Here is a 66,368-nt window from a genome sequence, read left to right as displayed (position 1 = left end):
TATCAGAAAATATCTGTCCCCTTTTACATGGTATAGTTGCTCAGAGCAAAGCAGATTTGGGTCCTTCATTAAAATCAGCCTCTATTGCAAGGACTGGTTGCCGGTGGACACCAACTTGACAAAAGGGAAGGCTATTAGAAAAGCACAAAAGCCGAGACATGTTTTCACAGATTCTTTACTATAACAATCCATGTAAATGGCTGGAAATTAAATTAGATTTGTTAATCAAATTAAACTAAGAGAGTTTGTGACGTGATTGTAATGAAAATTCACCAGTATTAAAGAGTAAGATATACGTTGCATGTCCCCACGTGTTACAACAACTGTTTAAATAATGTACCTGTAGTTGCCTTTTATTGTTAACATCCTAACAACTTTCTGACCTTTTTGACCCGAGAAAAGCGCTTTATTTTCCGGCAGTGCTCTTGTCCTGCCACAGTTAACAATAGCAGTCTATAGCACAATTATATTTTTTGCAAGTTATTGTACATGTTTGGATGAGGTGAGTTTGGTGCTGTAATTCTATCTGTGATCACTTTATTAACCTTTTCACTGCAGCAGGAAACAAACACAATGAAACTGTGTATACAGTATCATTTTAAAAGATTCAGTACAGTGAAATAGTGTCGTTTCCTGACTGGATATCAGAGTGTTTTAGAAAGAACTCTGGGAAATCTTGATAACTTTCATTATATAGCAAGTTATATGGTAATACAGATTATGTTAAAAATGTGTTTTATAAATATTAATGGGTATGTTACTATCATCAATGTTCGTTTTTTTTTTTTTTTTTAAAGATAACTGAGGTGCATTTCCAAGTTTTGTGGGAGATCCTGCATAGTTTAGTTTCAACACAACATTATAGCTGACTGGTTATAACTGGTGGTGTTTTTACCAGCCCTCACCAAATTGCCACAACAAATAAATAAATAAATAAATTACAAATGGGGACATGTTTTTCCTGTCTCACACACTGCTCTGGTTAAATACAAACATGCTCTGGGGAGCCCTTATCAGCTTCAAAGAGAAGAGCTCTGTTGAGCATATTAAAATTCATATAGGAATTCTTTGAAATATGGGGTGTGCTATCACTCCTTTAACTTGGACATCAAAGTTTTGAAATCTATCATAAGACATGATAATAAGCCTTAACTAATAGCCTTAAATAAGAAAGAGGAGGCAACCATTGCATCTGTTCGATAAGAGGGAACTACTGTAAAGTGTGCTTGTCAATTAATCTAGTTTTCTGTGGAAAACAGTATTTATTGGAAGCTGTCATAGAGCATATGGCTGAAGCTGTATCAGTGAAGACAGAGGCCTGGCATAACAATATGCTTTTACATATAAACTGATAACTGATTAGAAATGTATGCATGCCAGAAAATACATATACAGTACAGGACTTTTCAGAGGAACTGTAGCTCCCAACACTTAGGTGAAGTGTAGAAAAAAAGTCAATACCTGTCATACAGTAAGAGAAATAAGTCGCCAAAGGAATGTAAATATGTCCTCCTTTTACTCCCATTTTTTTTTTTTTTGGCAATTTTTGCAGCCCCCAGGCACTTTTATTACAGAACACCCGAGTTTAATAACAATTAACTTGTTTTGTCAACATGGAAATATACCAGGGAATGTATTTATTTTGAGGTCTATATCATTTATATTAAATTATTTATTGATATTTTAAAATGGACTAGTTGTACCCATTGCACGCAAACAAAAAAGTAACAGTTAAAAAAAAAATGTTTTGAATAACCCAGGGAGTTTTGTCCATGCAGATGTATGTTACAGGACATCCGAGTTTAATGACAATAAACTTGTTTTGTCAACATGGAAATATACTAGGGAACGCAGTTATTGTGAAGTCTATATTAATTTCCTGTTTTAAAATGGAACATTTGTCTGCAAAAAATATATATATATTTTTATGTATAAACATAAAATAAATATAAAAAAGGATGAAACTATAACTATAATTATAAGTTTTCAAGCATGTTGTGTTACTGCCACCATCAGTGTGACACGATTAGTTGAGAAAATAGGGAGTATTTTGAAAGATGGAGTTTATACCTTGGAGATTTTTTTTTAGATTTTTTCGAAACATCGTCTCATCATTCTGAGATTCTGATCTTGATCTCTGAAAAATGTTGGTTTCCTGTCAGTGTAACGCTCATTGAGGTCCCAACTGGCACAAGGAAATACGGTTTCCTCTCGATACTGGTTGATGAGAGTAACACTATTTGTGGTCCCCACTGGACAAAAAGGAATGTTAATTTCTGAGAATTAGCTATGTTGAAGGATAGCCTATATATCTGATAAAAGTAAAACATAAATAAATAAATACATTAATAGATATTGAAATAAATGAATACATAAATCAATACATAGACATGTATTTATGTATTTATATATTTTGATATTTCTTTCTTTTTCACTATCAGATATAAATACTGCTATTTAATACTGTATGAAGCGAAAATAAATGCTCAACAGTTCTTGTTCAATTGTATATTAGTGAAGATTTTTTACATAAAGGTCATCATGCGTTCATATATTTTTACATTCAAATTAGAAAATATATTGTAACAACCCAGACAATTGCTTTGTTGCAGGACTTGTTGTCTGTTCAGTTTGTCTCATCTATTTTTTGTTACATATGTATTATATAAGGGGAACGGTTCACGCCGTTACTTAGCATGGGAAGGGGGGGTGAGTGAATGAGTGGGTAGAACGTGTGTTACTGTTTTCGGGGGTTGCAGAGCATGGATGTGATTGGTTGATGAGCCGGACAGTGGCAGGAAATGACAGGAGGATATAGAAGGGGTGCATGAGCCTAGGGACTGGAGACAATCCAACGGTGAACTTGAATGAGAAACTGTGGGTGCGACTGAGCGAGCGTGTCGTCTCATTACTTGTTAGAAACTGTAACTTTACTGCTATACTACTTGCAAATGTTGCAAAATAAAAGGAAAATCTGGTGGTGTGAAAGCTAGGGCATCTGCATTATAAGGTGCAGAGGAAGTATGTCTTGGGTTCGATTCCCACACAGTGTTTATATTTAAAACTTTAAAAAAATTAAATGCATTTATTTATGTGTAACAAACACATTTTAATGTGAAAAAAATGTTGTTGATATGAATGACACATTCATACTTTTACACACATAACTTTAACATGCGTATATCATGGATCAGATGTGCCAGTGGAGAAGGGGTATTAGAAGAAACAATTGGGGCAACCTTGACCCCCACCACTTTTACAGTTGGGCAACCTTGGCCCCACTGCTTTTATAGTTGGGCTTATTTGCTTGCCCCAGTTGTTTCTTTTAACTTAGCTTGTGTATTTGATATCTTCACTTTAAATGGTTGGGCATTTTTGATAAATTGACATTTTTTCACATTTCCAATGTATTTTTGGTTCAGATTCTATATTCCAGGGGTTGGAAGCTTGTCCATACACGGACACGCATGTCTGTGGCAAAAGTTAGTCGTGACTGTGACAGCGACTACTTCTAACCAACACACGCATTTAATTGCATAGAACTTCCATTTTGTTTGTCCGTGGCCTGGATTTTTTTTTTTTAAATGCCCGTCACCATTAGACATGGTGCCGACCCCTGAGTCATAAATTTTTGGAAAAGCTGCTGTTGTACGTTCACAGATTACTAGGAAATCGATTGATTATTGAGTTGCTTGAAAGATTGATAAAGCATAGGAAAGCATTATAAGGTAAAGGGAGGTAAGGTAAAGCAAAAAAAAAAAAAAAAAAAAAAAAAAAAAAACAACACGAAAATAATATGGCAAACAATGGTAAATGCACAGGAAAAACATAACCAAATTACAAAGGTTCCCAAAGATGGATCACGACGCAGCTCTGAGTGGGCCGCAGGAGCAATGGCATTATACGTATTTTTAAAAGCAATACTTCTCACCAGGGGTCCTAGTTTTCTGCAATAAAATAAATTAAATTCTCAGATTTAAAAAAAAAAGAAAAGAAAAAGATAAATCCACGTTATTCCATGAGTAAAATAAAAGGGTTAAACATGAGCTCTCTGCCGCATTATAAGACACACAAACTACTATTGGGTAACAGTTAACACAGGAAGTGTTTATTGTTGTTCTTGCTACACTTGTTGTGTCTCTTTATGTTGTATTTTAGTTTATAACTTTAATTGTTATTGAACTGTAACCTTATATTACAGTGAAGAGTTGCAGCTAACAATCATGACGTATAGCATACAGTAAAAGTTGCATATCAGTTGCATATCAGTAAAAGTACACTCATAAAATTAAACAGCCACTACAGTGTTTTCAAAACGGCAAATAAACCTTTAGTCACAAAATTTAACAGTAAGTACAGTACTTGCATCATGGCCCACAGTCTTTCCCGTTGCTAACCACAGCAAAGGGAAAGAAGATCACCGTTTGGCTAGAGAGGGTGACAAGGCATACCAATCCCCCACTTACCAAAAGACAGTGTGAGAGTTACGTTTCCTTTTCTGTTTCACTTTATTTGTCAGCGTTATTTTGCAACGAAATGACATATAAATAATAGAAACATTGTAGCCACACTAAAAGTTGCGGTCTGTGTTAAAAGTTATGGTTTCCGCAACAAAGTCACGGCCCACGAATTCTATCTTCTACAGTTTAAAAAAAAAAAGAAAAGTTTGCCCAAAAAAAGTTGTAGATGCTCAAAGTATTATTTACATACATTGTACTCCCCTCCTATCTCTGCCATGTTGACAATGATTCTATTCTATAACAATTGTAATTTAAACACATCATCGTATTGTGTCAGGGAAAATTTCAGGCGTGTGTATGATTTCCCAAGGCTGACATTGTATGAACGAATAGACATCACCTAGGGAGCGTACCAGCTTTAACTAGGTACTAGGTCTAACTCTAGTGAACAGTTACTGATGGTTTTCTGTTTGTTTGTTCATAACAATGAGAAGGAGCTGCACAGTCTTCTCCAGCCTAACCAAACTGAACCTTGACTTGAACGACTTGCATCCACATCAAAGAGGTATGATTGTGAGACACCAGGGTTTGGTTCACAAACAGCTTGTGAAACAGTCATGTTTTTCTTTTCTAGGAAAGTAAGTGCTCTTCATTGTTCAAAAGTTTGCCCAAAAAAAGTTGTAGATGCTCAAAGTATTATTTACATACATTGTACTCCCCTCCTATCTCTGCCATGTTGACAATGATTCTATTCTATAACAATTGTAATTTAAACACATCATCGTATTGTGTCAGGGAGAATTTCAGGCGTGTGTATGATTTCCCAAGGCTGACATTGTATGAACGAATAGACATCACCTAGGGAGCGTACCAGCTTTAACTAGGTACTAGGTCTAACTCTAGTGAACAGTTACTGATGGTTTTCTGTTTGTTTGTTCATAACAATGAGAAGGAGCTGCATAGTCTTCTCCAGCCTAACCAAACTGAACCTTGACTTGAACGACTTGCATCCACATCAAAGAGGTATGATTGTGAGACACCAGGGTTTGGTTCACAAACAGCTTGTGAAACAGTCATGTTTTTCTTTTCTAGGAAAGTAAGTGCTCTTCATTGTTCAAACTCATTAAGTTCCAGCTCATTGTGGTCATTAAGCACTGGAGCTTGAGACTGTTTTCATTGCAGAGGAGGGCAGCAGAGGACAGGAGTGAGGAGATAAAACAGGTTTCATTATTCTCAGTTTTGGATTTTAAACATTTTCCCCAGTGAAGCCTACTCGACAAAGCTAAATCATATTATGTTGTTCACTCACTGGCCTATGAGTCAGTACATGATCTGTATGAAGAGTTTGGGAAAGCTTTGAAGCAACACTTTACTGCAGGAACCTTCACTAATTTACAGTCATATACTCATACACATGTTTAATTACTGAAATGTGTATGTGTATATGATAAGAAATGTATCAGAAGATTCTGGTGTCCATTTAATCTGGACAAATCAATAAAATATATTCCTTGTATGGATGGTTATTCTCTGTAAAGCAGACACTTAAATGACCAGGTGCACAAAAACACATTCCAGATCTGAAGGCACAGAAGCAACACTTTACTGCAGGAACCTTCACTAATTTACAGTCATATACTCATACACATGTTTAATTACTGAAATGTGTATGTGTATATGATAAGAAATGTATCAGAAGATTCTGGTGTCCATTTAATCTGGACAAATCAATAAAATATATTCCTTGTATGGATGGTTATTCTCTGTAAAGCAGACACTTAAATGACCAGGTGCACAAAAACACATTCCAGATCTGAAGGCACAGAAGGAACTCAGATTAATCATCTTGAGAATCTGAAATACCAGCAGGCTTTTTAGATACCAAAAAAATAAATGATTCTGTCAGTGAAAGCAGTGAGGTGAGTGGCCCCAAGAATTACAAATCTATTTGAAAATGGAATATTATAATTTATTATTTCAGATAAATGGAATAAAATGTTTTCACAATAAAATGTTCATTTGGAGCAATTCCATATCATATGTTTAAGGCTCCTGTATCTGTGTCACATCTCCAGTATTTGTTTGAATCACTTAAGCCACAAGTATACATTATTCAGGGGTATACTATACTTAATGTATTAATTTAAACTGAATTGACCTTCATTTTGCATTAGGAGAAGAACGTTTTATGTTACTCCAAACTCTATATCAATTCTCACCAGACAGCGTTTCTTTAGCATCAAGCTCCCATTATTGTTGTGGTTCTAAGGTTTATTTATTTATTTATTTATTTATTTATTTTTAACTGTTTTCTTTAACAGCGCGTCATAGATTTGAATGTATTAGTACAGTACAAGCATAGATTCCCAGCTGACACACGTCAGGCAGTCATGTGATTTTATACAGGAAGGAATGTACAGTCAGTTCTGTACTCAAAAACATAGTCCAGAAATAGATCTGCGCTAAAGCGAAAGCCACTACAGCTATTCTATTTCTTTGTTGTCTTGAATTCTTCACCATGGCTTGGACGAAATACCAACTCCTTCTCGCTGGAATGATGCTCATCACAGGCTCCATTAACACATTATCAGCCAAGTAAGAGACAAAACAATGTAGTGAGAGAAATTCACTTGATGTGCTTCAACATATGCTCGAAATGACAGTGGTTTATTGTCCATTTGTCCAATTGCATTTTCTAGGCGTTACCAGATTCAAATGCACTGTTTTGCATTGTAAAGGTTAATTATGTACAGGTTACCTCAATTAAAAAGGGGTAAGCAAAAAATGTGTATATTATAAGGATGGGCTACAAATTTAACAATCGGTTTACTATACAACGACGACGACGACTACTAGTAATAATAATAATAATAATAATAATAATAATATAATAATAATAATAATAATATAACCACAGTCCTGTGGAACCCCTGTGTCGTCTGGTTTTCATTCCAACTGAGCTGTCAATCGCTTACCTAAACCTATTAATTGAAGTAATATTTTGCTTAATTAGACCTTGTTTTCAGCTCTTAAACTGTTTCAGAGTTCAAGTTCAAAATGTGATAGCTAACTTAAAATCTGCAACTGTTTAAGAGCTGAAAACAAGTAAAAAGCTCTAATTAAACACATTATCACAGTTCAATTAAGGGTCTAATTAAGTGATTGAGAGGTTAGTTCGAATGAACACCAGCCGATATAGGGGGTCCCCAGGAACGGGTTTGAGAAGCCGTGTCTGGGTACACTAAAAGCAGCTCTTGCACGATGTTCATGGAGCACCAAATAATGAACATAGGTTATTGTTGTTTTTACATTGATCTTACTGTGCCTGCAAACTTACGTTATAATGTATTTTATTATTTATGTATTCAATTAATTTGCCTGCCTGCCTGCCTTATTCAAGTAAATAACAAGTGTGCAGTTTAAATTGACTTCCTGGAAACATATTTTAAGACCTCGGGGTGAATTCTGAGTTTTGTAGTTTTTAATGCTCTGTTTGTGTACTGGGTATATTGGAGAATTGGCATTTATGAAACTACATATCCCAGACTGTATTTGCTGTATGAGGGAACACCGTTGTCTCTACAGAAAATGAATATTCGGTTCCGCCAGCTCTCGTGACCTGACAAGTTAATGATGTATCAGCAGTTTAGAAACTAACCTCGAGATACTGACACACTGACTCAGTTTTGATACTCACAAACTGACTCCGTTTTAAAAGTATTGCCGAAGGATTTACATGTAGATTTAGTATGAACCTGTTTTAGTCAATGTCGCGTAACTTGGCTGCGTTCCAAATGCTCCGGTTTTAGTGATTCTACTTTACCTAAGTTTAAAGCAGTGGTGGCTGGCTGCTAAATTCTTGAGGAATACACTTTACTTGAAAGAAATAGTAACTAATTGCTTTTTTTATATGATAAAAAACACAACGTGGTATTTTTAATTGCAAGTTTATTGCAAGCCATGCATGTGTGTATCTAGCACAGACTGCCATTTGAGCTCATATTTTATATGTATGCCTAGAGTGTTTTTCCTGCTCCAGTAATAATAATAATAATAATAATAATAATAATAATAATAATAATAATAATACAGAGATACAGCAGAAAGAATGGTTTGCTGTTTCAGTGTTCTAGACACTTGAAAATGGTCATTCAGTGGTTTCATTCATACATCTGGTTCGTTCCTCTGACTGCAGGAATATCAATAGTTGACAGGAAATAGGCAGTGAATTCAGAAGAGTTTTTAGTTTGTTATGTACAGTGACAGTTTGAAGCAAACAAAGCATTTTGAAGATTAAACATAACACAGAACAAAATTGTCAATCTTCTAAGACATCCTGAGGACACCATTTTATATGTCACACATAAACTTGAATAAGTATGACCTTAGTGCAGTATAGAGATACACTTGTAAAGTTTATCGTAGAATTGCAGGATGCAAAGAGAAATGCAGAGGATTCTGAAAAAGTGCAGATTAAGATTAGAATATCTGAAAATGATCACTTAATTAGAGGACCATTTCTTTAAATATTTTTTCTGGTATGGGAGTAGGCTTCTATCTAATATCTTCTATACCTTAACAGCTATGCAAAAAATGTCATATAAACGTTGATCAGATTCAAAACTTTTTTGATTACTGCTGTCTCATTTAAGTTGAACATTATGCACGGTTACTGAGAAGACTTGCATACATAATGTTTTGTTTGCTTTTAATTATAAAATCACATTCAACAATAAACTTTGTTTAAGCGGGTTGACAGCTGACAAGCACATCATAACCAATGAGGGTTGCAGCTCCAGCTTTTCGGCTGACAAGTCAATTTGATAGGTTGTTTGACTGTATTCTGATTTATACTCGTGAATATGCATTTGACTTCTACTAATGTGATTGGCCAGCTGCGAGGCTCCTTGCAAACAACAGCCCAATGAACTCGACACAACCCTCGACATCACGCACTGTCTGAAATAAACCTTCAAGTATTCCACTTACTTCAGATGCAAAAAGGAATGAAATGTACTTTTATTTGCAGCAAAATAATGTGTAAAAGGACCTAAATAAATAATTAATTATTAGTACAAGCCTCAGGTGCCTCAAAGCTGGCTACGACCTTGAGTACTGTAAAGCCTTTCTGTGAAATATAGCAATATATCCATGGGTGTGTTGGTGGCTTTTGCTTTTATATAGTCTGGACAGGCAAAGCGCTACTTTTATACTACAATAAACTCAAAGCTTCAATAAAGGCATCTGGTTTTGATATCTTGTTTCATGTCTATGGAAAGTAGCCACTCAGCTGACAAGCAGTTTAGCTACAATTGACAGATTTATCAGGCCAAAGTCTAAACAAGCTTGCATGGCTTCCCAAATTGTGGAATCATATTACAGCATGTTTTACATTTAGAGTGCCTTTGAAAAATGAGTCTGAAAAAAGTTACTGTGATAAACAGTTGTTTTGTTACTCAATATATGGTCACACACAGATTTTTTCATACTGTTTGGGCTTCTTAAAAGCCCCCACGCATTGCTACAACTATTTAAATCACATACCTGTAATTTCTGGTTAACATCCTGATAAGTTTTTACACTTCTAAATGGAGTCTTTCTCAAAGGTATTTTCAAGCGGTCTTAGTGCTCTTGGGTTTGAGATCACTTTCTGATTACTGTCGGGAGGTGTACATTGTTTATCTACCTGAATTCCTGAAGAGACACACTCCAGTAAAACTTGTTTTGCCTGGCAGAGTGAGTGCGGAGTGAAGTGGTGGGATGTGCGTGAGCGCTGCTGGCAGGTTTGTCAGTATTTTCTTTTCTTTATACTGTTTTACATTTATTGTTGTAAACTGTTGAACAGTTCTACTGTGCTGAGCTGACGCTCCAAACTTTTCTTTTGGAAGGTTAACCGGCCGACATGGAGTTAAAGTTTTTGCTGAGGGTTTTATCCCTTTGGAGGAATGTTTGCTAGCTATTGGGGATGTAGTTGGCTGTGACAACGTAAAATCAACTTCTTGCTTGACCGGGTCTATTGTAGTTTTTTTAGGTACAGTTGAGCTAGTATCTATGGTTGTAGAAAAGGGGGTTGTTGTCAATAATACTTTTCTCCCAGTAATTCCTTTAGCTGTCCCTGCTAGGAAAATCACCCTCTCTAATGTTTCCCCTCTCCTGAAATATGATGTGATAGAGAGGGAGCTGGCTAGATATGGGCAGCTCATGTCCGGGCTGATGAGAATCCCTTTAGGCTGCAAGTCACCACATCTGAAACATGTAATTTCATTCAGAATGCGGTTGTTTATGATTTTAAAAAACATTGATGAGGATCTTAACATTACGATTAAGTTTAAGGTGGATGGCAGGGATTATGTCATTTATGCAACCTCCAACTCGATGAAGTGTTTCATATGTGGGACTGAAGGTCACATTGTGAAAAACTGTCCCAAGAAAGAGAGTAGGGAGCGGGACGGGAGTAATGGAGACGAGACTGCTGATAAGCAGCATCCAGGACTGGCTGGTGCTGGACTCACTGGCGGATCAGTACCTGCGGGCAGCAGGGAGGGAGAGCAGGCTGGTGATGGTGGGGCAGCTGAACTCCAGACACCACGGATACAGGAGGCAGGCAGTGACGCTGTTGGGGGGCGGAAAGCCAAACCAAAATAGCGAAGCTACAGTGAAAGTAAAACAAATTAATTCTGAGAGTGGTGTGGGCGTGGGGGAAGCAAAGAATGGTATAAACAGTAAAACTAATGACAATGAGAGCGCAGACAGGGAATGGGGGGAGAGGGACCAGACAGAATCAGACGGTGGCAAGTGTATGGGGAGATGTGCAGATAGAAGGGGTAAAGTCTGCGGTGGACATTGAAGTTTTTAGATTACCTGGAAAAAAAGAGCTAATAAAACAGAGGACAGTAACTTGTATAGGTCTTTACATTAAAACTTAAAATGCAGATGTTTCATTTTCTGCATTTTTAAAATCTTTCTTCTTCTTCCCCCTGCTCCTCCTCCTCTGTGGGAGACACCAACAGCTCTGGGAAAGCAGTGTCTTGTCCCGGTTCTCCTCCCCCTGTGCTGCCTCATCTCTCAGGGTTTCCCTGAGCCCTGGTGACAGACAACCCCTCACCTCCCTCAGCACCTTCTCTACCTGCCTCTTGCAGCGCCAGCCTTCCTGCCAATTCGGCTGCAGTGAGCCAGCGAGAAAGCCCCAGTGCCATCAGGAGCCCTAGTCTTGTGATACCCGCCCTCACAAACCTGTCCTGCAGTGCAAGTGACTGGAGGCATTGAGGTAGAGGCCCGCTAAACTGTGTATCATTTAAAACAACTATAAAGGTTTTGATAGGGGCACCATTAATATTTTAAACACCCTTATTTAATTTACAACTATGTATTCCTTTTCATTACCATTGTTAAACCATCTCAATTCCTGTAAATCATGAATAGCAGACGATGATAAAACATGCAAAACAAAATTGTAGCTGTACATTCCTTGAACAAAACTGTTTGCTTTCCTCTCCCTGTAAGGAAGATATAGTCACTACAGTACTGTAAACAAAACTTGTTTCAGAAAATGGGTACATTCTGCCTGGAGACGCATTGTTTTTAAGATTAGCAAATGACAGAAACCACTTAGTGAAAACACCCCTTCACACTGGCATGCTCTACCCGGGTCGTAATGCGGGTTGGCTGAGCGATTTCACACAGCTTTTTGAAGAAGCAGAGTTGACCTAGGTGACAGAAGCAAGGACACAAGGCTGGTACGCAATGCCCTGGAAGCAGCAACGTTCACATGACCACCTTTTCATCTTTTTAAGAGGACTTGCTTGTTACAGTCGCTTTCATCCAAGCTTCTCTGGATTGAATCGTTGACCCAGTTGTTGATTAGAGCAAATATTTCTTCATCGCGTCACGCCATCCCTGCAGAATAAACGGCTTTCAAGTTCCTTGTGGAAATGAAACCTTCGCAGTTTATTTTTTGTCGACCGTCTCAGATGTTTTTTTTTTTTTTTTTTTTATTTTTCTTACTGTTATGATGGATTTCTTTTTTATTCTGGTCAAAATCGTCTTCATAATTAATTGCGCATGCACTGTAAAGCAGCGCTTCAGCAGGAGGCAGGAGGGTTTCAGTTGCTCCTCCAATTAAAACCAGGGATCAGACTACGTCATCTGCCATTGCTAGTATGTGTACCGGAGGCTTGTCTCGTTTGATGAAAAAAACTCTCTGGACCCCTCCAATTAAAACCTGTGTTCAGATGTCTCCTATCAAACAAACTTATAAAACAGCAAATTGGGAACTGGAGGGCAGGTTTCTGCGGTATATACTTATCTTCCATGCAGGAAATCAATTTATACACTTCTGTAGTTTTCTGATTAAGCAACAGAAGACATAAATTTGTGCAAATTGTTTTTGTACACATGAAATGTATACTGTAGAAGTAGGGGCCACAATGTTTTTATGCACAATACTGTGTCTGATTTTGCACACGAACACAGTTATATTGGGTTTTGTTGATATTGTTTGGCATTCAGTTCTACAGGGAGACTGATTTGAATTTTGTATCGTTTGTAAATATGTACCTACTGCCTCAAAAGATCTTCAATAAATTGACTTAAAATTGTCCAAGCATGTTTGAGCTGTGGCCACAGGTATTATTGTAGTAGAGAATGTGAGTCCAGCATGTCTACTTGTGTATTGCAAAACAGGGAATTAATGTGTGCACCTGTGAGGTACAAGCTCTCTTTTGTGACAAAAAAGAGATGCATTGTTTGTTTTTGAACATGTTTGTTCTTGTTCTAAACTATTCCACTCTTATCAGTGATGTCATGGTGGGACACTTAGTCATACAGATCAAGTTCTAATAGTTTCTTCAGACAACATCATTTTTGTTTTTATTGCTATGTATTTGTATCAGTTCCTTATGTATTGTTTTTTGTTTCTTTTTATCTAGATGGGCAGACAACTTCTCTGCGCCAGGATGCAAAGGATCTGCAGAACACTCCTTCTCGCACCCTTTCCTCCAGGTAACCACATGCGGTGCTAATGACATTAACCTGACACCTGACTTGTCTAGGCTTAGGGTTTGGGTTATAAGTGAATCTTAAGGCCGGACTGAAGTAGTCCCTCAGTTGCTTACTGTATAAAGGTATTTGGCAAGGTAAATGCAGTTGAGTGGATACTGTGCATGCTTGGTGAAGTTCTGCATCTACTTGTGAAATTATAACGTAGGTTCCTGTTTAAAAGTACCCAAATTACTTGGTTTTCAACCCCGTGGGAAAGCGTAATGAAAATGGCAATATCCTGGCTATGCTATATGCCATTGTGTGGATGTTTGTTGCGTGAACCCTGTAGTCCTCCAGATCCTCCTTGTAAATGAGATGATGCATCTCCAGGTGTTTTGTCCTGAACAAATAAATAAATTGCATAATTGAGGGATGGTGTTCTAGCATGAGGCAGAAAGAAGGAAGTTGCCATCAAAGGGACTTCAAAATGAAGGAAGCAGTTCCAAAGAGAAACAGGAGAACAGCAAGCAGAAAGAGTACAAGGCACAGACTGGAAATTTAAAAAAAAACTTCCATTGCATTACTGTAGTTTTTTTATGTAGAAATCTACTGTAAATGCCCTTTAGTACATAAAGTTGTCATCATCAGAGCAATGTGGATAAAATTATAATTTTACAATGATTATTAATTAGAAAACGTATTAGAAAATAACTAAAACACACATTCAGATATTATACATTCAGGTATTCTTAAGCTGAGGGAACACAAAGCCACTTTTTCAGGAGCAGGGGCTTGAAACCTGGTCCTGGGGGACTTAGTTTGAGGCAACTTTGCTGTATCAAACCCCAAGTCTCCCTTGAAACCAAGTTCCAAGCGACTAAGTGGCTTTGTGTTCTGTCAGTTTTATAGGTTCAGGTATTGGTCATTGTGAAATTCTATATGGAGTTGAAGACATTATTTAAATTGATACCTAATAAAATAACTTTCAACTAACAACTTCCTGAGCAGAGTTGTAACAGCAAACTGTTTTCTGTGGTCCATGTCATACGGTTCATGCCCAGCCCTAGCATCACTGTCACCTATCTTGTTCCCTGCAGGCGGTGGGCATGTTTCTCGGGGAGCTCAGCTGCCTGGTGCTGTTCCACATTCTCCTCTGTCATGACAGAAGAAGCCCAGAACCGAAGATGAACACGGGCCAGACCTTCAACCCCCTCTTCTTCTTCCCGCCAGCCATGTGCGACATGACAGCAACCTGCATCATGTATGTCGGTATGTTGTTTTATTATTATTATTATTATTATTATTATTATTATTAGAGAAATGGCAATGCTACATAGTACTTTGTGGTGTGCCGCTGCTCCAAAAAGTATAAGAAAGGTTTATGGCCAGGGGTGTCAAACTTGTTTCGTATGGGGGGGCCTGATTCGATACCCTGGCGCTTGGTGAAGGCCAAGTGACAGTTATAAAAACACAAAGATGAACCCAAAACATCACAATTATCGTATTTAACAACAATTATCAAACGTAGCATATTTACATTCCCCTAAATAGCACATATTTTGATTATTTCACTCACTCTTAGAACACATGCAACACAAATTACAGTGTTGCTGTGAATCGGCAACCATGTGGGTGAGACAACAGTGCGTCAGCTGGTTCGAGTTATGACACCAGTGATACAAGAAAAAGGGTTTTAGTTCTGATTGGTAAGTTCTGTAGTGACAAGTGTCCTCATGTCTTAATCCATGAAGAGAAAGGGGGAACAAGAGTGCCGTGTGTTTCAAGAGAAATGGGGAATTTCGGTTTTCTTTGTGGACGTGGAGTGGAAAACCAGCGTGCTTACTGTGTTAGCAACATGTGGCTGTTGTGAAAGAATACAACATTAAAAGACATTATGAAGCCAATCATGGTAAGGAATATGGTAAATATACAGGAAAGTTATATGAAGATACTCTGAATTAACACAGTTATTGAAAAAGCATCAATCAATGTTTACTAAATCTTGTAAAGTAAGTGATGTTGCTGTTATGGTGAGCTATGTGATTGCCCACGAAACAGCTGTTTTTGAAGAAATGCTGCTAAATGCTACTGAAATAGTGTGTCCTGAGAAGCAGCAAACTTTCTCCATCAATCAACAAATCTAAATTTTGATCTCAACTTACTTAACTCTATACTTAAGATATCCTCAGCCCAGTCATTTACTCCAGATGTTGATCCACTGGTTCAAGTCCCAGGTACAGCAGTAGCAGTCACTAATATTCTTTGTCTTCATCTTTTAGTGAGTGTTAAGTAAAAAATTACTTAACTTAAAAATTGTTCCAGTTCATTCAAATTCCGAGGACTTCTCTTGTGCACAGACTTCTTCAACTCATACCAATTGGATTTAGACTGGGACTTTGACTAGGCCATTCCAGAACCTTGATTTGATTCTTCTTTAACCATTCTGAAGTAGATTTTGATGTGTGCTTTGGATCGTTATCGTGTTGGAACGTCCAGTTGCACTTTAAACCAAGTTTTGTAGAGGATGATTGGCCATTAGAGGAAAAACAGCCCCATGAAGGATATTACCACCTCCATGCTTGACAGTAGGTATGGTCTTCTTTTCTTTGTACGCCTCACCAGACTTTCTCCAAACGTAACGACTATCAGCATGGCCAAATAGCTCAATTTTTGTTTCATTACTCCACAAAACCTTTGACCAGAAATCATATCCATCATTCAAATGCCGTTTTGCAAACTTGAAGTGATTGTTCTTGTGACATTTTTCTAAGAGTGGTTTTACCATGCAACACTCGACCTATGGTTGAAATGGAAACCCCAGTCCCACTTGGAGCCAATTCACTTTGAATATCTTTGGCAGTCAATCTCAGATTGTTATTAACCTTCCTCACTTGTTCTTGGTGAAAGAACCTTCTTTCTTCCAGTCTGAGGGAGCGTTGTGACAGTACCATGAGTCTTGTACTTCTTTGTAATAGAAACAATAGTTGCAATTGGGATACACAAATGCTTGGAAATCTTCTTGAATCCATCTCCAGCTTTATCACAATAAATAATTTTCTGCCTAAGGTCTTCAGATAGCTCTACCTTTCCCCATAATGACCTATTGGTAATGACAGCAATCATCGTATGCCTAACCCTGTTATGCTCTTCAAGAATGTTCACCTACAACCCATCATTTTCTAGACTTTTCTAGAATTAAGTTCTGCATTATCATATTGAAATTTCTAGAACCTTGTAGACAATACTATCATAGCATCTAAGGGTATGGATACTTTTTAATTAGCATTTATTGAGTTTTGCAAAAAGATTGCTGAATTAAATAATTGTAGACATCTATTTCTTGTAACTTGTTTTCCTCTTCCACAAAAGCAAAACTTTTGCTACAAATGATTTTTCCTAAAATTATTTGGTTTAGAGAAATTTCTAGAAATTATAAATTTCCATTGGGTTATGTAAACTTTTGACTACAACTATATGTAACTTATTTGATCTACCGTTTTTCCTTTGGCAATGAAAACTGTTATTGAAGCGCTGGTTTTCTGAGCATCACTGGATTTTTGGTGTTTTTGTGGTCTCTCGTGCTTAACACAAACATCATTCTTGCTCCCACTGTCCTGCGTAGTTTACAGAAATTATGCCTTTTTCAACCATTGCTTCGGATTATGTGAGAATAGGTTGTTGCCCAAGAAGCTTGAAAATTCAATATTTTAGTTTTTTTTTTTACCACGAGGACTTATCGCACAATAAGCCATTGTAGATGATCAAGTATGTGAAATTGCCTCGCACACTGAATGCATGCCTGCACAGGGCTCCCCTGGGTCTGAAAGCCTGCTAGGTACAGACGGCGATTGCAGTAACCACAGACAGTACATTACATTTGCAGAAAGTAGTTTGCTGACATAAAGGGGTTTAACAGTAGAGTTTTGAGCACAATACGGGAGAAAATCTGTCCCAGTAGTTGTCCAGGGGAAGTGTCCAAAAAACGTAAGAGACCCAGCAAATAAGGGAGAGTTGACAGGTCTGGTATCCTATTGAATAAATTACGACATCGCTCTGGGGGCTGTATGTTTGACACCCCTGCTTTATATAGACCAGCCTTGAAACCGAAAGAAAATGTAACATGTGAAACCAGGCAATCCTTTAACATGATGCAAGGAAAAGGTAATTCTATAGAAACAATACAGGAATTGATTAAACAGCAGTTTTTGTTTACAGTCTTATTGTTTGTTCATTGGTTTATTTATTTTATTGTAAATTGACAATTATCCTAAATGTAATTTTTTTCAGCTCTCAACATGACCAGTGCCTCAAGTTTCCAGATGCTGCGGGGAGCAGTGATTGTCTTCACTGGGTTGTTGTCCGTGGCGTTCCTGGGACGGAAGCTGATGGTCAGCCAATGGATTGGAATCTTTATCACCATCACTGGTCTGCTGGTGGTCGGCCTGGCAGACTTTGTAAGTGGAGAAAAAGATGAACAACACAAGCTCAGCGAAGTCATTACAGGTACCAGCTTGAGAATGATTCTGGTCATACACTAATGCTAAAATGTCCAAAACAAATGAAAAGATTAACACAATTTTATGGTTAAATTATAATAATACAGGTAATAAAATGTATATAAAATCTGAGTTTGCCAAATTGATTACTAGCTTTGTAAAAAATCAAAACATAAATAAAACCAATAGCTTTATGTAATTAACTGATGAAAAGGTGGAGATTTTTATCGGGAGCCTCCAGTTTGTCTTAATGTAGCATTAATGATTAAATTAATTCTGTGAATAATGTGAATAAGAAGTCAATGAAGTGACAGCCTCTTAACATTGAGCCTGGTTGGAATGTCAACTTTAAGAAAATAAAAAAAAAAAACACCTCAGTGATTTATTAAAAATACAATGTGCACATAAATGAAGAATGAAACAGACCAACTTTTTGTATTATATTGATATTGTTCATCAGTTATATAAGGAGTGTTTTAAAATTTTTCTCATTTGGTATACAGGTGACCTCCTTATTATAATGGCACAGGTCATAGTTGCCGTCCAGATGGTCCTGGAGGAGAAATTTGTTTACAAGCATGACGTCCACCCTCTGCGGGCTGTGGGCACAGAAGGTACAGTCTCCATGAAAAATGTTGTTATAGAGTGTCAGGTACCTGATGTTTGTATTTGACATTTATTCTTTGAACTGTGTATTCTTCAGTTCAGGTCAAGGTGTAAAACATTAGAACAGTAAAAGCAAGAAGCAAATTAGTTTGATTGAACTAAGATTAAAATAAGATTAGCACAGTCTAATAGTTTTAGTTTCAGGTAGGATCAGAGTGGTACAGACAACAGGTTAATGGTTACAATCTGGTGTACCTAATGTCATTTTTAGACATGATAGACACTATGATGCATTATTATTATTATTATTATTATTATTATTATATTATTATTATTATTAAAAAACTGTAGGGATGATGGGCTAACTGTAAAATGACTGTATTGTGTTTAAGAATTAGTGATTTACCAGATACACTGTAACAAAATTAGCTAATAAACGAAGTTATACTAATAAAAGGATTAACCCTTTTCCTCTGTTTTGTCTGTCAGGTTTTTTTGGCTTTGTCACCCTGTCGCTCCTGCTCATCCCCATGTACTACATTCCCGCGGGTCACTTTGGCAACAACCCTCGGCAGGTCCTGGAAGATTCCCTGGATGCTTTCTGTCAGATTGGCAACCAGCCCATGATCGTCCTGGCTCTGCTGGGCAACATCATCAGCATTGCCTTCTTCAACTTTGCCGGGATCAGCGTCACCAAAGAGATCAGTGCAACCACGCGCATGGTGCTGGACAGCCTGCGTACTGTGGTCATCTGGGCAGTGAGCCTGGCTGTGGGCTGGGAGAGGTTCCATGGACTGCAGGTCCTGGGCTTCATTATCTTACTTGTAGGGGCCGCCCTGTACAATGGACTCCACAAACCTGTAATGGAAAAGATCCAATGCTGCACTCGGTTCCTGGGCCAGAGCTCAGATGAAGAAGGGCTCTTGTCAGGAAGCACAGCTTCTGTTAATTAGGATACTTACATTTGGGTGTACATAAATATATTCCTAATTCCCAATTAATTTATATCATTAATTCAACTTTTTTATGGTTAATTTTTATGTTTCGGTGAATATGTTATTTTTTTTTTTTTTAGAAAGAAAATCACGTTACACACTTTACATATCTTTTTATTTTCGCTAAAAACCATTTAAAATTAACCTTCCAGACACATTTTCCATATGTAAATATGCCACGAATCTATCACAATTTTACACATTAGCTAACTCAGGTACCTTTAAGCTTAAATGCTGTAATGCCTGTTGTGAGATTAAAATAGTATTTATAGTGCATGTGCATTGTCTAAATAGCATGCCATGAATACAAAGTTTCATAGTTCACAGATTAAAAACACTATTTGTGAGCTTGTTGATTTAATTACAGACAAGGACTGGCCTAGACTTATCCCCGGCTGCCCAAAGTTTTTAATGCTTAGATCCCTCATAAACATTTACTGTGGTGTACATATACCATGGTAGCAGAAGAGCAAAGGTGTGAAACATGTTTAGAAAAATGAATGTGTTATTAAGCACATTCAATTATGGTACTGTACACCATAGATAATTATGGTACTGAAAGTAAGGTGAAACCATGGATCCAAAAATGACCTGTAATCTTTGTTTTTTAAGTGATACATTATAGCTATGTTTTAGAAGTACCTTTTTTTCCCCCTAAGATGGAGGGCATAAAGATGACCATAAATAAAGTGTTGCATGTAGGTTTACATTTACTGTATGTTTTAGATGAAAGGTAACTGACAAACAGAAAATCCACAACTTACTTGACAACTCTGTAACTCTTACTGTTTTAGCACAGTGAAAATTTTGCGACACTGACATCGATGGCTGCGTGGACCATCTGGGTTGATGACAAGGGTATGCTTTTTCCTCCATGCAGTTTTATTATTGACAAATCTCTAAATAGCCTGATACCTGCTGTATCTGCGTTATATGCTGTCTGTTTAAAAGTGCTACCATCATCTGCTGGTTTGCACACAGCACAGTACCTACAGTTTGGCTCGATGGCTATGGGAAACTGGAATAATGATACATTTTTGGGGTGCATTTGCACCCCTTTCTGCCTTATAATTTTTTCACATACCACAATAACAGCGCCTGCACACTGAAAGAATAGATTGTTGAGAGTTGCAGGATGACTGAGGGAGATGAAGAAACTGTATCTTCTAACAGTATTGATTTAGCTGTACATATGTTTTTTTTAGCCCTATGTAGTCAATTTCCTATCTTAGAATGAGCATCTATCTATGTGTGTATAATACACACAATATAATTACTATATTATTTGCAGCTTATTACCTCCTACAGTATATTATTCAAAAAATGTTACAAGTTGCAAAAAGATAAGTATTTCATATACAAGCCTACCACTAATGTGCAGCCTCTGTTGACTTGTAGAATTGATGCTGAGGCATTCTTTTTCAATTTATTTTTTAAATTCTATGTCAAGGGATGGAGTCTATATTTATTTTTTTGTTATGTCAGCAAGTTCTCTTTCACATTTTTTTGACAAAAAGACTGAAGCTGCTTTTTTATGTGACTTTTAAGCACAGGTTGTTTTTACTAGATTTTGTAAATGTTAAGTTTCCAAGTACAATATAATATTTATTTGTGTAGTTTTATATTTGTTTATATTTCTAAAAAGTTTGTTTATGGCTCATACCCAAAATATTTAATATCAGCGATTATCAGGAAATGCACAATCTTTACGTTATCTACAATGTTCTTTATAATAACTGAAATCCTTTTTATTGTTATTATTATTACCTGTAATATCCTAATATAACAATATACAATTTGGGGGACTATTCAGTTGATCTTAATAGATGTGGATCTAAATACTACTGTCGTTTAAATCATTAATATAGAACCCCCCCCCCCCAAACTTTCAAATGTTTTACAAAGAGAAATACGCCGAGGAGGCTAATATGCCCTGTTAGCTGTGTGGTTTTTATTAGTGGCAGTATTTGTGCCACTGCTTAGATCAACTGAATAACCCTCCTTGGGATCTATTTAAATTATCTAAAAAGTGGCAAATCTTAATAACACCACCCTAAAATGTATAAACATGATGTTCTGCTCTCCTTTATTGTTATACAGTAAAACAGCAGCAGTATTAATACAGAGTTAAAGAGGAACAGTATTTAGATCTGCTGTTTACAACCTAAAAATAGACTCATTTGTGTTTTAATAAAAAATCTAATTTTGACTTAAAGGGAATATCAGGTCACTAGCAACACCTTAATATAAACTCTTACATGTTCAGTATTTCAGGGCTACTCCATATTTAACATGTTTATGTCTAACATAAGTCAACTCAGAGGGCACATACCCCTGCTCTTTTACAAGCTTATTTCTTTCCCAGTGTTCACAACAACAAAAAAGTCAAAGGTATTGTTGCTAATTGATTGTTTAAAAGGCATCTGCTAAGAAATAAATAAATAATAATAATAATAATAATAATAATAATAATAATAATAATAATAATAATAATAATAATAATCTGAAAATGTATTTTATGATTTAAAATAATGGCATAATATGTGCTAAGTCTGTTCTCTATGTTTTTGGGGTTAACTAACATCTTTTAATGAAAACAACTGTAAAACAACTGAAATACTGTACTTTATGGTACATATTGTATGGTAAGTGCTGGGGTAGGTATCTCTACATATTAGTTTCTCATACAAACACAAACGCATTTCATAAAACTATGAATAGTACATGACATAATTTAGTGGGACCAAACTTTTTTTTTGTACAAAAAAAACATCAAGAAACCATTTCAGTGCAACACCACATGTTCTCTTTAGTCACACTGGCCATACATTCCTCATTAACAGGTTTCATCTATTGTAGCTCTGATTTAACTTTCATTTTCATTTCATTTTTGCCTTCAGGGTAATTCTAGGAAATTGAATGTGAAAAAGAAATTGGTGTACATTTAATCCACTACAGCACACATTAAATAAAGGTATTGCATCCTTGCAAAAATAATGATCAGATAAACTTGAACTCACTGACCCTTAAGCATACATACAGTATACAGGTAATCCCTCAACCATCTGGGACCAAGTGGGTGAATTGCACCTTATAATATTATACATCTAGTACTTTTAACAATGTTCATATTTTAATCTACTTTTAATAATTATTTAATTGACTAACTTTTTCTTGTTGAGAACAGAATTCTTTCAATAGGTGTAATGTCTGAGAACTGTCCAGGGTGATGCCATGTTCTTTGTTAAGTGAGGGGTTGATGATAAGTTCCGGGTTGCAGGCTTTATGTATTGCTACAATGTTAAACTCGCACACAATTGGAAAATACTATAATATCGGACATCCCCTCAGAAAAAAGGAATGGGGAACCCTAAGAAACGGAAAAACATCACATCAGACACCAGCCAGTGCTGCCAAATACAAGACAAGTTGAATTACTGTCTCATTTCATGTTAATCTTTGAAAGAGGGTGCCAAATATTAGGCTATTGCTGTATACCATAAACAAATGATAATAATAATAATAATAATAATAATAATAATAATAATAATAATAATAATAATAATAATGCAACTACAAACAAATGACTTTACGTCAAGATACTGCACTAAAACTATTTTGATCAAAAACACAGCTTTGAAACGTTAATAACGATCTGTATTTAAGTGAGGTAAATACACGAGCCTGTTGTGTAACAAAGCTTTTTAATGTATATTTTAGCCTTTTGGTTTAAAAAATGTATTTATCCAGATCGTCTGTCTCAGCTGCGCGTGCACGTGAAGTTAAATAAAGTAAGGAGTCGTTCCGAGGAGACCCACGAAAGCCAAGGCATGCAAAGATTCCACGGGGAGGACGCAGTACATTTTACACCTGCCTCCAATACAATGTGTAGAATCCCTGTTCTAGTGTATTATGTAATAAAATCGAAACTCCCCATGCAACACCCACGCATACAAGTTTCACTTTTGTTTTCTTCAAGCTGTCGTCATTGGCATTAAGTAGGCCTACACTGTTGCAGGACCGCACGGTATATGTGTATGAAGTATGAGTTTCGTAAAAGAAAGCCAGAGTAAAGATCATGTTAGTAATAACAATGGACTGCCATTTAAAAACTCGAGTGAAGAAGATCCCGAGCACCTGGAAAGAACAAGGGAAAGAGGAAAAGCTGAAGCCACTATCGTTAATGAAATTATGATAAATGCCCAGCCGCATAGTGAACAGAGGCGTAGACATACAAACCAGGTAGTAATGAATAATACAGCACTGTGATAACAAAACATGTTCTATACTGTATTTAATTGTTGATACCGCAGGGGTTTATTTTTTAAATGTATTTATTGTTCACAAACTACCAGTATATATTCATATTCTGCACTCAAGACTGCAGCGTGTTTATTAATTTATGTTATACTAAAGCTCCTCCCAGGATCAGGCTCGTTTTTCTTTTAAAGTTACGTATGACTGTCACTTTGGAGTTGTGGTGGACCCTGGGATATCAGTATAGCAACGGCCCGTGCAATAGAATATCAATAGAGCTGAAGAATTGGGTATTGTTGCCTATCACAATGCATCAAGTGATTTCTTGTACACTGATAGCTACTGTATTTCATTGCTTTGTAAAATGTACAACAGTGTACAGTTGCTTGCCCAGACATTTTGGTTAGAGTTAAAAAGTAATTAATTGTGATAACCGATTTTTTATACTTTAAATCGGTTTATTCCTTGATCTCAAGTGAAGTGGCTAATTAATTTTAGAGCTAATCCTTCGAATACAGCTTAATGAATTTAGGCAAAGTTGGCTTTTGGGTTTTGTTCAAAGCAATGGTTAAGCGCTGTTCTTAAACAAAAGTTTAGACACCGCGCCTTTAAAGTAACTGGCCGAATAGTAATTTTGAAAAAAAAGTTAATCAGTATTAACCTATTCAGCAATAATGTTGCTTTGACTAATTATTATATATATATATTATATATATAGTATAATATTATATATATATCTTATGTAATATATATATACATGTATATATTATATATATATATAATATATATATATATATATATATATATATATATATATATATATATATGTATATATGTAATATATGAATATATATATATGATCCACTGAAATCAAACATGGCAACCCTGGCCCTATTAAAAGGGCTGAAGAATTATTTTGAAATGTTGGATGTGTCAGTACAGGGGATTGTGTTAGCCATTGTTTTTATATGAAAGTAACAATTGCTGTTTTAATGTTTATAGTGTTCATGCAACCTTAGTTTCCCAAAGGACTACACCAAGGTGGGTTTGAAGTCAGAGAATGTCGGCCCACAGAGAGTAGTGCCCTCTGCTGGTCCCTCCACGCATTCTACATCACCTGTTTCTCTTGTAAGTAAGAACATAAGAAAGTTTACAAACGAGAGGAGGCCATTCGGCCCATCTTGCTCGTTTGGTTGTTAGTAGCTTATTGATCCCAAAATCTCATCAAGCAGCTTCTTGAAGGATCCCAGGGTGTCAGCTTCAACAACATTACTGGGGAGTTGATTCCAGACCCTCACAATTCTCTGTGTAAAAAAGTGTCTCCTATTTTCTGTTCTGAATGCCCCTTTTTCTAAACTCCATTTGTGACCCCTGGTCCTTGTTTCTTTTTTCAGGCTGAAAAAGTCCCTTGGGTCGACACTGTCAATACCTTTTAGAATTTTGAATGCTTGAATTAGGTCGCCACGTAGTCTTCTTTGTTCAAGACTGAACAGATTCAATTCTTTTAGCCTGTCTGCATATGACATGCCTTTTAAGCCCGGAATAATTCTGGTCGCTCTTCTTTGCACTCTTTCTAGAGCAGCAATATCTTTTTTATAGCGAGGTGACCAGAACTGAACACAATATTCAAGATGAGGTCTTACAAGTGCATTGTACAGTTTTAACATTACTTCCCTTGATTTAAATTCAACACTTTTCACAATGTATCCGAGCATCTTGTTAGCCTTTTTTATAGCTTCCCCACATTGTCTAGATGAAGACATTTCTGAGTCAACAAAAACTCCTAGGTCTTTTTCATAGATTCCTTCTCCAATTTCAATATCTCCCATATGATATTTATAATGTACATTTTTATTTCCTGCGTGCAGTACCTTACACTTTTCTCTATTAAATGTCATTTGCCATGTGTCTGCCCAGTTCTGAATCTTGTCTAGATCATTTTGAATGACCTTTGCTGCTGCAACAGTGTTTGCCACTCCTCCTACTTTTGTGTCGTCTGCAAATTTAACAAGTTTGCTTACTATACCAGAATCTAAATCATTAATGTAGATTAGGAATAGCAGAGGACCTAATACTGATCCCTGTGGTACACCGCTGGTTACCACACTCCATTCTGAGGTTTTTCCTCTAATCAGTACTTTCTGTTTTCTACATGTTAACCACTCCCTAATCCATGTACATGTGTTTCCTTGAATCCCAACTGCGTTCAGTTTGAGAATTAATCTTTTGTGCGGGACTTTGTCAAAAGCTTTCTGGAAATCTAAATAAACCATGTCATATGCTTTGCAATTATCCATTATCGATGTTGCATCCTCAAAAAAATCAAGCAAGTTAGTTAGGCACGATCTCCCTTTCCTAAAACCATGTTGACTGTCTCCCAGTACCCTGTTACCATATAGGTAATTTTCCATTTTGGATCTTATTATAGTTTCCATAAGTTTGCATATAATAGAAGTCAGGCTTACTGGTCTGTAGTTACCTGGTTCAGTTTTGTTTCCCTTTTTGTGGATCGGTATTACGTTTGCAATTTTCCAGTCTGTCGGTACCACCCCTGTGTCAAGAGACTGCTGCATGATCTTGGTTAGCGGTTTGTAAATTACTTCTTTCATTTCTTTGAGTACTACTGGGAGGATCTCATCCGGCCCAGGGGATTTGTTTATTTTAAGAGCTCCTAGTCCCTTTAACACTTCTGCCTCAGTTATGCTAAAGTTATTTAAAACTGGATAGGAACTGGATGACATGTGGGGCATGTTGTCAGTATCTTCCTTTGTAAAAACTTGTGAAAAGTAATCATTTAACATATTTGCTATTTTTTTTTCTTCCTCTACGATTTTGCCATTTGTATCTCTTAAACATTTAATCTCCTCTTTGAATGTTCTCTTGCTGTTGTAATATTGGAAAAACATTTTGGAATTGGTTTTAGCTCCCTTAGCAATGTTCATTTCTATTTCTCTCTTGGCCTTTCTAACTTCCTTTTTGACTTGCGTTTGCAGTTCTGTGTACTCTTTCTGCGTACTTTCTTTTTGGTCCTTTTTTAATGCTCTGTAAAGTGCCTTTTTTCGCTGAATATTTTTTTTAATTGATCTATTAAACCATTTTGGCAATTTAGTTTTACATTTAGATTTGTCTACTTTAGGGATATAATTGTTTTGCGCCTCTAGTACTACATTTTTGAAGAACAACCATCCTTCTTCTGTGGGTGTTTTCTCTATTTTACTCCAATCTACTTCTGTTAGTCTCTGTTTCATACCTTCATAGTTTGCTTTTCTAAAATTGTAAACCTTAGCTTTAGTCTTTACTTTTGGGGATTTAAAAAACACTTCAAATGAGACCATGTTGTGGTCTGAGTTTGCCAGTGGTTCTCTGACCTCTGTTTTAGTTATTCTATCTTCGTTATTTGAAAAGACTAAATCAAGGCATGCCTCCCCTCTAGTGGGTGCCTTCACAAATTGTGTTAGGAAGCAGTCATTTGTCATTTCCACCATTTCTATTTCATCCTTCGCGCTACCCACCGGGTTTTCCCATTTTATTTGGGGGAAGTTGAAATCCCCCATTAGTATGGCTTCTCCTTTGCTACACACATTTCTAATGTCATTGTATAACAGATTATTGTGCTCACCGTCTGAATCTGGCGGTCTATAGCATGCTCCTATTATTATGCCTTTTGAATTTTTGTCTGTTATTCTGACCCATATTGATTCGGTTTTATTTTCTTTGTCCAGGTTTAACACCTGGGCTTCAAGACTGTTTCTTATGTATAGCGCTACCCCTCCTCCTCTTCTGTCCTGCCTGTCTTTCCTATACAGTGTATACCCACAAATATTATATTCGTCCCCATCACTCTCAGACAACCACGTTTCTGTAACACCTATCACATCATAGTTACCTGTTAGTGCAGTAGCTTCAAGTTCTAGAATTTTGTTTCTGATACTTCTAGCATTTAGATAAATACATTTAATGGTTGTCTTACCTGAGTTGTTGTTATTGTTTTGATGCGGTCTCCCTTCTGTTTTTTTGTTGATTTCTCCCCCCTTCCTTTCTAGTTTAAATGCTTCCGAACCTGCTCGAGGATCTTTTCTCCGAGTAGACTAGTTCCCTTGTTATTTAAATGCAGCCCATCCCGTCTATACAGATAGTCCTCGTTGTAGAATGTGGTCCAATGATCAAGATAGGTGAAGCCTTCCCGTGTGCACCACGTCTTCAGCCATTCGTTTTGATTAATTATTTCCAGCTGTCCATATGGTCCTTTGCAAGGTGCGGGTAGTATACCAGAAAATACCACAGTTTTGGTTTTCTCTTTTAATTTCCTTCCTAGCTCTCTGAATTTGTTTTGCAGGGATTTTGGTCTGTCTCTTCCAATGTTGTTTGTACCGATGTGGACGACTACTACCGGGTCGTCTCCTGTTCGTTCTAGGAGCCTGTCCACGTTTTCAGTGATGTGCTTGACCGAGGCTCCCGGAAGGCAGCACACTGTTGTAGTAAGGGGGTCCAAACTGCGAATTGAACTTGCTGTGTTTCTCAATATGGAGTCCCCAACAATCATGACCTCCCTTCTTTTTGCTGTCTGGTCACCACTGTCAATAGGGTCCTGGATGTTGTTCCTTTCATTCTCTTGTTGTTGGTTCTGCTCATCAAAATTCTGAAGTGACTCAAATCTGTTGGTTGTTTTGATTTCTGGTGGTTGTGTTTGACAAAGTTTCTTTTTTTCCCTGCTTCTGCCTACCTGAACCCAGCTGTTCTGACCTTCTATCTCCCTGGTGGCTTTCAGTCTGTTAGGGGTGATGCAGACTTCCATGAATTGTGGGTGTGCCAGTTCCTCAAGATCCTGTTGCTGTCTCACTTCTTCCAGCTCCATTTCTAGCATACTTACTAGTTTATGCAAATCCTGGATCGCGCGGCACTTTACGCACACTTGGTTTAGCTCCGCTGGGTTTTCTCGGATTTCCCACATCAAGCAGGTGTCACAGATTACTGGCTTGAAGACCATGTTGAGGTTTTTTAATGTTTATAGAGAGCATACACCTTCATCCCAATGATCTACAGCTTGCTGGGTATGAGGTCAGAGAGTGTCAGCCCACAGAGAGTAGTGCCCTCTGCTGGTCCCTCCATGCACTCTACATCATCTGTTTCTCCTGTAAGTACTGTAGGTGTTAACCCCATCATAACTCAATGCACAATACTCCTGTATCATGATGGTTCTTGTGTTTACTCTTTATTTACACTTTCTTCTATTTTTTTTTTTTATATATGCTTGTGAGTTTAGTGTTATTTTTTTCTCATGTTTTTCACAGACAGCTTTGTAATAAGGCTTTGTACTAAGGTGCCCATAAGCGTATAATGTATTTGTATGAAAAAACAAAAGCAAGATTTTTAAACTGTGGCACACTAAGCATTTTTAGACTCTTATAAATCACATTTGAATCGTCTTAGTAATATGTATTCTGTTGTGTGCATTATAAATAGATATTTTCAATCTTCAGTTTTGTAAACAGACTAAACAAGCAGGTCTGGAATTATTTTATAAGTGGATTGCGGATGAAATAACCCAAGAGGCTGCACATGTATTTGAAAGTAAGTTCTAAAAACATTTAAGGAATGGTAAACTGTTTTATACTATTTGTGGACACACAGAAAACTGGTGAAAAACACATTTTATTTTTAGTGAACCAGTCACAACCATGCCAGTATAGCTGAAATTTGTAGTTAGTTATAAATCACTGAGATACCCATTGCGCTTTGGATTAGGTATCAGAGTGCTATTATACATTTATATTATATTTCTTGATTAAATAGTTAATTGCACCTCAACTATGTTTCTCCTGGAATTAAGCATAGGGTGTTATACTGAAGGATAGTTTGCTCTACATAAGGCTCTGTATATTTGAATTAAAACATTATTAATCGAAATGATTTGATAGGTGCAAACATTGATGAAGCACAGTTTCTTACTCTAACAAGAGAAGATGTGAACGAACTGATGCCAGGGCTGCCTAATTTTCAAATGAGAAAGAAAATAATGAATCTCATCATGGAAACGAATGTGAAGGTGGGTATGTACTTTGAGTCTATTTCATGTATAAAGTTGTTTGATTCAATGTGGTATGTGTTGCCATGGTGATTAGTGGTACAGGCAGGTATCTTTAACCTCCTGCACCGTTTGCTTCCAAGATCTAGATCACGTAGTTTAGTCAGTTCCCTGACTAGCCTGCAATTTGTTTACTGTCCAGCAGATGGTATTTGTGTACACAGTCAGCACTCACATATCCGACCCTATAAAATTTTGACTTCAGTGACCTTGTAACCTGGCCCCTACCACCCAAACAACCCCCTGCCCTGCACACACATACACGCGCTCACACACACACACACACACACACACACACACACACACACACACACACACACACACACACACACTCACTCTCGGGGTCAAGAAGAGTTGGAATGGATGATTGTTTGAATGGATGAATATAAAAAATACTACTGTCAGTGGGTGATATTTTGTGTGTAATAGGAAAGATATTTAAGAGTTTTTAGTTTTAGCCTTAATAGTAGAGTGTCTTTTCACTGAGAGACTTCTAATAATGGAGGTGATAAATTAAATTAAATAAAAAATAACGTAAAAAACTGCAATAGGGTAAGTGATAAAGCTGGAGGAATGTTCCAAGAATGTTTTAAGGTTTTCAAAAAAAAAAAAAAAAAAGTAAGCTCCACTTAAGTCCCAAAACCACATCCAGTGCCTGGCTTTATGGTGTGAAAAGAGTTAATAAACGAATTGTATTTTTGCAGAGTTCAGGAAGCAATATTTGCGTACATTCTGGAAAAGTACAACAACTGCTCCTTGGAAATGAAGATTTGAGGAAAGGTAAAAGAAATTGAAAATGAAAGTGATCATATCAACCACTTGACTGGCACTGAATGCATCACGTACATCCAAACAAACTTTTCTGACCATTGAAAAATACTTTTTAGAGAATGAGATAGCAAGCAGCTTGAACTGACAGGAGATAATGAGGGCTATTAACTTCACGGAACGGTGTGACACTGGGGAATCACTTTAACAAGCAGTCACCTTAGGTAACATAAAAGCCAGTGTAAAACAAATCAGTCAACCTTTTAGACCTTAAAGGAAAAAAAATATGTAACAAGTGGCATTCGAGGTGTTAAAATTATATATTTACATATAAATAATATATTTACATAGATAGTTTAACCATGCGTTGCATACAGTTGTCCTCTGCATTTAACGCTGCTACCAGTGTGATACCGATTCAGTGTTGCATGTATTTATGTATGTATGCAGCTTGATTGATTGACTGCAGTTGTGCCACTAATTAAATTTTTAATTTTACTTATTTTATTTTTTAAATAGATCCGCTTGTTTCTGGGAGTGCTGTGAAAAACGTTTATCAGATTCTCACGGATATGGAAGTAGATTTTCAGAAATGGTTAGGCGTGCTTCAGCAGCTGATTCAAGTTGTTGCCGAGTTGTCTCATCAAACGAAGAGGGAAGATTTAAATGATTTAAAACAAGATAAAGGCATTCAAACAGATCCCCCTGCTAATATCCCAGATAAACACAAAGACCATGAAGGGTTTCCTGCAAAGCCTAAACACCCTCCCATGCAAGGTATGTTTCCAGAAATCAGAAATTGGTGCAGTGGTTTGATTCGAGTAGCTACATAGGATTAAGTAATGATTTAGGTTGCATAATAATTAGGGCTGTCAAGCAATTAAAAAAAAGTAATCATGATTAATCTCACGATTAAAATTTGTAATCTTAGTTAATCTTGGTTTTATTCGCATATTTAATTGATTACTGCAACCATTTTATTAATTTGTTTTATTAATTATGCTATTATTATTATTATTATTATTATTATTATTATTATTATTACCTTGTTATCTTGAAGATCTGTTGACTCCATATGTCCCTGGTCGTTCCCTGAGATCAGAAAATGCTAATCTTCTGACAGTTCCTAAAATTCATTTGAACTCTGTTGGAGCCGGGGCATTTAGTTATAATGCCCCTTGTCTTTGGAACTTGCTCCTGATTCATATCAGGAATGCTAGCACAATTGATACTTTAAAATCATGTTTGAAAAAGTATTTGTTTTGGTCTGTTTATTTGTAGCTGGATTCTATATTAGACACAGGCTTTTTTATATTTATTTTGTGGGCTATATAAGTGAAATTTGCAATGTATTATTATTATTATTATTATTATTATTATTATTATTATTATTATTATTATTATTATTATCCAAAAAAAATAATTAATAAAAAATCATATGTTGGGACGTTTTTTTTTAGTATAAAGACCTAATTATAACAAAGGGTAAGAAATATCAAAATATAAATAAATCTGTCTTAATCATGTTTTACACAAAAAACAACAAATTTAAAAAACTTGGTTGACGATTCCGTTTTCAGGCACCACAATGAGTGGTGTTACGTAAAGTTTAATATGACATCAAATTCCTTAAAAAAGTAAAAGGAATTTTTTTTTTATTATTATTATTATTATAGTATTAATATTACTTATATATAAGGTAATAATAATAAATAATTAGGCATAATAATTATATTTTGTTCTCAGGAATCTGTCTAGTATCCGTAACGAGACAAGTCCAAAATCACACAAGACCGAACGACTGTACAATATAAAAATGTGTGAATGTTAATTAATAAAACTGTTTAGGTATTTAGTTAGACATCCATATCGTAAGTAAGTCGGGGTTTTGACATATTTCCCTTTTCAGGTTGCGTTGGCGTTTTTTGCAGGTGACGCCCTGTCTAACGGCCGCACTCAGCTTCAAAATAACAACCTATTTTATAAGACTAATCAGGTAAAGAAGGCGATTCCCCAATTAACCCATTTAATTACCCCTCACTGCAATTAGCGGTGGAAAATTACACACCGCTCACAATAAATAGCCGGTTTGGGTGAACCCTGTGTGTGTAAGCTACACATTACAAATGAAAGTGAATGGCACACAGAGACCTTAGCCTGGTACTAGCCATGGTGATGAGGATGCTCAGAAGTGAAAATGGAAATTTACCCACATGGAATTAGAGATTTTGGTACAAGCAGTACTTGTAACACACAGTAGTTGTCAGGTTGAGATGAATTGATATGTTTTTAGGTCCCGGTAATGTATAGATCATCAGCATTAATATACCCAAACTGTTACTGATATATATATATATATATATATATATATATATATATATATATATATATATATATATATATACGTACTGTATGTACAAAATTTTTCAAGGAAGTTATCGCGATAGGAGTCGAATTTCACCAATGAGAAGAATATTCTGTATAAAACAAGCAATACTATGTTTGGTATGATTCTTTTGTTACATCACATATCACTGCCTCACATCAGCTGTGACAGAAAGAGACACTTATTGCGATATTGCAAAGCGGGAGTTATTAATTGTTTGTTTCTGCACACACTTCTTTGACCCTCTGTTACCAGGGGAAGTCAGGAAGCAATCGATCACAGCGAACAAACAAACTAGATGCTTATAGTCTGATGTATTAGTACAAAAAAAAGTTTAAAAAACATAAACATTAAGAAATAATAAAGATATTTAAATACAACTTTCTGTAGTATATTTATATTTAAGTAGCGCCACGAGTTAATACAAAAGGTTGGTTTGATTATCTGTAATGACGGCGTTCTACTGTCTGAAGTTCAGTAAGGGTAAGTCCAAAATAGGTTGTTTTGCATCTAAACTAACAATTATTCAGCTTGGCAATAGGCAGAAATGGAATCTAGACATATTAAGGAACAAAATTATACCAAAAAATCTTAGTCTGATGGGGGCTGCAGCCAACTAAAAAACTAAGGCCTTTCTGAGTTTTGTCTCATTGATTATAACTTTTTTTTTTACGCAGATGGCAACTGCACTCATTGCGCTGTATGTTCGGTGTATTAAAATGGTGATGCAGGGAATGAGTTATAGTATGCTAAGAGGGTCAATACAGAGGAGTGTGATTAACATGCGTTAAAAAAAAAAAAAAAAAAAAATCTCCAAAGAAATTAACAAGTTAATCACAGAAATTAACTGTGATTAATTGAAAGCCCTAATATTACTGTAAAAACTGCAGTATAAGTAGCACTGGTGTATAAGTGCCCTCCTCCCCTCCCCTTTTTTTGAGACAACAATTTCAGGAAAAATCCTATAGCTCACTCCCCTCTTTTTGAGACCCCTAAAAATACCTAGAAAATAGACTTATACAAAGGTGTTTACAGTAAGTACTGCATAAAAATAATTTTTTTTTGAAACTATACAACACTTGAATTTGTGTAGATTCCCTGTGAAGGTACCGTTTCAGAATTTGCAAATCTAGCGCTGTGTCTAAAATTGCTAATACCTCTTGGGCAAAATTTAACAGCACCCTTGACTTTGACCTGTGATCTGTGACCTGTAGTGCCATATTGGGGTCATATGACATTTTGGTTTCAGGATCATAAACAAAATTAACATTTTGAGATACAGGCAACATATTCTTAGTCAAGATCAATCGTGGGTATCATAAAATATACTTTCGTGGAAGCATTTTGTAAAGCAGCCATCACTGTGTCAAAACCTGATATGGTTACTTAGAAACAATTTAAGATAGTGACTTTATATTTTCAAGGTTGTATGAACCCTTCATTCAAAATGTCATTGACCGATGACCTAGTACGGCTGCCATATTGAGGTCATTTGATGAATGTCTACTGTAGAGACACTACACTGTTTCACTAGCAATTGTTTTATCCTCTGATATCTCATATCAATAATACAGATCATACACTTTGGGATTTTCTTTTTCTTGCTATTTCCAGTTCTTAGAATCGAAACCCTCGTTACTGGGAAGACCTTTGGGGCAGAGATTAAATTCCTGGACAAACTATCTCAGAATCTCAGAAGCATGGGAGTAGCCCTTCAGAAGCAAGCCTATGATTATAATTCTGATAAGGTGCTTTTACTCTTTTGTCCTGTTATCTCTCGGATTGGCACTGATATTGATGCAGTTATCCAGAACATTTCACGTAAGTAAGACTGGTTTAAAATGTAACCTTTGGTGTATACAAGTGGATAATTTATCTAAGGCATGTATATCATATTCATTTGTTAGTGTTTGCTAGTTTTCAAATGTTTGCTTTAGTATTTGCTAGCTGGTGTTACTGGTTTGTTTTTACATTATTTTAATAATACTTAATGTCATAGCCTTATTGACTTTAATCCCCCCCCCCCCCCCCCCCCCCCCAATAGCTTATAAAAAGGTAATCCTGATGGTCATGCACCACTCTCGGAAAAAAGTATCATCTGAGAGCAGCAGATTGGTCAACAAGAGCAACGTGCTTGAAACAGTGGACTGCCTCTACTATGAAACTGATGGGTTCTATCACTGTGATGAAAATACAAAGGCAGTAACGTCTGCCTCCTCAGCTTTACTCAGGTACCAGAAGACTATGTAGGCCCAGCATGCCAATCATCTGAATTGCAGCACATCTGAAATGAAAGCACATTATGTTACTACGTGGTCCAGTCTTGATTACTTATGTCAGTACATTACATTTTAATTTTCTAAATGGAACTGTTGTGCAAGAAGAAACAACAATCTTGATTAGTGATCACGGATTCTGAGATGTGGACTTTTTGACAACTGTTGTATTCGTTGAGCACTTTTTGGTGTGGTTTTCTTCTTTAGGTGTGCCAAGGAAATCATAACTGTGACTATACCTACTTAATTAAAGTATCACAAAATGGGATATGAATAGTATGAAAGTGCACACATCATATAGCCTATTCAATAAATATATAGAGTCTACAGATTTGGTAAACATGATTAATAGCAAATTAAACCAGTACCTAATGTCAAGTATCTTGAGAGGACAGAAATGCAATGGAATGCAAAATCAGATAAAGATTAACTGTGTAATAGAAACTGTGTGTCCCTAGCATTCTTTGAAGAATGTTGTCACCAGTAGGCCGCATTATTCTGTATTTAGGCAAGCTGCTTTTTATATACTTGTGATATTACAAGAGTTCATGCAACTTTTTGTTCATCTGTCTTGGAAGTATACATAATGTACTGCACATATGAATGATGTCTTGTAAACATATGCAAATTAGGTTGTTCCATGCATAAATGCAAAAAAAAGGAGACAGACAGAGGCTTACATTATGTTTTATTGCATTTCTAGTTATGTTTGATGTACAATCCATCACTATGTTAGGAAGATCATTTACTGTCTACATGTATAGTGCAATAGTTCTAGTCCCATAGCAGTAGTTCAGCAGCAATGCGATGTCAAATTTTTCTTGAAGATAGATGTTTAGTTGTATGGCTTTTCAGGTAGTCCTGCATAACAAAAGCTGTCTATTACTTAACCACTCTGAAAAAAAAAAAGAAAAACAATAAAACCATCAGTTGCAATGCTCTAAAAGCCCCTTTAAATAACCTTCCCTTGACTATTGTTAAAAAACGTAGCTTTGTCCTGGGGTCCAATTACAGTAGCGTGTGATATTGATTTATTTATTTTATACCTTTTAAAGATCCAGTATCAACGTTTAACCTGCATAGTGTTGTGTTCTCTTTCAATTATAAACAGTGTTACCTGAAACAGTTTTCATGCTGTGTTTTGCTGTTCTCTCATTTTCCCTTCTCTGAGAGACTCGCCTCCTGCTGAGTTACTTGAACAAGTCCTTTGTGTATTTTTTATTTAGGCCTAAGTCCCGGAAATAAAATAGTTATAAACATTTGCTAATTATTTATTAAGTGATGTGTTGTCAAGACCTGTGGTCAAGAACAAAAAGATGTAGGCAAAAAAAAAGTATAAAACATATTGTCTATTCCTCACATGCTAGTCAAATCAGCAGTTATTATAATGTTGTACCTCTAATAATAGTGAGACAAGTGAAATACTGTTCTGTTTAATTTATTACCACCACAATATACAAAAAATAATTTATAGGGATGATTCTAGAGTTGGTTGATATTTTAGTATGTCAAACGTGTGTTTGTAAGTCTTTTTTATTACTATAGTAACATTAACATAAAATAAAAATTAAAAAAATTAATGAATAAATAGCTGATGCAAAATGCCAGGTTCGAAGGACCAGGCTTCTGGTTATGAAAGCCTGGTCTTCGTATTTAATTTACTAAATACAATTATTGGCTTTTTTAAACGAAAATTCAAAAATGACTTTTTAATGTCTAAAACAAATAAAATGTCTAAAACTGATAGACTAATGAAATTCATCCCAGAGTACACTGCTGCACGTAACGTCAGGCAGACTGTATCCTAGCAACACGAGAAGCTACTTTCTGTAAAAGTTAGCTCAGGGGAACCATGATACCACCTAACCGGAAAGAATGAAGATGCTAATTCAAAGACTGCATCCAAAAATGTAAACATACCACCACGCTCTGGGATAGAGTGGAATTGTCTCAAGCAGTCAATAATGCTAAAAAAAAGTACTGGAAGACATTTCAAGGTATCCTGGAAGACAGGGAACAGCACAGCAAGGTGCAATACAGATTATGAGTATTGTTGTAACTTACAGGGACATGACACTGGCTCTTTAATTTGAATCGGTAGGATCAAATATGTCATTGAACACGCATTTTAGTATCTTAAAGCCCCCTTTTTCTGGATTATCTGTGAGAATTTACTTTCAGTGTAAAAATTTATCTAATCTAAAATAGTCCCCTGCAATAAAGCAGTAGTCAGCCAATATAGTTGTCACTTTATATCCAGACATCCTTATAATGAGAAATTAAAATTGGGAGCCATGATTAAAGTACCTAACCCCTTCTGCATTGTAGGAGAGAACACAGTTTTTACTTTACAGATTGCAGTCTTGTATGGAGAACATCCAGGTATATGGAATGACTGGATGTGTCAATCACTGGATACAGAAACGGTTATGGGCCCCTCATCCACTCACATAGTATTCTGTTTGTAGCGCTCCAGAGCCTCCTCTGCCACTACTTCGGAGAATTTGGCATCATCCCAAGGGATATCACCAGGTACGGTGAAGGTCATTGGAGGGGAGTCAAACAGCTGAACTGAAACATTGGTGTCTCCAGGGTTATCTGGGTTCTGGCTTTCTCTGGAAATCACCTACAGAAATTTGTTAGGAGTTAAAAAAGCTTTGGGAACCACAGAATAACAAGCAATATTATTTTAGTGTGAAATTACTTGAAAGAAGTCAGTGAAAGCCAAGAGATTCATAGATTTCTATTGTATTCTATTTCATATCATTCTGCTATTAAGCACCTAATGATATCTAAATATAAGCCACTTACCCTCTGTAATAGAACAATACTGTACAAAGCCTAAATTACAGCAATGAATAACTACTTACATGACACCACCTTTTTCTGTTACAGTACCAAAACATTAAACCCTATTCTTAAAATAATTTGTACATGTTTTTAAATTTGGTAAATCAATTTGATTTTAAATAGAGTCTCTCTAAATGATGCTCACAGTTTTAATCTGGAAGAATTCGCCTGGCCTCTTGGTGGCGTTAGCGAGTGTAGACACCCATCCAAACTGTTTGTTGAGGGTGTCCATCAAGCTGGATGTATTCAGCATTTCCTGTTGGAATTTCTTCAGCAGCTCATCATATTCTTTCGTGAACCTCTCAAACATGGCCAGGGCTTTCTCAAACTCCTCCTTGAGGGGGCCTTCTAGTGGCCTTTTCCCAGAGCAATCTGAAAGAAAGATGTGTGCTACAGCTGAGCGGTGGAGGCCAGAATGAAATATATAATGTGCAGGAGGCAGCTTCTGAGAGCAAACATAGTGCTAGGAAGGTAGCCTACTTCTAAGTAACACACACATAATTTAAAAAGAAAAAAAAAATGTCAATTTTCCTATGCATTATATAGCCATTACTATCTAGTGGTATTTTTAAGTATACTTGCATTTATAATTATCTGTTATTCAAATGCATTTTCCAGATACTTTTAGCCTGGGTTAACCAGTGTGTAAACACTGTGTGTTGCTTGTACAGAACTACAGGTAATGTCCTTGTCAGCTATTATATGGCAAGTATGTAATTTACGTATGACTTCAGATTTGTGGGGGAAATGCGCATGTAGAGCTGGCAAGCTAATTTTCCATTCATGGAATGTACTATAGTTTAAATATGGTATAGCTTTCCACACATCTTGGTAACTTTGTTAAACTCTGATGTAGTGAATATTTTTTTTTTTCACTTATAGCTTGCTACTTTCACTTGCAGTATTAAATATTAACAGTAGTTGTATTCCGTTAGTAGTGAGCATATAGGCCAGAAGAGACTTGTATTATACTTGTAAAAAATAATACAAAAAAACTATAATTAAGAAATCATAGTGAACACTAACAATGTGGAAAGGCATAATGGTCTTTTTTGTTATACTTTATGTCTTATGGTCTTATATATTTAAATTGTGCGTCCATCAAATGATATTAACAAAAACACTTTCTTTGTTTTTTATTATTATTATTATTATTATTATTATTATTATTATTATTATTATTATTATTAGCAGTGTGTATTGCTATACTTCTTGCTGGGTCCTAAATGTACATTACCAATGGACAGTATGTCTTTGCATTTTTCACACTCTTCCTTCAGTTTGAGACACCCTGCGGAATTGCGTCGAATTTCACGGCACGTCATGCGGTCCCCTCTGTTTTGTCCGTATTCAATGACATCTTCACTGACCTTTCCATCTAGATAAAAGAAGGTAAAATAAAAGCTACAGTCCAAAAAAATTTTTAGATCCCAGGTTGAGAATCACTTCTGAGATAAAAGCAGTGTCATCAGTCACCCCCTGCAATGGATGTTGTACTATCCAGAGAGAACATAAACCTCTTCCAAAATGAAAATCTTTCAATATTGTAAGTGGTGTTTAACAAAATGTTTCCTCAACAAAGTTTAATGGTGATTTTTATTGAAACAGTAGATATTCTTTGAAAAGCAGTGTTACAATACTATTTTTAGAGCTACTGAAAACCTGAACAGCAAAAGCTCTGTTAACAAAATCAATGCACTTTTGTTGATTTATTGGCATGTGAAACTTTACATTTAGTCTTTGTTTCTCTCTCCAGATATGCTGGCCATAAATCCTATTAGTTGTGCATATCATGTGTCAGTTTGTGGAAACCCAATGTAAACAGACCTGCCTCTTTCTTCCAAATAACAGCCTGTGTGCACTTACTGCAGTGTATGCATTTTTCACTTGAGTGCTTGCAGTCTAGGCATTTTTTTTTTACCAGAAGAACAGTGTAATGTAATGTAATATAATAAAATAAAACAAAGCTATACCACTGTGTAATGCTAAAAGAAAAACTAAGAGTTACCTGTTGAAGAAGGTGTCATCGTGTCATATTGACCCAGTCTTTCCATGTGTCGGTTGGCCGAGTCAAACATTCTCTGGGCCATGTGAAACATTGGCTGAAACATGCCATGAAAACCTTGTTCGAACATGGGAAACCTGGAGCTGGGGAAATTCATTCTGAAAGATGGCATCCGGGGAAAGTCGCTGAAGAACGGGCGGTGAAAGGAGGAGTGCATCTGATCAAAGACCTTCATACTGTCATGAAAGATCCCGTCCACCCCGTCAGCAACTTCTGAGTAGTGTTCCTCAAGGTCTTTGAATCTCCTATCTTGTTCTTTGTCTTCCTCCAGGAGAGAGTCCATCCTTTCTCCATTGATCCAAATAGAAATAGGAGAGGTCCTATTGAGCAATTCTTCGAGCTAAGGGAAAGAAAGTAGAACGATTTTGTTTTGCTGGTGTTAGACATGTGCTAAGTTATCCCATAAGTTTGTGGATAGAGTGGATAATGTCCAGTACTGTCTGTGGCCATTAAGAAATTCTAGGAAATCAAAACTTAATATCATGAAATCATGAACCTCCCTACAGTTAAAAAAAATAAAATAAAAAATACACTTACTTTTTTTCCCACCATGCCTGAGCCACTGCTGCAGGTCCTGGAATAAAACCTGATGCATGTGTTTTTCAGGCATGGTTTACACTCCTCCCACAAGGCCTGCATTGTTTCATTGCACACTTCCTGTTCTGCATTTAGTTTTGACTCGACTTCCTGGGCATCCTTTAGTGCGTCCTAGAAGGAAAACCGAATAGGTCACTTTGCAACTGAATGTAGTCAAGAGCTAAATCACCAAATATTTTTTTACAGAGTCTAAAATAGCTGGGGGGCTATATACAGTTTACTAATTCAACAGTGTCTACTGCCTTTTACCAATTGGTTTTAATCCTATTCAGTTCAAGTTTGTCTCCCAACGGACATTAGTCCAATTCAACACAATTGTCAGTCTCTGCTTGAATTGGTTATAGCAAAAAAATAACATTTACCTGCCATCCACAATACATCTCTCTTTACATTCTCAAGCTCAAAAATCTTAAGCAGTAAGTATCAATAAGAAGGTTTTATGTAAAGCCAAAATCAGCTGGTGCAGTTACAAACCTCCTTCATCTTTTTGGTTCTCTCTAATATGCTTAAATACTTCTTGTGCTCTTCCCCAGACTTCTCCATCAGTCTCTTCATCTGCTTGACTCCATTGATAGCGTTTTCAATGTGTTTGTCTAAATACTTCTCTCCCGACAGGGATATTTCTGTGAAATTCAATTTATAATCGAGTTGCTTAACAGGTAAAATGCACAAGTAATATTTAAAAATACACATCTTATCAGTACACATCTTATCAGCACCATCTTACAATCTGACATTATGCAAACCAGTGCGCAGCCAGGATTTGGTTGGGGGGGGGGAGGATTTTTGCAGATGGGTAATAATTAGAGCTGTTAATTAATTGCAGTTAACTCCTGTCTTGTCCCTCTTAGCAACATTCTTTATTTTGTTGGCACAGGTTTGTTGCTTTTTATTATAGCATTAGTACTTGCTTAAAGTACCACCATGGCAACTGTGGGCGTGTTGTTTTATTCACCGCTGCAAAGAAACTGGTAAGGTGGAAGTACCTTCACTGGTGACTGGATTAAAACAAGTTTGGTGACTAGTAGTCAGAGAAAACTTTGTGCTGTGGCGACAGGCAAGGCAGTAGACAGACTTGCAGTGGCCAGAAAGACATTTTTAGAATAACGGGAGAAAGGTTTGACGATTGGTTAAACAGATTGGGACCATTGCTTCAACACAAAAATACACATGCAATGCAATCTATCATTTTGTGACACCTGCAAAAAGACAGGCAGAGCTACTGGCAATTCCCAGCAAAGTGTGGCCACAAGCTTCCAACTTCACTCTGTACTTCAGGGTTTTCTTGCTCTTCACAAATCTGTCATACACTTTTCTCTCTAGTAACATGCTAAATTAAATTTAATAGGAAATTCATACAAACGTTTTGACATGTTTTTATTATTATTATTATTATTATTATTATTATTATTATCGTGTTAAGCAGTTCTCTTTATGACTTAATTGCTATGACATTACGCCGATGTTTGATAACACTCACTGTCATCTTTACAAACTCCAACTTAAATCAGATGTCTTATACTACTTAAATGGAAGGAAAAGGTTGATAAATGAATGGGATTTGGTAGGACTTCTATTATTTACTATTTCCTAAACGATTTGCCGTCAGATTTGACTAAAATGTTTCATTTGGTCTCCCCACACCACATTGGCAGTATCTATGGCGGCATCCATGTTGTGTTGGTGAATCTCACAGGTTTCTAGCCCGATGAGTCTGGTGTCTCCTCGGTGAGTTTAACAGTTCGGTGAGCGTCACCTGTTGTCTTTAACAAGAGTTCATTGACCGCACAGTGCCACTGGTTAAGCAAACGGTGAATAAAACAACGCGCCGATCTTCCCCCTTGTCCCGACACCCCAAAACACACAGTTCAGCAGCCATGTCACAGTGCGTAAGCTCTTCCAGTAACTTAAAGCAACAGTAGCATTAGCTGCGAAGTACCAACTAATCATTTTGCCGTATTAATTCTACACTATTAACATTAATAAAATAATCTGAACAGTGCTCAACACTGTAATCTGGCCAAAACAACAGAAAATACATTCCAACAATAAAGGCCATAATTTCTACATTAATCTGCAATTCGGACGTCTCATTGCACGTCAGGTTGAACAGTATGTGCACACGCGTTGTCCAATCAAAGGAGTCGAAGGCTGAATCTGGAGTAAACATGACAGGACTATGCCCAATCACAACTAGATATGTGTTTGATTTTTCAAGTAGGCGGGCAGCGAAACAACCACTCACGGATCAGAGGTTACATTGATTAGGACAGGGGTTTACAGTGTCGCTGGGTCTGACTCTTTTTTTCTTTCTCCCACGTCGTTAAATAATGAATTTCAACCCCCCCCCCCCCCCCCCCCCCCCAAGCTACGCCACTGATGCAAACACACAATCAGGAATTGTATTGCTTAAGCATTATTGTTGATTGGTAAGATTCCGTTATTTTTTCATTCCTGTAGAAAATATTGAAAGTATTTTTTAATGTAGCACATATTTTAACTAATAATTTACTGAACATCCTACCAGCAAAACCTGATTTGGTACTTACGTTTAAGATCCTCTGGTGAAGGTCTATTTTGACATTCACACAAAGAATAGAGCAGGCACACAACCAGGAACGACACGGCTACCCTCATCTTCATAACCGTTTAAAGAAACAAAACAGCTGGAATGGGTCTGAAAGAAAATATTCATTTTTAAAAAGGTACGAAAAGAGCCGTAAAAATAGCTCTTTCTACCTATGTACCACTGTCAGTTAATGTTAAATACAATACAACAAGAAGAAACTTATAGAGACATTTTTCCAATTACTTTGAAAAAAAAGCAGACCAAACTTTGCCCTCGAGAAACGCGTAGACAATCTGTCCATTAGCTGTACTGTAAACCAAATCTGTATAACCTGCCCAGCATGTTTACAATGGTGATGATAAAAGCCATCTGTTTAAATACTGTACTACGTGACTGCAAGATGCATCCGTGTGAATCATAGTTCATAGTTTAAAAAGAACCATATATCTACCTATGTACCACTGCCAGTTAATGTTAAATATAATATAAACAATTTAGATTGCTATTGTATATCAGTTTTCTTTGACTGTACATTAAGCAGAGTGAAGAAAAGACCATAGAAGATAATAATAGAATCGAAAAGACAGATTCATTTTAGGAATTAGGAACCCAAACACACCACCACGTGGCAGCTTGCCAGTACTGCACTGGAACTGACTGAAGGTTCAAATTGAGAACTTACATGGGCCAACGCGCATTTTTTTCGGAAACCTCTACCTTCAGATATGCTTGCTAGACCATTGCTCTCATTCCACGTTCTGCAGAACAATATCTGCAGTTTGTTTGAAATGTGTAAGCTGTATAGTTCAATTATTTTACAAATATCTTTTCACTTATTTTTCTTTCCCAGTTATTTGCACAGTTCATTTCACCTCTGCTACTAAGCATGGTTGTTGATTTTCATACCTACCATATGTTGGTATTGTCTGAGTTTAGAAAAACTCTTCTACATTATATTATTTCTGAAAAAAACAAGTCCTGAAGTGTTGCATGTGGGTAGTCTGTGGCCATCCTCAGGAGCTCGAGAGGTATATAACACATACAATTTATGGAAAATAAAGTATATTTAACCTAAACTAAACATCAGAATTCTGGAAATTACTTTCCTTAGCTCAAGCTGTGTATCTGCTCACAACATCGTTTAGAAAAATGCAATTTCTTTCTTCTTCTTTCTTTCGCTGGATTCAAATGAATGCAAAATGATTATAAAATGAGATCCAGGAAAATGATTCGTAGCATACGAAAAGCGGATCAAAAGTTAAAACTCTCAATAATTGTGGAGCAATAGAAAGAGCTGGTTTGCAGTTCACATGTAATCCAGCAGGAGGGCACTCATCATCTCAATAAAACACACATCAAAATATCTAAGCTAACATTCTGTACAGCTTTGAAAAGCTCAAAGCATAGCAAGACTTATACTCAACAAAGCTAAGCTTTTTACAGTGTTTCCTTTGGAATGCATTTGTATTTGGTTTTAAAAGACATTCAAGGTCAGAATATTATAAGAGTGTTAACAGTTGTGCTACATTGTAGTAAATATGGCTTTACAGTGCCCCATGCCTTTTCTCAGCAAATAAACTGTGAACAGGAATTTTCGGGAAAACAGAGGCTGTCAGTCAACATGAACTGTTATATAACTTGCGTAATATGCTCATGGCACTGAAATGCATTATGTAACCAGAACTTTGAGCCATCATGTGTTTGCAGTGCAAATCTAGCAATGTGGCAGTTATTGATTGTCTGCTTGTTTTCTTTTCTTTTTCTGCGGAGCTGTTTAAATCCTGATGATACTAAATATAATATTACCAGTACAGCAAATGCAGTGACACAAAGTGAGCATTAGTGAAACTTATTTTTTTTTGCTTCAAAAAGAAAAAACTGCATTATATTGAAAGCTAGCTTTAAAGGTTTACAGGGTACATTTTTAAACATAACTAAGGTTTCAATGGTTATATCATTATATATTATATGTATTATATAAGTGCCACTTTTTAAAATGTTTTAACTGGTAATAATGATCTTATTAACACATATATCTAACATATGCTATTCATTTGGCGTTAATGGTTAGTAATATATATATATTAGTTAACCTGATCTCATTCTTAACAACTAAGAGCATAATTTGTTAATATAGTAAGATTTTTTGTTAATAGTTAATGGGCCACTCCTATGCTGGGTTTGTTTGGGTTTTTTTTATGTTGTTTGTATTTCTTTGCTCAGGTATACCCACTGCTGTGCAATTTTTGACGTAAATATTAAATTATTTTATAAAACCATATTAAATAAAACCGTTCCTCATCTCACAACCTGCATTTCCAACAGCGTAACAGCAGATATGCAGCATATATTAATGCAGGGTACAGAAGGGCAATTGTTTTTTCTTTAGTTACACCTGTAACTAAAGGTAAATTACCTTTTTGACTGGAATGTTTTCCATTTTCATTGACTTATTAGAGTAATCAATCCCAGGGGATAAACTCCCTTTGAAAAGGTACTTGATTGGAAGGAAACTCATCTGAACCATTATACCCTGGATGTCAAATTCATTTGCTTTGGAAGTCAAAATAAATAAATAAATAATAAATCAACAGCCAAGTACTGTATGTTAAATAATTATGTCATTTAATCGAGTCCTGAGGGCAGGCTGAGCTGACAAAGGAATCGAACGTGCTTACATCTCATTCACCATGCTGCACTAATTTAACTAGAACAAGTGAGCCAGAGGCGGGTTTGGATCACTGTAATAACTGGTCATACATTATAATCATTTTCACATTTAAAATGCAAAATCAGATATGACTTCTAGTCTCTACCTGTTTTAAGTATGACAGTACTGCAGCAATGCAATGTTAAGAAATATGAAATCAGAAATACTTTATGATGCTACAAAGTGTAAACCATGATGAATACTGATTAAAGAAGGATACAGCATAATTAAATTACAGGTGATTTCATGCATCAACATTGCTAATTTAGTTGCATCGTAACATTAGCATTGTAGTTATTATATATATATATATATATATATATATATATATATATATATATATATATATATATATATATATATATTTAAATGTTACTTTCAGGATATTTTAACCCATAATTAAATAAATATGAAAAAATAATATATTTGGTCTACTTACCCTCTTAATTGTTTGCTTCTCCCAGTGGAAGCACTGAATAGAGGCTGTGTTATTGTAGGTATTTATACCTAGCAGTGATGTTTGACGCTGGAGTGAGTCACCCTTGGAGAATGCTCTTTGCGGTTTGGGAGTTTTCTAGAAGTTGTGTGGTTGTCTGTGATGACTGTGCTGCTCCTAATTCTCCCAGTAGTGGGCAATGTTATACCACAAATATCAGGTAGAATATACCACTGCAATACCAACAGAAGGAGCCTTCATTACTGTATATACTGCCAGGAGATATAATTTCACTTAAGGTTTAAAAACAGTTGCACAGTTTACTCATGTTACATTCTGAGGTTGGATGCAATATATGTTGCTAAATCTCCAATGTCATTTGTAATGTTTAACCCTTTAATTCTAGGTTTTCATTATATCAAGCTGCACCCAAACATTTTATGTTGCATATGGCACCTTTCTTGGGCAATTAAACCAAACAAAACAAATTCAATTCAGAGAGACACTGAGAAACTGCATGAAATCATATTTCATATTTTAATATTTGAATGGATTTACTCACCTTTCTTCTATTAGAATATAGTTCTAGATATACATTCCATAGTAAAGTCATGGTAAATTAGAGCCATGGAAAACTGTGTAACGTAATGGTACACTTTGGTTTACAATGTGTAGTTACTGTATATTAGGGTACATTTTGTACTAAGGAATTAGTCTTGCTTTCCTTGTACTGTGTTGAATGACAGTGGATAAAAAACCACCTTAAGGGCACAATGCCAGGGCAGCTCCCTGCAGTAAATAACAGGCCTAATTCCGCAGTGCCAAGATCAAAATGCCACTTGGAAAGATTTTGAAATATATCTGTTTTATCATAATTATTCAATGTTTTCTACACACACCACATTCTGACATTCTCTCTAAGTTGTTTTGTTTTTATTTTTTATTTTTTTGTAGTATGTGTGTCTATAGAAGTAGTCACTGTTTTTCAATGTACTCGTTTGTACAATCTGACATTTCAGGAGAGGCTCTCACTAGCATTCTCCCTATGGTTTTGCCATAATTCTGATTCTTGATTCCAATTCTAAGGTGGTTGATTCCTTTATTGAAATTTATAGATATTACTATAGGCTGTTAGATATACTGACATGACCTGTCAGTAAAATCAGTCGCAAATGCAGTAATGTATTTGAATATAAAAAATCTGCTTCAAAACTACGCAATGTTATAGTTATAACTCAGGCTATGAAGCCAAACAAAAGGGGTGAGTTTTCAATGGCTACAGTATGACAATAATAATGACGAACAGCAGATGGCAGCATTTCACACCGCTGCGATGTTTTCTGTCATACAGTAATCCACTTCCCGTCCCACTCTAACATCTGATCACAACACAGTACTTTTCGCGCTAGATCAGTTTTTCCAGCTGGGACAACATTTTCTTCTTAAGACTATAAAGAAGTATTACTGTGCTTCTCAAGCTCGGTATCATCCCTATATGCCTGTGACTGATGTCCTCATAGAGATTTAATAGGGTTTGCAATCATGTTCCTATTGAGTATCCTTTTATTCTAACTGCCGAAGATGCAATTTAAACATGTTTTAAAAGAGCTGTTTTACAAACACTGTATCTACTATGAGAAGTGACTGGTTCTTAGAGCCCCAGAGACAAGCCTCCCTTGAATAAACTCCTCCAATACTGTGAGTCCTGCTCCTCAGCCTGTCCTGTAACTGCTGAACTGTACTCACCTCTACTTGCCCAGTTTCTTGTTTTGCTTCTTGTTTCATTCTAATTAAAAGCATCAAAGTAAATTACATATTTGATATGGCATTATAAAAATGAGAACAAGAATGTGTACTCAGTCAAGCAAGAAGACTGCCAGTTGATCTTCACCAGTGTTAGTCAGTTTTAATTTATTTTCACAAAGCTCTGTGCATCTTTTACTTCAGGTTGTGTTTAACAAGCTACAGTAATGGTTTGTTTTACACTCGGAGAAAATAAAATAAATGAATCAGTTTCCGCAGGTGAAGTCACTGAATCAGCATCCTGTTAATTCTTTGTCTCATTTCAGATGCCTGCACATGGCAGATTAGCTGTTTAAAAGAAGGCCATTTAAACTTTAGCCTCCAATTCCATTATCTGATGAGAAAAAGGTCAAATCTCAAATAGCAATGCACACTACACTTTCACAAACTCTAAATTCATCCCAAGTAGTAGATGATGTAAGATTCAGCAACATGTTGCTGTGGGTGATTGATGATTAAAGTAATCTTCCGTTGAAGGTTTGAATTATAAGTACTGTTTTCCTGAATTTTTTTGTTTTGTTTTTGGAACACCAGTCTGGACGGTGCTCTCATTCAGACTTCATACCCCTGTTCTTATGAGTAAGAGTCGTCACATGCTGCTGGAAGGTTATAATTTAAAAAAAAACAAAACCCATTAGCTTAAACTCTGTAGTCTGCTTTCACAGGGTAACAAAAACATCTATTTTTTAATACATTGACAATGGTATGACTTTGATCAAGGCCACTGCAACTCCTGTGGAGAAAAGGTGTCATTGACCACTGTGGTGGACAGAAGGAAGTCTTGCCCGCAATTTGACCTCGTGACATGGGGAGACGCTGAGCCAGCAGAGAGCTTCCTTTATGAGGCTCTGCAGATAAAGGAGGGCAGCATATGTGGTCCGGGCTCTGATATTCCAGTCAGCCACCTTTGAGAACACCTGTGGAGTAGGTAGTTCAGCTGACTAGAGGGGCAGGGCTTGGTACAAAAAGGAGTGTCTTGACTCACAATGCTAGGTTGGTGAATGGAGCAAGGCGAGAGAAAGGCTGGAGAATGTGTGCTAACAAAATATATATTGCAGAATAAACAAGGCCAGGAAAAGCATAGAGGGACAGAACAAAAGAAAAAAGCGGTGAAAAAAGGACTGGCGTCACAGAGGACTGTTCCTGTGGACAGTTTCTCGCTCGTTAATGTTTTTCATTTCACTCTATTTACCCTTATATTATGAATAGCTCACCTTGTCTTGTAAATTAAATTCACTGTTATTTACAACCTCAACTCTGGACTGTGTATTATTTCTGCACCTGAACACCTTCTGTAAATGTTACTTTAGTTGTATTATTTTCTGTTTTTGTTTTTGCCCAGGGACTGCTAAGTGAGTGCAGGTGTAGGCAATGCAACAGTGTGGAAGGAACAGACAGACAATGACTCACAGGTGCAAGGGTGTTTATTGAAAGTTTCAATGTCTAGAGCTTTACGGCAAACAACTGTAAATAATAAATGTTATAAAGTGATACAGCGGGGTCTATCACTTTGTTTGTAATCCCCGGGTTTAACCCGTAACCAAAAGTCTAGTTTACACCGACATGTAACGCAAAACACACAGTTCCTACAGTGAGTGAATTAGTGCTTGTTGTGGAGAGACAGTTTTCTTCGTGAAAGGGAAGTCCTGGAGTCCCGGTTAAATGCTGGCCTGTGCTGACAGCTCTGGATAGGTGTTAGTAGTCTTAGGAAAACAGACAAACAAACAACTAGACAAACTAACAAAACACAACACTCACGTTTCTTGTTAACACAGGGTCTCCTTTTAGGTTGTTTCTAACCATTTACAAAGGAACAGATTACTTTCACTACAATCCCTGTTTATACCCTCCCTCATGACCCCTTGGTTAACGAGCTCATCGGCTCCTCCAATCCACGGATGCCATGCCGTTTCCCATCTGGGTCATTGAGTTTGGGTACCATAGCTCCGTCCCTTTTCTAGATGGCCAACTTCCACCTACCCATGGGAATAAATTGTCATGCCATTTAGTCCAGGGTACTCTGTTCCCTTTACACAGTGCCCTCACAGGTCAGGAAGGAGATCTCACACCAAGAATTATTTGATCTCTGTCACAATCCCCCATTTATATAACCCACTAGACAATATATTTGTTTTAAATAATAATACATTGTGTTTTTAAATAAACACAAAATACAAAACACCGATTCTCAAACAATACATATACTTACAAACAGGGCTTTTCTCCTGCCCTGCCACAACTACAATACATTACACTAGAAAATAAGAGACACCATTAGATGCTGCAATCCATTGTAGCCTCTTCCGTCAGTCACAGCAATGTAAATATAGTAGTACAGCTTATAATGTATATTTACAGTAGGTGAGTGGTGAATCTCAGAATGTGGGGCTACATTTTGAGTTTAATCACACCCCCACAGAAAAGCATATCAGGCCTTAAAATGTTTGTTAGGATGACTTCCTCGTTCTAAACCCTTAAGAACATAAGAACATAAGAAAGTTTACAAACGAGAGGAGGCCATTCCACCCATCTTGCTCGTTTGATTGTTAGTAGCTTATTGATCTCAGAATCTCATCAAGAAGCTTCTTGAAGGAACCCAGGGTGTCAGCTTCAACAACATTACTGGTGAGTTGGTTCCAGATTCCTACAATTCTCTGTGTAGAAAAATGCCTCCTATTTTCTGTTCTGAAAGCCCCTTTATCAAATCTGCATTTCTGACCCCTGGTCCTTGTTTCTTTTTTTAGGTAAAAAAAAGTCCCTTTGGTCGACATTGTCAATACCTTTTAGAATGTTGAATGCTTGATCAGATCGCCGCATAGTCGTCTTTATTCAAGACTGGATAGATTAAATTGTTTAAGTCTGTCTGCATATGACATGCCTGTTAAACCGGGAATAATTCTGGTCGCTCTTCTTTGCACTCTTTCTACAGCAGCAATATCCTTTTTGTAGCAAGGTGACCAGAACTGAACACAGTATTCTAGATGAGGTCTTACTAGTGCATTGTACAGTTTTAACACTACTTCCCTTGATTTAATTCAACACTATTCATTATATATCCGAGCCTCTTGTTGGCCTTTTTTATAGCTTTCCTACATTGTCTAGATGAAGACTTTTCTGAGTCAACATAAACGCCTAGGTCATTTTCATAGATTCCTTCTTCAATTTCAATACCCCCCCCCCCCCAGTTTCACCCCACATTACATTGGTGCCATCGTAGCTTTGAGCTATTACATTTTCCTTTTTGTATTGTTGAGGGAAAACTACGTCCAGTTGTTCAAGTACTGCATTGGCAGTTGAGTCTGAACAGGAATTGTGCAGCTGACTAAAACTATAAAATCTTTCCACGACTTTGCCGTTTCTATCAATATACCGGTGCACCAGCACTGACAGGCACTTTGTTGACAGATCAGTGGTAAAGTCAGCTTGTATAGCAACAAATTGAGTGCTTCTTAACTGCTCTACAATGAACTCCCTGGTCACATCAAGCATACAGTCCAACCAGTCATTTTGCACTGCTTTAGATGTGCCCTTATCTATATTTGACACAAAATCTACCAGACCACGAAACACTCCCGGGTTCAAAGATGATTCTGTTTCATCATGTCCACGTAATGTCAGTTCAAATACACCACAAAACCGCACACAATCAATCAGCTTCGACAGGATGTATCTTTTATCAGCTTCTGCATTGTGTTTTTTTATTCTTACACGGTAGCTGTCGTCTGATTGTGTATCTATATTTACACTCCCTAACATGGCAAGTTTAATCACACTGTCCAAGTGAGATTTACATGATTCGTACAGCCACGACTTTGAAACCTTCCTAACATACTCCTTACCCCTGTCATTTGCAGATTGCTGAAGTGTCAGGTCAGGCTGATCGGGTCCTAATCTTTTCAGTTTCAGCTTCTCCTAGAAACTCATTCCTAGGAATTCATTTGTCAATAATTTCCCAACACTATTAATCTCCGACATTTTTTTTGCTAGTTATCCGTCAACAACCACTTCCTTCTGAGATTGTATACTCGGTTTCCTAGGTAACGGCTGATACACCCGCGAAACCTTGCACTTGGGCGAGAAAAAACACGCCCCATTAGGCACTGAACACGTGGGCATTGTCGTTCAATACAGAGCTGAGAAACCACTGCTGTGCATGTGCTACAGGGGCAGCAGTGGACTCGCCCCGCAGAGCACTGAACACTGAGTACCTTTGCATTAACAAAACAATAAAGAAATCACTTCTGCACATGTGCTACAGGGGCTGCAGGGGACTCGCCCCACAGAGCACTGAACACTGAGTACCTTTGCATTAACAAAACGATAAAGAAATCACTTCTGCACATGTGTAACAGGGGCTGCAGGGGAAGCCAACCCAATGCCCATATGCAGAGGGATCAGCAATGATCCTGTAACGATACTATATAAAGTAGGTAACAGTACGGTAACCTCTGTTGCTGTCCGTGGTCAGGACAAAATAATAAATTACTTAAAGCATTATTTATTGAATTAAAACTGGTGGGGCGGTTCCCCAATGCCCTCTATACACCAGCCGCGCCTGATATAGATATATAACATATGATCTAAATAAACAAAAGGATCCCTCACAAGATTCAAGTGCTTTAGCATGGAACCACCAGTCAGTCACTTCTAACTGAATATTAAGGAACAGATTGTTTTTGAACTCAAACTGTTTTGAGCAGGTAAATGGAATCGGGGCATTACTTGATTGCTCTGTGACACATACCTTTCTCTGGCATATCTATAAACTGGTCAGACGGCTTTAAAACATATCTATTTAAATAATCTTTCAGCTCCAGGAACTCATTTTGTTTAAACTAAATTAATGCCAGACAAGAAGTGAAATTAGGTCAAAAGCACCAAGTTTACTGCTTAGTCTCATACTTGCTGGATGAACTTGGGGGAAATCCATCTCCTAAATCCTGCCCTAATTTAAATATATAAATATATATATATATAGATATATATATTATATATATATATTATATATATATTTTATATATATATATATATATATATATATATATATATTTTTTAGAAGGAAATGCTGCACCACATTTGAACTTCCTTTATTAAAAAAAAACATGTCTGAGCTCCTGATGACTTGTCAAATTAATCCTGACAGAATGTTCCTTCCAGTCGTTGATTAGTAATAAAAGTGGAAACAGAGTGAAGTAACAAAACATGCCACAATAACAATGACCTAATCCGGACTTCTGGATGTTATTTTTGTTGTTGTTAGTTGCTAGGTTCTAACTGCTAAGCAGTTAATAATGGAAATGTGCAGTATGTGCCTACATACTTTATAGTTCTGAAGTATAACCAAGAGCAACTTTTAGCTTTATTGCCACATGCACAGATGATGTAAAGGAGTAGAATGCAGAACTGTAACTGCAAGTGAATAAAAAGGGCAATTTTCTTGTATTCAAAATAAAATCACAGGCAATTTGCTTTCCCTATGGTAAGTTCTACCACTGGCAAAGTGCAAAACCAGTGGGTATTCTTTTATGAAAATAAATGTATGATTCTTGATTACATTTTTTATAAACTGGCAGGATAATTTCGCTGCTGAACACTCTTGCTTGTTCCAGTCCCTTGTTAATGCTTTATGTTCTGATGTCAGACCTGGTATAAAACCCTAGTGACATGCAAGGTCTATAGATTATATTATAATAACTTTATGTTTTTTCAAGCTAAAGAATCTTAAAATTGCAGGAAACATTTTAACACATAAATAGTTTATTTAGAAAGACACATTTCAGTCAGGACAATCTTGGGTTAAATAACCACCTTTATTATAATACATAATCTAACAGATTCCAAAAACATTGAACCCAAACAATGGGTGATTTGGAGCGCAGCCTCAACCCTTGGAGCATTCTGTTGCTGCCTGCTAAAAAACAAACAAAATAATAAATCTATGCGACGTGTTCACGCTGGTGAGCAAAAATATTAGGCAGAGGAGCATTGTAAACCAAAACCAAAGCAAAAATGAATGAAAAAAAATATGTGAATACATATAATTATGGTCACATACACCACCTCACACATTTTGCTGAAAATGTAAAAATATAAAAATAAAAATAGTTAAAAATGAAAATATCTCCCTGTAGCAGGGAAGATCTGTGCTGGCTGTCTGGCTCATGCATGGTTCTGCAGGAAGAGGGCAGCAGCCTCGGAAGATCCACCTGTCAGTCATGGCAATGACAAAGAGAAGTGGGGAAGAGGGTTTGTTGACTTTCCCTCGGGCCTTGGGGAATTGCTCGGCCCATAAGTTATGCACTGGGGGGGGGGGGGGGGGGGGGGGGGGGGGGGGGGGGGGGGGGGGGGGGGGGGGGGGGGGGGGGGGGGGGGGGGGGGGTGATTGGGAATACCCAGGGACACTGGCTGAGAAGGCGAGTGTAAACATAGACCAGGCAGGAGCGCCAATGTTTGGAGCGAGAGAACAAAACAGGCAAGCACGGCTGAGGAAGACAGCCAGCCTAGAGGAAGAAAATAATACATGAAATAAACTGTTACGTATCTGAAGGAATGTGTGTGAGTAGAAGGGGAACCTTGGCCACCCCAATGTATAGTGCATAACAGCATAGGACAGAGACTCGAGCTGACCAGCTTAGCGGCAGTGGGGACACTGCGTAAGCAGCACCTATATTTGGTAGTTTTATTACTGTGTTTTATTTTCCCTTTTCTTTCATCTTTTGTTATTTATTATTTCAGAGCACCTGTGAGGGCGCCAACATTTAACTGTTTACCAATATTGGTATTACTGTGGTCCTGTTTACCGTTGCCGGTTTCAGGCCACAGATGATAGTGCCCTCTGCGGGCTAAAAGAAATCAACCAGAAAATAATAAAACTGGGTACCAGTGTAGTGTTTTCAGTTAAACTTTCTGTCTCCTGTGTGTGTCAATGAATTGCCCACCACTCTTCTACACTCCATAAAAAATTAAATCACATAATGTGATATCTACTTTTGTGACTGAAGGCAACAAAGGGAAGAAAAAAATAAATAAACAAAAACCTAAAAAGGAAAAAAATCCAGAGGCCCTAGACCTTGTTGGGCAACAAGAATGTCTTTAATATTGTTCCTTATCTAGATCTCATAAGCCTCTGAAGACCACCGATCAAACTTTTTTGTGACAGGAGTATTTTGCCAAGCAGATGTAGTTGCAGCTCCACTCCTGAAGGAATGGTACGAATACTTCGAGGAAGAAAGGCCACCTTTTGGAGCTGTTGGAGTCTTTCAGAAACCAAGACCTGGAGCCTGTCGGGTTCTGTGCAGTTAAAAAAACAGCTAAGTCCAGAGGTGCGGATTGGGGCCTGGAGGCCAGATATCAAAACAAAACAAAAAACAGAATTAGTGTGAGCAATGTAAACGGTTTCTCCTATCAGATTTACTTTGTTGACTAAAGATAGAAAACACCCCCAGAACTGCAGAAGGACCCCATCCGACAGCCAGAGGGAGCAGAAAAGGGCAAACGCAACCCTCACAACACTACACACTCCAAATGCATGGAATACATCCCCTGAGATCGAAGTTCAAAGTGCAGATGAACTGCAGCAAAACACCTAGAGATGAGGATTACTGGAACAAGAGTGACTGAGATAAAGGGATTAATTGGAATTTGCTGGTAATAGGCTTGTAAATTAACCAATGAATGTACCAGGCACTTGTACTATAGATTTCCTGCCTGAAAACCTTGCAAGCTTTATAATCTTCATCCTGCTAGTTCTTAATCAGAAACTAATGCCACCACATATAATATATGATGTGGATAGAGAAAATTTGAATATGTAGCACATCACATTTTCCTGTTTTTGCACCCAAAGCTCAAATAATTCCCAAATGTTTACAGTTTAGGTCTAATCCCTGAATCCCCAAAATACCTTCTTTTGGAATTCATATCACACTTATTAAGACTCATTCATACTATTGCTCAGGCATGCAGAACAGACTAAACTACAAAGGATGGACACAAGAGCATAGAAGCTTATTTTCACATTCACTTAATTATCCTGTGACTTACTTGACCATGCACAAAATCTTAACTACTGTACATGAGAGCCAGGCTCATTTAGAAATGCAGGTACAGGTCTGTTGTAACTGCCACATTTACACAGCAGGGGTCAGGACTCCCACCAGCAGTCTAAAATAATAATAATTTTTTTAAAAAAATGCAGACAAAAGGAATAAAAACAAACCTCAGGGAAGCACTTTCTTAACTAAGATTTCAATCCCAAGCCTGGTGAAAACACACATCAAGGCGTTCAGTGCCGAAAGAAACCTTTGAAGGTTATGCAAGGGCAGAACGCAAGAGGACTGTGGTACAACTTATTACACTGGCTCAGAAGTGAGTGACTTGGCATTTTTTGTAGGAGGAGGGAACATGTATTGCAAACTTTGTGACTTATGGGTGCTTGAATCCCCTTTGTTGGTTCATGATAAGGCGGTCTAAGAAAAGTGTCCAGTCGGAATGGAGCCAATTAATTCTTATAAGGTATATTCAAACTTTACTGTACTCAGTGTGTAACTCAAATAAGCAGATATTTTACACTACAACAATGTAACAGTCTTCCAATTATATAGCAGTTTCTAATCAAAAGAATCTAAACGAGCTTTACAATGTGTAGTGACTGCAGATAGGCAGCCAGAACTTTGTGCACAGCAATGCACAGGTAAACTTTCTTACCAGTTTCAGTGACAATAATGGATGAGATTTCATGCAAGCACATTTCCACTGCACCAACCAGTCACAGCTGGATGCTAAGGTTAGTTGTAACATGTACTTTACTGTACTTGGAAAGGCCTTCACCATTTTATACATGGACATAATTTATAAGCCTGCCAGCAGCATAGACTGTGGAATAGATGTGTTGTTCCTTGGATGAACTGATAGGGCAAAATTATGGGATTGTCTACTTCAAATGTTTAAAATAGTTAGTCAAAGCATTGACTCCAGTGAATTCTCAAAATCCCTTCAGGAAAGCATGCTATGGTATTTTTTTTTTTTTTTTAATGGTTTAACACATTATAACAAATATAGTTTGAATCCAACTTAGAGCACAAAATTGCAACCAAAACATACAATTGGAATAACTTCAAATGCTAAATGAAGCTATAGCATAATCATTGTACTGACTGTTAGAGTACATGTAATTCATTCTCTTGTGGCTTATTATTCATTATGCACATTTAGCCTTGTGCCTGACCCATACAAAAAATAGTTTATGCATGAATAAATAACCTATTTGTTATGGAGAAAAGTTTCAACAGCTATACATTTAATAGGTAATATAAACCCAAGCCACATATATAACTCCCCTAGTGCTAATGTATATAATCCGTAACATATAGGTTTTTAAATCTTTAGTTAGAACAGATCCAAAAGCCGAAAGAGTGAGAAAATACTTGCACGAAATGCATCCCACCTGGAGAAGTAGAATCTGGCAGCTGAACATCTGGTTAAGTTTATTCTGGCAAGCCGTACGTTTTTCAGGAGAGTGTAAGCACAATGCCCTTTTACTTTATAGGTCTCAGGTTGAAAGCTAACATTTCAGAGCCTTAAGGTGGACAGGATATTTTCAAGAACAGAGCTTCCATATAGTGTTTATTAAGAAATCATCACAGAGACATCTTATCTCATTTCATCACAACCTTTCGAACTCATTTTTCAGAGGCACATCCTCTTGCCTGAATGTGACCCAAAAGCCATTTGTGAAAGCGACTCTTAAAATGGGAATGGAACTTTGAATACCAGTATACCTTTTTTTTTTTTTTTTTTTGCTGGTCAGCATAGCAACATGACTGTATGTTAGCTCTTCATATGTCCAACTGGTGCAAATATTATTTCAAATAGCTATTAATCCTCAAAGAATAATAAAAAAAAGCAAGACCAATTAATGTTTCCAAGTAATTTATTACTGATTATTTTATTATTTGCAATGTTTTTGGCTTTTGGAGTTAGTCATGGGCACTGGCATTGCAAATGGAACTTCCCCTTCACAGGGGGGTACAATTCACACTGTGAAGTATTGTGTTACTTCATTCTGTCTTCCTAATGTAGTAAAATCGTTCATCACAACTTGTCTAACATATTTATAGATATGTCCTGAGTATGTTTGTTACAGCAATAAGTTTTTCATTTATCTGTGTAAAGCATTTAATTTGTTAAGCATAATATCTGTTTTGTGTTCCTACTTCCTCTATATGAAAATTATCCTAGATATGATTTTCTATGGTCAATATTCATGCACAGACCACGAAACAACATTGCTACAGTTAAAAACAGTTTAAACCATTATATAGCAAATGTAAGGCAAGTCATGACCACTGTAGATAAGCTGAACTTCTAATATCCATCCACTCCAGGGGGAAATGTTCACTGAGCAGATACACTGATTCCATTACACTAATAGAGATAGATGGCTTATTTCAAATCATGTCCCATGTGCAATAAACAAAGGGAGGGTGGTATAAATTACTTTTGTGCATGGCAACAGGTTCTGTATTGTTTACATTGCCCTGTAAACACATGAGTCAATGAAAGGCAGACATACACATTTATTTTGGCAGTGATATAATAATGACTATTCCTTAGTCTAGGTATAGTATATTAACCCTTACTAATACTCACTGAAATTTCAGCATCACATGTTTCATTTTAATCTACAAACACTGAAGCATAATGATGAGCTAAAAATGGGTTTCTGTATTTATAGTAGTGCTGTAGTGTGTGTTGTTTTTTGATTTTTGCGTTTTTTTTCTCGTGGGATGTTATGCTTTTCACAATATGATTTCACAATTTTGGCCATACGAAACTGATGTCGTATAGGGCAGTGAGGCTCTCACAAGTATGAAATTCACATAGTACCTATGTTAGGGGATACGGAATTGGATAGCACATTCTAAACCTCTATTATTTTGTATCCCCTAAGAATTGAGACAACGAGGCTCTCAGAAGCATAACATTCACAAAGTATCTTTGTTTTGACTCCAGAAACACATAAACATATTTTGAATGAATTTAAGATTATTAATTACAAAAACACATAAGGGATGCAGAATTGGATAGCATGTTACAAGCCTGTAATATTTCGTAGCCCCTAAAAATTGAGGCAGTGAGGCGCTCACAAGTATGAAATTCACATAGTACCTTTGTTTTAACTTCATAAACAAATAAACGTGCTTTGAATGAAGTTAAGATTATTCATTGTAGAAACACATAGGGGACACATTAGATAGCTGAGGCTGCCTGTATTTTTTTATCCCCTAAGAACTGAGACAGTGAGGCTCTTACAGTATGAAATTCACACAGTACCTTTGTTTTAACCCCTGAAACACATAATTTGTTTTGAATGATGATACATGTATTTACAAAAAAACAAGAAACAGGATCAGAGTGTTGTCTATGTCTCAGAAAGCCAATCTCACACTATGTTTTGTAACATGATAATGAGATAGCTAGCTAGCACTGTTTATTTACTGGTAACATAGAAATATGATAGAAAATGAGTCTTTCCAGAGTTTTACACATGCACATTTACCAGTGGATACAGGATCCTGAGGGGATACATAATTGGTTACAACACTGAGATCAAGAAGCTGTCTCCAACTCCTTGTAATACTTGGAGTCTCTGATGGACAGCAGGGTAACTGTGCTGGCCTGACATCATTGTCCTGTTGTTGACCTGTCGCCTCATTCTCCCTTTGTTCTCCTCTTCTAGTTCTAGGGCTGTCGATGTGACAGAGGTATTGGTCTTCCTCCTCTCCCTCTGTTCAATGGGAGAAAAGGCAAACAAAACAAAGAACAAACATTTTGGCTGTGTATTTTTTGTTTAGTTTGTTTAATTTAATTGCAGTGTAACCTGAACAATAAGTTGCCACCACTTCCATCAAAGCATTACACACAAAAGACAATATTCCTCCATCCAGGAGATCAACCACCAAGAAAAGTTGTTAAAACCAAGCCTCTCTCAGGACAACTGGAAGCTGCTAGAGACAGGAAAATGCTGGCAGATGTTGGTCAATGGCTTATTTTTCCACCTGAGATTGCCACCACTAACCTTCGACCAGATATTGTCTTGTGGTCTGGATCAGCACGCCTTGTTCATCTGGTAGAGTAAACAATGCCATGGGAGGATGCTGTAGATGAGGCGTACGAGAGGAAGAAACTGCGATATGCTCAACTAGCCACTGAAGCGGAACAGCGAGGAGCCAGCATTGCAGCTGTTGTGTGTGCTGATGCACCAGGGAGGCAATAAGCTGATCCCTGGAGGCAGCATTACACTTCAGCCATTAACACCAGACAGAAGATTATCTATATCATTATATGGAAGGAAATTCAAATGGATGGAGACACATATGGATCACATTATTTTACTGTAAAGCTACGTCTTATTTGGTGCTTATCTTGGCGAGAGCCAAGTTCAAATCAGCATGAAGTTTTAACATCTACTCTCGTGTAATAGAAATCAGCATCAATAAAACACGTACACTGGGCTCCATTCATTATTAATTGTCATTGTTTTATGTGGTTTTGCAATCCCCCGTCGCACATGCTTTTACTATGTATTTATTATTAACGAAATAGACAATAAGCTTTTGAGAATGTTTTTTTTTTTTTTTTTTAATGAATTGTATAGATTTACAATCAATACATGAATAAATAATACAAATTAAAAAAAAAAAAAAAATGCAGAATACATACAATTATTTTAAATGGTAAGGGATCTAAATATATATTTGTGTAGCCAGCAATTCATTTAAAACAATTCATTCCTCATTAATTTTTCTTCAATGGTTGGAAAAAGAAGTTACCAACACGTTTTGGCTGTGTCACAAATATATATATATATTATATATATATATTATATATTATATCGTATATAATATATTATAATATATATATATATATTATATGCTTTTCAAATTCCACTTCATACTGCGATGATGTCTCTTCCGTGTTGGATACAGATAACATTGCTGAGCATCCTGGTGCTAGTGCAAACAACTTCTTAAAGGGAGTGTTACTGACTCACAATTGGGCATCAGATCTCACCTCCGCTTGGCAGTGATTGGAGGAGTTGAGCAAAAACATTGTGTTGGATTACGGTGCGCCAGCGGCCGTGCGCGGCTTGGGGCAGACCACCGGGCCTCTGCAGCGGGCCGTGTCACATGGGAAACCTTACCCAGAGATGCTCTGTCCAATGATGGGGCTCTGTGCTTGCCCGTGTTATCCAAATTGGGCCCTTACTGTTTCGAATCAACCTGAAAATAACATTTCATAAAAAAAAAAAAAAAAAAATATAAACAATCATAGAAGCAAAGTTCTCAGAAACAACATCTCCTCAGAGGGTAGTTTTCTCCAAGACACGAGGAAGTGTGTCGATAAGACCTGCTTTCAGTATCTCGTAACTGCATAGTGTACTCTAATAACCTGCTTGTGTATTTTCTGAAATTAAGAGTGCTTTTCCAGAAGCAACAATTGTTCCCTGTAACTCTATCATTCAAGCATTGATCAACACCAACCTAACAAGACTAGAATTCAAGGTGGACGACCTTTTATAGTCCAATTTAGATTTTTTTAGTCTTTTTGTCTGTATTTAGTACTCAAAAATAATTTATACCATATCTGAAAGTTGTCTGGGCCATACTATTTTTTTAATAAATAGATGTTTTTTCACAAACTTAATAAGAAAAAACAAAAAACAAAACATAAATGCATTTCTTTCAGAAACTGTAAATGACAGTCCCTAACCTCCCTAACCCACAGGAATGCCAGAGCCAATGTGATGCTCCATCTTTTAGCGCCCTGTGTCTGCCGGGTTAGGGTCCGGCTCACCGCAACCCTCTATAGGGTTAAACAGTTACAGATAAGGGATGGATGGGTGGTATTTAATTATTAATCATGCTGATAGTGAATTTTCTTTTTGTACCGTTAGTTTATTTTGCTATGTTCACAGTGGTAAATGCTCTGTTTCCCATGTAGAAAATATTTATTTATTTTAGAATCAGAACAGACTAAGGGAAAATAGACTTGAGATAGTTATTTGACCTCTGGAAGCCATTGATTTCTTATTTACATACGAGTTTTAACATTTACATCTAACCTTGCTAAAGTAAATAAACTCTACTAGGAGGCCTTATAAACTTTGTACTTAAAACTTTAATTGCAAATCCCTTCTGAAAACATAATCTTTGAATCCCCTGTGGGTCATATAAATGTTAATTCCTAACTTGTATATGTGACTAGTATTAGCAACTATATCCTTTTGCTGTCTACTCCCTTTGCTAACACCTTTCAAATCGACATTGCTCAGTATTATATAAACAGGGTTAGACATTCTGATTAAATAAAGCAAACATTCACTATACTAAAAAGATTTATACTTAAGAAGAGAAGTCCAATTTATAGTTTTTAAATGTTATTACTGTTGTTAGTGGCATTAATCTGTTGGAACCCAAACCACAGATACAGTTATTTGCTGTTTCCAAAAGACCAAAATCCATCACAATGGCACACTGCTAGTCAGAAGAGCATATTATACTGCAATTACTGTTAATCTTAATGTCAATCAACCCACTGAAAAATCTATATTAAGTAATGCTTTTTATAATTGTAAGAGGAATAAGTAGTTAACAGTATCTGGCAACTTGGATCATCAAAGTAAAAAGATCAAAAGCAGAACACAGGTCTTATCTAATAATGTTTAATCAATTAAGATAGTCTTGGCTCCCCCTGGGACTTCAGTTTCATCCATGAGTGATTGATTTTCAGCAAAAATGTAGGACTAGTTCTTATCATGTGGAACATCAGAGCATTCTAACACCTGCCAGAGTGTCTCTGAAATTTACTCAATAACAGCTTGACTGCTACTAGATGTTCAGTTTATTAAAAGTGATTTGTTGGCAAGCCTTCATAACATTCCTTTCCATAACAGAGCAACAGCAAATTTAATAAATAAATAAATAAATAAATGCTTAGTTCATCAGAATAGGAAGAATGCGGCAGTGCTCGTGAGGGTGAAATAAGAGATGTAGCACAAGTTTCCATAGCGACACTTTGTTGAACATAACTCATGTGAGATAACACACTTTCAGCTCAATAAATGGCTTTTTATTACAAAGTGGCTGTTTTCCATACAGATAAAGTAGCAGACAGTGGCTTCTTGTTACAGCAATGCCGATTAATTATACCATAATAAAGCAATTATGTGGATGCAAATTTCCCAAACGCTACAAGAAAAGTCTGGAGATTTGCATTTTAAGCTGACCATTAGGGCTTGAAACAGCAGTCAGAGATCTTTCATGATGTTAAAAGCAATGACCATGGCTAAGCTGTAACACAAGAGTGTATCAGTAAATGAGGTTTACCATTAGAATGACATTTTAGTTATGGCACACTATCCTTCCTTATCCCTATAAATTGTCACACACAATTAATCATCACTTTTGTCCAATTTACTATTCCTGAATCACAACTGTTCCTGAAGGGGTTTTTGGTGTTTATTCTTGTATTTAACTTCAAGCAGTATTTCTGGTGCTCTGATTAAAATAAATGTCTATCACAGGAACAGAAAACAAGCAGCATTGCTGGAGGGAGCATGATCTGCATGCACTACTATAAGAGAGATTCTCTTGGTGAACACGCTCCTGAGTAAAAGCAGTGACATGTATTCCCAACATGGACTACACAGGATACAGCCAATGTAAAGTATTCTTTTAAACACTTCAGAATGTTTTGTCAATAAAGTTATTAGAAAATGGCCTGAGGGAAAACAAGAAATAGTCAAAAGTTGCCTAGTCAAACAGAGTGACTTACAAGACATTTTGATTGAAATTATGTATTTATTTATTTATTTATTTTAAGTGAAGATCATGGGTCATCCAACAGTATCGTAAACATCGAAAACAACAATTCATTATTACCTTGTGTTTCAATAAAGATGCTGTCAAGTTACATTGCAGTGTGTGCTACAGAATCTTCTTTAAGCTGGCTGTTGAAAATGTATCCATATGCTGAAAACAAACCTTCCCCCTCGCATGAGATTTATTAACTGCCTGTGACTAATTGTCTCCATTCTTCCTCATAAAAATAACAGCATCTGCAAAGGGTAAAAGGGGAGTAGAAGTGAATTCTTGCATTATGCAGTGTTTTGATTTTCATAAACTTTTTTTAATGTTAGTTATCAGATGCCTTTACTGTGTTTCACTAACTTGCAAGTCCTTGCAAAGGTTTTCACTTTTTCTGGTCCTCTGACTAATTAAATTGTAAACATAAGAAACCACATGCTTTGTTCTTTCGATTTGCAAATACAATGATGACTAACTAATTTAAAGAGCATGCAAGAAAACCTGCTTGAGTCAATCTTTTTTTTACTTTGTATTATTGGTATTTTAGTTTAGAAAAAAAATAGAAAAGCCAAGGTTGAAGTTTAGGCAACGGAAAACAATGGTGACTGTTATATCTTTGAATATTGCTTTTGTGTTGCATGTCACAGTGGCAGTGCAAACTGGGCTTCAGGGCATAAATGCTATGTACCTTGTAATTGACACATGCAAGATATTTAAACTGGGTCATGGTTTTTGTTGTTTTGTTCATGCATTTGGAATATACTGTAATACAACTAGTGAAAATAATACAATACCACAGTCGCTAAATAAACATTTCTAGGTTTAAATGACTTTATTACTAATGTATGCAAGCCAGTTGCATAGATACAGGGAGAGCATACAGTATAACCTTACAATATTTTGCAGTAGTATGTTTTTTTTGTTTGTTTTACTAAAATGTTACATTTACCTATGATACTTTGTACAATAGTTGTAAAAATTGAAGAAAAAAATTGTCTCAGGAATAAAGATCTGAAGTACAGTAGGTGCAAAAAGCAATACATTACCTAACGGGTAGTTTTAACAAGCAATTCGCTTGTATAGTGAGCTACCTTCAAAAGATCAACACAGTACATTGAATATTGGTGAACGTTAACCAGAACAAAGGATGACTTATTGTACAGGGATGTGAGTGATGATCCAAGTCTGAAAGTACTGTTCGGATTTAAATATCTCAGGCCAACCTTTCAATGGATTTGTGAATGTTCTAACTTTTCCTCTTAGCATTTCTAGAATATGTAGGAGTTTAATATGAAATGTTAAAATGTAAAGGCTTTATACGTCTACTAAAGATATATGGTATTTTGTTAATGCAGCAGTCAGGCATGATACAGAGATGTTTTACAATCTCAAAAACATTTTTAATCTAAAAAGATAAACCTATTCACCCAAGGACCTCCATTTTCTGAAGTGACCCTAATTGCTAACTTCATACTCAAATACAATAGGCATTCCAAGTATGGTACCTGAGATTTTTACACAAGCTCTTGAAAAAATTCTGTACCTTTGTTTTTTTTTTTTTGTTTTTGTTTTTGTTTTGTTTTTTTGTTTATTTAATTCAATTTATTTTAAAGTTGGTAGATATGCGCTTGCTACTTGATCACAAAATGGCATCTTTGGCCAAGCAATATAAAAGTAACTTCCTCGATAACTGCATTAATTCAGAGTACCTGCTCTGAGTATTTAGCTCACTCACTGTACACACTGTATGCTATTAGAAAATGAGAATAACAGTTAATCAGCAACCCCTTAATGCGTGATTAACGGTTACATTTTTAAAATGAAGTTATCAATTTAAAAAAAAAAAAAAAAGCATACATGAGATTCTGCAATTCTTTTGCTATATTGGGGAGGTCATAGTAATGTATTGGCATCTCTATATGAAGTATACTTTTTCCCAAATCTTTTGGGGTTCCACAGATCTGATATATCCACTAAGTATTTTAGTCATGTGATAATCAAGGCATTCTCTTTTGACTTCATGGGGCATAATTGCAAACCATTTACATCCTTTAATTACTGTCTATTTGCAATGTTCTTGTTACAAAATATGAAGCAAGCAATTACCAAGTGTTAAAATTATCTTTCAACATTAGACATAAAACCCTTATATTTCTGGTAA

At 36.5% G+C, this 66,368-nt stretch overlaps 4 protein-coding genes across 7 annotated transcripts in view; 2 read left to right on the top strand and 2 right to left on the bottom strand.

Annotated features, from left to right (window-relative positions):
- Positions 1–6,862: 6,862 nt before the first annotated feature.
- Positions 6,863–21,744, top strand: LOC121315569 (solute carrier family 35 member F6-like). 2 transcript variants are annotated; one of them, XM_041249773.1, is made up of 7 exons: positions 6,997–7,055; positions 11,600–11,727; positions 13,388–13,460; positions 14,537–14,708; positions 17,727–17,942; positions 18,439–18,549; positions 19,031–21,744. In XM_041249773.1, exons 4-7 carry the CDS (start codon positions 14,546–14,548, stop codon positions 19,492–19,494), a joined length of 954 nt encoding a protein of 317 aa, XP_041105707.1. In that variant the 5' UTR covers positions 6,997–7,055; positions 11,600–11,727; positions 13,388–13,460; positions 14,537–14,545; the 3' UTR covers positions 19,495–21,744. The 2 variants fall into 2 exon arrangements, with proteins under 2 accessions (XP_041105706.1, XP_041105707.1); XM_041249772.1 differs by lacking the exon at positions 11,600–11,727 and having other exon boundaries at positions 6,863–7,055.
- Positions 21,745–23,508: 1,764 nt separating this feature from the next.
- LOC121315568 lies at positions 23,509–35,875 on the top strand. 2 transcript variants are annotated; one of them, XM_041249769.1, is made up of 8 exons: positions 23,509–23,778; positions 24,796–24,921; positions 29,274–29,364; positions 29,712–29,839; positions 30,583–30,658; positions 31,166–31,423; positions 34,647–34,853; positions 35,077–35,875. In XM_041249769.1, exons 1-8 carry the CDS (start codon positions 23,581–23,583, stop codon positions 35,280–35,282), a joined length of 1,290 nt encoding a protein of 429 aa, XP_041105703.1. In that variant the 5' UTR covers positions 23,509–23,580; the 3' UTR covers positions 35,283–35,875. The 2 variants fall into 2 exon arrangements, with proteins under 2 accessions (XP_041105703.1, XP_041105704.1); XM_041249770.1 differs by lacking the exons at positions 23,509–23,778; positions 24,796–24,921 and adding an exon at positions 28,727–28,927.
- Positions 35,876–35,979: 104 nt separating this feature from the next.
- On the bottom strand, positions 35,980–46,676 carry clu (clusterin). 2 transcript variants are annotated; one of them, XM_041249767.1, is made up of 9 exons: positions 46,539–46,673; positions 43,370–43,497; positions 41,295–41,443; positions 40,761–40,931; positions 40,167–40,563; positions 39,396–39,536; positions 38,304–38,530; positions 37,759–37,934; positions 35,980–36,203 (listed from the first exon to the last, which is right to left on the bottom strand). In XM_041249767.1, the coding sequence occupies exons 2-9, from the start codon at positions 43,461–43,463 to the stop codon at positions 36,191–36,193; spliced, it is 1,368 nt and encodes a 455-aa protein (XP_041105701.1). In that variant the 5' UTR covers positions 43,464–43,497; positions 46,539–46,673; the 3' UTR covers positions 35,980–36,190. The 2 variants fall into 2 exon arrangements, with proteins under 2 accessions (XP_041105701.1, XP_041105702.1); XM_041249768.1 differs by lacking the exon at positions 35,980–36,203 and adding an exon at positions 36,243–36,536 and having other exon boundaries at positions 46,539–46,676.
- Positions 46,677–63,411: 16,735 nt separating this feature from the next.
- Positions 63,412–66,368, bottom strand: part of scara3 (scavenger receptor class A, member 3) — an 18,199-nt gene continuing 15,242 nt past the window's right edge. The window contains exon 7 of the mRNA XM_041249766.1: positions 63,412–66,368. This exon is cut by the window's right edge and continues 909 nt beyond it. The gene's annotated coding sequence lies outside the window, so the exon portion shown is untranslated.

The sequence above is a fragment of the Polyodon spathula genome, chromosome 5 (assembly GCF_017654505.1).
Source record: "Polyodon spathula isolate WHYD16114869_AA chromosome 5, ASM1765450v1, whole genome shotgun sequence".
Lineage (NCBI taxonomy): Eukaryota > Metazoa > Chordata > Actinopteri > Acipenseriformes > Polyodontidae > Polyodon > Polyodon spathula.
The sequence above is the reverse complement of the archived record's forward strand: the minus strand, read 5'-3'. Positions and strand labels throughout refer to the sequence as shown.

Excerpts from the sequence above, each read along its gene's own strand:
- LOC121315568 (XM_041249769.1), top strand. The coding sequence starts at position 23,581 with ATGAGTTTCGTAAAAGAAAGCCAGAGTAAAGATCATGTTAGTAATAAC. Across the intron at positions 29,365-29,711 it reads GGCTGCACATGTATTTGAAA|GTGCAAACATTGATGAAGCA; the intron begins GTAAGTTCTAAA and ends ATGATTTGATAG. Across the intron at positions 31,424-34,646 it reads TAAACACCCTCCCATGCAAG|TTCTTAGAATCGAAACCCTC; the intron begins GTATGTTTCCAG and ends TGCTATTTCCAG.
- clu (XM_041249767.1), bottom strand. The coding sequence starts at position 43,463 with ATGAAGATGAGGGTAGCCGTGTCGTTCCTGGTTGTGTGCCTGCTCTAT. Across the intron at positions 38,531-39,395 it reads CAAAGACATACTGTCCATTG|ATTGCTCTGGGAAAAGGCCA; the intron begins GTAATGTACATT and ends TCTTTCTTTCAG. Across the intron at positions 37,935-38,303 it reads AATTCTTCCAGATTAAAACT|GTGATTTCCAGAGAAAGCCA; the intron begins GTGAGCATCATT and ends AAATTTCTGTAG.
- LOC121315569 (XM_041249772.1), top strand. The coding sequence starts at position 6,979 with ATGGCTTGGACGAAATACCAACTCCTTCTCGCTGGAATGATGCTCATC. Across the intron at positions 7,056-13,387 it reads ATTAACACATTATCAGCCAA|ATGGGCAGACAACTTCTCTG; the intron begins GTAAGAGACAAA and ends CTTTTTATCTAG. Across the intron at positions 14,709-17,726 it reads AACCTGCATCATGTATGTCG|CTCTCAACATGACCAGTGCC; the intron begins GTATGTTGTTTT and ends AATTTTTTTCAG.